The sequence below is a fragment of the Phascolarctos cinereus genome, unplaced genomic scaffold (genome assembly GCF_003287225.1).
Source record: "Phascolarctos cinereus isolate Bilbo 61053 unplaced genomic scaffold, phaCin_HiC Scaffold_8;HRSCAF=390, whole genome shotgun sequence".
Taxonomy (NCBI): Eukaryota; Metazoa; Chordata; class Mammalia; order Diprotodontia; family Phascolarctidae; genus Phascolarctos; species Phascolarctos cinereus.
The window spans coordinates 25114262-25186350 of NW_027556291.1; the positions used below are offsets into that span (position 1 = coordinate 25114262).

A 72089-nucleotide genomic window follows, 5' to 3' on the forward strand; every position below is an offset into this window, starting at 1 on the left:
TCCAGGAGGAAACTTCAGCAAATCCACTGAAGACACAGTTAGCTTACTGTGACATCAGAAAATAGAAGCACCCACAATGTAGAACTGCTGGAAGCACGGGCTCCCCCAAGTCATTGGATCACCCAAACTATTGGAAATGATAACAGCAAACAGACATTCCTCCAAGGCCTGAAGGTTTACCAGCCGCACTCCTCACATCACTTCTCTTCTCATGAAGTACGCAGAGTTTGTGTATTATTACGTGTCATCTTACAGAGGGCAAAATGGAGCTTCCTTGACTGTGAGATGACTTGTCTAAGTTTATACACCTGATAAGGGGCAGAGATCAAATTTGAAAGTAGGTCTTCTCTCACACCAGTTCTTCTGCACTTCCTATCACACCCCAGTGCTGCCCACCCAGGGCCTCATCTGTAAAATGAGCCTGAAGACATTAATTGTCTGGCTTACCTCCTTCAGGGTTGTTGTGAGAATCAAATGAGATGATATTTGTAAAAAGTACTTGGCACGGTGCTTGACACATAGTAGGGAGACAGTTCCTGTCAACAGCAGATGATTGAGGCCTTAAAGAAGGTTGTTGTTGAATGGATGAAACAGTATTAGCGCATAAGGTTGTTAGAACTTTTCATGAATGTCATCAGAACATACTGATATCTTACAAATATTAAAGGAAAAACAAGCAACCACCCTGTAAAAGTGGCAAATCTGAGGTTATGAGGGATACGGATTTGAGTCCTAGCTATGTGACTAATTTCTCTGAACCTCAGTTTTCTTTTTTGTAAAATGGGGACAATTATTCCCGTACTTCCTATCTCCTTCGGTCATTGTATAGAAAGTGTTTTGCAAACCTTAAGGCCCTAGAGAAATGGGAGCTATTACTATCTACTATTTCAAATATAAGCAAAAGATGGAAAGGGAGTTTGAACATGGAAATCAAAGGCCCAGCTGTAGCCATAAGGAAGCAGTTGGACGTAGATCCCTAACATATGGGGCTTTCGAAAACAGCTTTGTTAACTCTTGGGAAATGTCTGGCCCCTGACTCTGATCCTTCAGCTCCCCGAAGGAATGGGGTTTTGATTAGGCTCTAAGGAGGTTTGCATGAGCAGCTGCTAGGAAAGGGAGATTTCTCCCTGGTACAGTCATCCATCAACTAGTACTTATTCTAGGGCTTGCTGTGTGCCTTGCCTTGTGCTAAGCACTTATGATCACAGCTCTAGGGCTGAAAGGAACCTTGAGATCATCTAGCTCAACCCTTTCATTTTACAGAGAGGTAAACTGAGACAAAGAAAGAGGGAAGTGACTCACCTAGGGTTATAGAAGTAGGTCAGAATTGGCAGAGCTAGGATTTGAACCCAAATCCTCTGACCCCAAATGTACTCTTCCCACTGCACCACTCGTGGAGGCAAACTGTTTTTCACCATGAATTCAGAGCTAGAAGGGAGGCACCTGGTCTAACCATTGCAGATGAGCGCACTGAAGCCAGGGACATGAAGTGGTAGAGCTGGGTTTTGAACCCAGGCTCTCTGATTCCACATCCCTTCACGTTCCTCTAGTGTTCCCATTTTCCCCACAGCAATTCTGTGAGGTGGACAGTGCAAAGAGCACCGTTTCTTTTCTTTCTGTAGCCATTTTACAGGTAAGAACTCTCCAGCTTAGGGCACATTAGTTGGCCAGTGTCCCACCATTGTAAGGCCCAAACTCTGGCCCAGGTTTCCTGACTCCAGGCCCATTGCTTATTCTTTTATGCCACAACACTGTAAGAAAGGCAGGGAAGGATTTGTTATCCCCATTTTCTGGTTTATCAGATTTTTTTTAACACTGGAAAGGACTTTAGGAATCACCTAGTCCAATTATAGGGCAGTTAGGTGGCACAGTGGATAGAGTGCTGAGCTTGGAGTCAGGAAGACCCGAATTCAAATTTGGCTTCAGATACTTACTATCTGTGTGACCCTAGACACATCACTTCACCCTGTTTGCCTCAGTTTCCTCATCTATAAAAGCTAGAGAAGGAAATGGCAAACCATTCCAGTATCTTTGCCAAGAAAACCCCAAAATGGGGTCACAAAGAGTTGGACGCCAATAACAATGAGGAACTACAAAAATCCAATTATCTCATTTTATAGAGGAGGAAACTGAAGACCAGACAGGGGAAAGCACTTGCCCATCGTCAAACAGGTAGTAACTAATAGGGCTGGGATTCAAACTCAGGCCCTCTGGCCACAAAGTCACTTCTTTTCTGTCTCTCATTCACTCATTCAACAAACTTTTCTCAAGCACCTAATATATGCAGAGCAATATGTTAGATGCTGAGGGAGACAGAAAGTTTCTTCTGTAGGACACTTATGGAATTTGCAATCTAGTAGGGAGATAAGACACTAACACTGAAAACTGTACAAAGGTGATAAGTGAGTTATAAAAGAAAGTTTACAGAAGAAAATCCAGGAAGGATTTGTAGATGAAGTGGCACTGGAGATGCATTCTGAAGGATTTATATAAAATCAATAGCTAAAGAAGAAAGGAAAGGTATTTAACAAATACCTACTATGTGTAAGGTATGGGGGAGGGAAAGGGAAGAGAATTAGGGAATTTATGTAGGGCCTACTATGTGCCAGGCACTGTGCTAAGTTCTGAAGATACAAAGAAAAGCAAAAAAAAAAAACACACACACAGCCTGTGCCCTCAAGGAACTTACATTATAATGTGAACAATACAACATGTGAATAACTGTAATACAATATATTACAGTATGAGTGGGAGGTAATCCAAGAGGGAAGGTACTAGCAGTTGGGAGGGACTGGAAAAGGCCTATTGCAGAAAGCGGGGTTTTAGCTGAAACTTGAAAGAAACCAGGGAAGCCACAAGCTGGAGGTGAGGAGAAAGAGCATTCCAGGTATGGGGGACAGCCAGTGAAAGTGCATACAGTCAGGAGGATATGGAGTGTTTTGTTTGAGGCACACCGAGGAGGCCAGTGTGACTGGATTATAGAGTATATGGAAAGGTAGGAAGGAACAAACAGTGATTTTACATTTGATCCTGGAGGTAATAGGGAGTTTATTGAATAGGAGGTGATATGGTAACACTCATTCTTCAGGAAGATCATTTGGATAGGTGTTTGGAGGCTGGACTGGAGTGGGAAAGGACTTCAGGCAGAAAGCCTAACCCAAAGGCTATCGAAGTAGTCCAGACGTGAGGTGACGGGGGCCTGCGTCAGGGTGGCGGGAGTGCCAGAAGAGAGAAGAAGGTGTATATGAGAGATGCTGGGAATGTAGAATTGGCAGGACGTGGCAACAGATTGGGTATGGAGGGAGGAGACAGTGAGAGAGAGTGTGGAATTGAGAATGACACCTCCATGTTGACCCGGGGTGTTTGGTAGAATGGCTCAGACTTGGCAGAGCACAATTGGCCAAATGATAAGGGGGCTAGGGACTCAGGAGGACAGCGAAGAGTTGAATTGGTTCACCAAGGGGTCAAGATGTGGAGAAGAAGAGAGAATGGCTAGCGTGAAGGAGATGGCCTGGGATAGAAGTGAGGGGCCAAGGGACTGGAGGTCACAATGTGGACTAAGAGTAAAGTTTTGTAAGGGAAGGCAGATGAAGAAGTGAAAAGCCAACAAATTATGGTTGGATCAGGGGATTTCAGAATTCTTGATGCGTTTGTGCATGATGACAAGACCATATGACTATCTTTGCCTGTGGCTTAGGTTGGGTGGAGGATTAGCTCATAGGAGGTGACTGTGTTGAGGAACTTAGTGGTTAGGGTATTTGAGAGAGAATCAATATATGCATATTGAAGTCCCCTAGTATGAGAGCAAGAGGTAGAGAAGAGAGGAAAGTTGTGAGTCAAGTACCAAATTCATTGAGGAAGGGAAGTGACTTCTGGGGGTCTGTAGACACCAGCCACCAGGATTTTGATTGAGTGGTAGACATGAATAGCCTGGACCTCAAAGGAAGTGAGGTTGCTGAGTGATAGAAGAAGGGAGAGAACCTAGAAGTAGCAACAAGGAGCAAAGAGTGTTCCAACTCCCCTGCCTTAACCAGTGAGCCAAGGAAAATGAGTGAAGGTGCAGCCAGTACTGGAAAAGGTGGCCAGGGAGACTGTGTGGTCAGGAGAAGTCACGTTTTGGTAAGAGTTAGTAGGTGGAAAGAATGGGAGAGGAAAGGATTTAAGAGGAAGGGGCATTTGTTGCCTATGGAACAGGGGGCACAGTGAAGGGCTGGGTGGCATTAGACTGAAACTTTGGGGTAGGAGGGTTGAGGAGGGATCAGGTGGTAGGGGATATGGAATGGGGTTAGGATGATGACCTACAGAAATTCAAAGTCATTGAGATGTGAAGGTATAATAAGGTGTGAGAATGTTCATCATTGAGCAGAGGGTGCTACTGCTCTACCCTCGAAGGACAGATACAGCAGGAAATGGGAAGCCAGAAGTCAAAGGGAGGGTCACTCGTCTTTGCATCAAAGGTCCTCCACATCCCATTTGGGAGATCTGGTAGCAGGAGTCGAAAGTTGCCTTGTGCCGTCAGTGGTTGGAAGATGGCCTCCTGGCCCCAAGCAGCCTTTCCTCAGGGAACACACTGCCCCCAGCAGTAGAGAAGAAGCACAAGGAGCTTTGCACCTAGTGAGGCTGGCTATGAGGAACCAGCAGGACGGGGTAGACTGCTTGCACAGCAGGTGGAGATGAGAAGGGAACGTTTTCCAGGCATGGGGAACAGCCAGAGAAAATGCCCTGGCCAGAAGGATGGAGGGTCTCGTTCACAGAACAGCGAGGAGGCCAGTTTCACTAGATCAAAGAGTATGTTTTGGGGAGTAAGGTGTATGAGTACTGGAAAGGTAGGAGGGGCCTGGGTTAGGGAGGGCTTTGAATGATGCCAAACAAAGCATTTTGTATTTGTTCCTGAAGGCAATAGAGAGCCACTGGGGTTTACTGAGTAGGAGAACAACATGATAGGACTTGTACTTTGGAAAAAATCACTTTGGTGGCTGAATGGAGGATGGAGTGGAGTGGGGAGAGACCCACCTGCAGGGGATTGCAATAATCAAGGCATGAGGTGATGAGGGCCTGCACTAGAATACTGGCAGTATCAGAGGAGAGAAAGGGGTGTCACATTGGAGAGATGTTGCAAAGGTGAAATTGACAGGCAATAGGGGTGTATGAAGGGATGTATTTTCAAAAATAATTATCATTTCCTGACAACACTACCCAAATTAATTTATTCCTTCAGTACCATATGAATCAAACTACCAAAGGATTATTTTTGTGAAGCTATAAAAAAAAAATGAGATTCGTTTGGTGTAACAAAAAAGGCAAGAATCTCTAAAGAAATCATGAAAAAAAAGTGAGAAGGGAGTGGGCCTGACATTACCAGGTCTCAAACTGTAACATAAAACTGTAATTATCAGAACAATTTGATACTGGCTAAAAAATTAAGATTTGGTATATGACATAGAGAAGGAAAATAACTTATTAGCTTGGTGTTCAATAGCCTTCATATCCCCAGTTCTGAGGGAAAGACTTATTCTTCAACAAAAACTGCTTGAAAAACTTGAAAACAATCTGGCAGAAATTAGTTTTAGACCAATGCTTCACATCATATGCCATGATAAACTCCAAATGGGTACATGACTTTGGTACAAAAGGTCCCATCATAAGCAAATTAGAGAAGAAAGAAATTACCTTTTGAATTTATAGAGGGGAAGAATTCATGACCAAACAAGGGATGGAGGATCATGTAAAATAAAATGGACATAAAATTAACACATTTTTGTGTAAACAAAACCAATGCAGTCAAATCAGATGAGAAACAGTCGATTGGGGGGAAAATCTATGTAGCAAGTTTCTTTGATAAAGGTCTCATTTTCAGAAAATGTAAGGAATTAATTCAAATTTGTAAGAACAAAAGCCATTCTTCAATGGATAAATAGTCAAAAGTTATGAACAGGCAGTCTTCAAAGGAAGAAATTAGTTGGTCAATCAGGCAACAGACATTTATTGAGCACCTACTTGCACTGTGCTAAGCATCGGGGACACAAAAAAAAGGTAAAAGAGAGGCTATCGAAAGCCATGTGGAAAAAAATGTTTCAAATCACTAAGTCAGAGAAATGGAAGTTAAAGTAACTCAGAGGTCTCATCTCAGAGCCATCAGATTGGCAAAAAGAACAGAAAAGGAAAAAGACAAATGGAGGAGCTGCTAGAAAACAGCATGTGAATCCTTTGTTGGTGGACCTGTGAACTGGTCTAGCCATTTAGGAAAACAATTTGGCACTATTCCTCCCTACTTCCTGTAGTCACTAAACTGTGTGTACCCTTTGATCAGCAATAATTCTAGTAGGCTTCTATCTCAAAGAAGAAAAAGACCCATATGTACAAAAATGTGTGTGGTAATACTTTTTTGTAGTGGCAAAGACCTAGAAACTAAGGGTGCCCATGAATTAGGGAATGGTGAACAAATTATGGCACTTAAATGAAATGGAATATTATTGCACTATAAGAAATAATGAGAGGGATGGTTTCAGAGAAACCTGAGAAGACTTGTATGAACTGATACAAATCAAAGTGAAAAAAAAAAACTAGAATAATGTATACAATAACAACAACATCATAGAGGCCAACAACTTTGAAAGAACTTTGTACAAGGCAGTGACCAGCCACTAATTCCAGAGGACCAATGATGAATAATGCTACACATGTCCTAAAAGAATTAATAGACTCAGAGTACAGAATGAAACATACATTTTTGAACATGGCTAATGTAGGAATTCTTTTTAACTTGGCCATTTTTGTTTATTTAAAACTTTTTCTTTTTCAATTGAAGGAGAGAGAAAATAAATGCTTATTAGTTGAAAATAATTTTTTTAAAAAATAATGACTTTCATTTTCCAAATGGGCTAACTCTGTGAGCCACCCTAAACAAGCATGATCTTAAAGTTAAACAGGCCATAAACATGTGAAAGAAACCCATCCTATACTGGGGTGTATCGAACCACTTAGAGGAAACCAAATGGTGAAATCCCATGGCATTATCCAGTGGCAAGAACACCAGATTTGGAGTTAGGAGTCCTGGATTCAAATCCAGGCTCTGTCACTTCTGGGAAATTGATTGAGTCTTTTAACCCCTCTTGGCCTCAATTTCCTCCATTATAAAATGAAGGAGTTGGATGAAACAATCTCTTAGGCCCCTTCTAGATCCTGTAAATAAAGATAATTGAAATTCCATGTAATCAATTACAGGCTAATTGGTTTTTGGAATTCTGCACTTGTGTATGTACTGATGGAGTCTGCTCTGCTGGCTTTCAGGGAGAAAGTGAAAACCTCCAAGGATAAGAATCCAGCTAATGATGTTTCCTGCCTCCATAATTCTGCCAAGAATTAATCAGAGACTAAGAATCAGAGATGTTTGTGTCAGGGGGATGTACCAAGAGCTCAGCATTAGATAATGCAGCTGTAGTAAGAGACACAAGAAGGGGGGTAACATGGCAGAGGCAAGAGCCCCAGATAGGACAGCCAGAGACCAAGAGTTCTAGCTCTCTGGGCGACCTGGAGCGAATCTCTGGATCTCCGTTTTCTTTCTTATAAGATGACTGGATGATCTTTCAACGCTCTTTCAGCTCTGATATTGTGTGTTCAAAGGACTCTTTCAGTCTTAATTTTCCCTGTTCCAAGGTCCCTTCCACTTCTAACATTGCTTGTTCTAAGGTTTCTCCCAGTCTTGAAATTTGTGTTAAAGGTGCCTTCCAACTCTGGAGTTCTGTATTCTACATGACTTCCAGGGGTGTAGAGGAGCCAGCTCCCACAGAGCCAACTGTTAAATTTTCAATGTGAGCATCTACACCTTGAAAATTGGCAAATACCACAAGTCAGGGCTTGATTTACAGTTTTGTTTATTACTAGTCTTAAAGTGATAAGGACATGTTAGTAATGAAGATTAAGTTTAGAAGTGTGTCTTTAATGCAGAATTTATTTTCTTCAGAGAGCCAGTTGTTAAACATTTACCAGTGTGCCCCTGGGTACCTCCCACCTGACATTTTCTATTCTAAGTTCTCTTCCAGTTCTAACATTTTATCTTCTAGTATCCTTCTCAGTTCTAATAGTCTAGGTTCTGAGGTCCTCTTTGCTCTGTCATTCTGTTTTCTAAGGTCCCTTCCAGTGCTAACATTTTATGTTCTAAGGTCTTTCCCAACTCTAATAGCCTAGGTTCTACGACTCTCTATTCTGGTATTATTTTCTAAGGCCTTTTATAACTTTAACATTTAATGTTCTAAGGTCCCTCCCATCTGTGGCATTCTAAGTTCTAGGATCCCTTCCACCCCACTCCCTCCCCCAACGTTCTATAAGTACTCTGACAAAATGAGTTTCCTTAGCCTGGCCCACTATCTCCAAAGGAAGTCTAACACAAAACAAAATCCTTCCATTGCCACTAGGGGGCAGCCCAGCTCAACCCTTCCTTCTCTAAGCCTCTTCTGGAGTGTCTTTCCTATACCAAGATGAGGCTTCTGGCCCAGCACTTGAAATTGTTTTTCCAGGAATAGGGATGAGGCCACCATTCTCTCACACAGTCCGCACTGTGACCAAGAGCACACATTTTTGGGCTGTCTTGCCAGAGTCGAATAGGGTCAACTAGGCCATGTGGGGATTGAACCCATGACCTTGGCCCCACTAGCACCTTGTTTCAAGCAGCTGAGCTAACTAGCCTAATAGAGCCAATAACTAAACTGTCCCAAGCCATCTCAGAGCTCAGCAAGAAAAAGACAAGAAACAGGCCTAGAGAGCCCAACCATCAACGGCATCAGTTGAAACAAGAGATTTTTGTTCTCTGAAGGCTAGGCACTTGGAAAACAGCCCAGTATTATACTCACCTGGGACTCTTGATCCCTCAGTTTGGTTCAATTTCCATCTGGGGACAGGGTTTCATTCCTATTGGCTGCCCAGAACTTGGGTCATTGCAGCATTTGGGAGGGTAACGAACCCCTCGAGAGTTAGGAGAATTCCTAGGCTGTTTCAACAACTCCACAAGTATATTTCAGCGGTTTTGTTCCTACTCCCATTTTGCTAGCCCTTAAAGGTTTGCAAAATCCTTTCCTCACAACAACCCTCTGCGGCAGGCGGTGCAAAGATTTTTATGACCATTTTACGGATGAGAAAGTTGTATATGCCTTGCACAGAGTCACACAGGTAGGACGTGTCAGAGCCAGGATTCATTATTTATAAAGTTCCTGCTTTGCACAAGATGATATCTTTGAGAAATGAAAACATCAAGGAAAAAGAACTGGGTTTTTTGCTTACGTCTTTATAGGGAGAAGATGTCATGCTAGATAATAACAGCTAGGATTTATTGTTACTTGGTTGGTTTTCAGTTGTATCTGATTCTTCATGACTCCATTTGGGGTTTTCTTGGCAGAGATCCTGGAGTGGTTTGCCATTTCCTTCTCTAGCCCATTTTACAGATGAAGAAACTGAAGCAAATGGAGTGAAGTGACTTGCCCAGGGTCACACAGCTAGTAAGTGTCTGAGGCCCAATTTGAACTCAGGAAGATGGGTCTTCCGGATTTCAGGGCTATCCGCTGCAGCACCACGTAGCTGCCCTAGATGCTATTATTATCTCCATTTTACAGATTAGGAAGCTGAGGCTGAGTGTTCAAGTGACTTGCTCAATGTCACACAGCTTGTAAGTGTCTGACGAAGGATTTGAACTCAGGTCTTCCAGACCCTAAGTCCACTTCTCTATCCCTTGTACACCTGGCCACTGGCTGCTCTGATCTGTCCAGAGCCTGCCCTCTCGGATTGTTGGCCAGCCTGTCTAGTAGTCCTATCCCTCCTCTCTGCTTGCTAACTGGTAGTGGAGCAGGGGAGTCAGTGCCAAGTACTGAGAGAGGCGATTCCTGCGCTGCCATTCCTCTGTCTCATCCTTGAACAGCCCCTGCTTTTTAATGACACAATCCAGCTGCCTCAGTAACTTCCTGATCTTTGCACCAGACTTGATTTGTTTCATTCAACTTCTAGGAAGAGAGATAGGAACTGGACCTGTGACCTCACTGATCCAGAGAACTCCCAGCATGTCCATTGTACAGAATCAGAAAGAAGACTTGATAGGAGACATAAAAACAATCTTCAGCTATTTAAAAGGCTGCTAATCAAATCAATCCACAAGCACTAATCAAGTGCCTACTGTGCGCCGGGACCTGTGTTGCCTAATAACTATTTGTTCCCATTCGACATTCTATGTTCTAAGGGCCCTTCCAGGTCTGCCTTTCAGTCCAGCATTAAATCCTATGCTCCTATGATAGGTCAAATCTAACCACGTTCTATAAAGGGTTAAATGAAAGCGAGCCTGGTGTGATCTGACACCACAGCTCCAGGAATAACATGTTGAACAAAACAGAGGACAGGGTGGGACAACCCCAAGGGGCAGTTGGGCCTTTGGCCAGTGGCCTGTGGGGTAACCTACCCTGTTGATACTTTTCCAGGGCAGGAGGAAGGAGAAACAGTGGCTTCAGTTACCAGAGATTCTGCCCGGTGGCCTAGCAGGCCTAGCATGGTGGGAACGGGCCTAGCCCGTTTTGGGGAGGAAGACCTTGACAGAGACCCAAATATTTCATTTCATACATTGGCTGACAGAACAAAACCCCTCTCCGTCTTGGAATGCATGAAGTGGAATTTCGGCTCATTCAACCTTTCTCCCCAAGCTAACAATAAACACATGTAAGTTATTAACATAACGGAGCATGGCCATTTCTCCATGTTTGGATAATCTTTTCCTCAGTGTTTAAGTGAATCTATTTTGCCTTTTTTTGTTTTTTAAACAAAATTAATTTCCCCGGCTAATCAAAACCTCATTCGCTTACATCATTTTTCCCAACTATTACGAAGCCCTGACAAAAGGCAGCCTGGTGTCCTGGTAAATGTACTGATGCTCCTGAAGTTGGGAGACTTGAGTCCAAAGTCCTGGCCTTGTCACTTCCCGTCTTTGGGAGCCTGGGGAAGTTGCTTCCCCTGTCTGACAGGCACTGTCCTCAGCCTGCAGATAGGGATGATAATCTTTGTAGAGATATTTCTCACGAGGAATGTGTTTAGTGAGCTTTAACCAGAAACCAAACCAAAGCTGCTCGAGACACAGGAGATGGTGATATTGAGTCTGCAGAAGAATGTCAAGGGATCAGAGATCTAGAGCTAGAAAGGAGTCCCAAAGCCGTCATTTTACCAGTGAGGAAACTGAGGCCCAGGAATGGTGCACAGGTGATGGATGGCAGAAACAAGATTTGAACCAGGGCCCCTGGCTCCTCTTCAGTAAAGCTGCCTCGCTGCCTCCTTAGAAGGATGATTTGATGACCTCTTTATTTTGAGAGGGCTCCCTCAGGATATTGAAGCCACTTTGGTGGTGGGAAACAGTTGAAGATGTCTGTTGTGGGTGAGATTCCCCCCTAGAAAATGTGGTCATGTGGAAATGCTGATAAGGACTTAGGGTGGGGTAGGGGTGGGGAGGTGTCTTTCCTCTTGCACAAAACTTAGTCCTTGGGCTCAGTCTTTCAACACATATTTGCGAGATGCTTTCAGTGAGACGTGCAGCTGGTGCCACATCTCTTTTGACTACTGGCCCTCCATCTTCCTGCCCAAAAGAGTTGAGTCCTGAGTACAGTTAGCGCCTCACTTACGCAAAGGTCACTTGTTTAGTAACCTACACCTATCCAGAGCACAGCCAAGAAGCTCGAAACAACACAATAAAACAGAATAAAAGAAAGCAGACAAACAGTCAAAACAGATTCCAGAGACTCAGAGAATATTCAGAACTGGAAGAGACCTTCGACCTTAGGACATAGAATACGGAACGTTCCAGTTGGAAGAAAACTTGGGCATTCGCTACTCCAACTGTTTCATTTTATCTATAAGAGGAAGGGCTGTCCACTGAGGAAGCAGAAACCCCCGGACTTGGAACCACACATTCCAACTGTAAGGAGAATGCTTACATAGCCTATGGAGACATGGTCACTCATCACCTGTGGACAGTCTCTGAGGCCCTTATTCAGAGCCAGTTCATCAAGTTTAGCAGAAAATTTACAAAGGAGGCCACTAGAGGCAGGTGCATTGGAAGTAGTGAGAAGTGCCATGTGGCAACCTGACAACAAGGGAGAAAAGAGAAAAATATAAAAATCAGCCTCAAGACTTAAGAAGGTGGAGCAGTTACGCCATTTAGGGTAGGGGCAACTGAATTCTGAGTCTGTGACTTACATTAAAACTCTTATATTAAAGCATGATTACTTACCAGCCATCTGACCCGGGACAAGTTGTATTACCCTTATGGGCCTCAGTTTCCTCCTCTGTAAAATGGAGATGATTACCTGCACAATACCTGCACCACTTCCCTTACACAGTTGTCATGGCGATCAAATGGGATGATATGTAAAGCACTTGGGAAGGTTTTCTAGAATAATGATTCATCTCTGAGGTTTAGAAAATACTTTCTTCACTGCAACCCTCTTTGGTAAGCAGGCAGGACAAGGACTATTATCCCCATTTTACTGATGAGCAATCTGAGCTGCTGAGGAGTTTAAAGAATGTTACTGAGTTACACAGCTAATAAATGTTAGAGCCAGAACCCAAGTCCAGGTCTCTGGGCTCCAAGCTCTGTACTCTCTTCACTAAACCATCCAATGAAACACCAGCTACTATTCGCTAGCTACTAAACAATCCTCCATACTTCAGCAGGCCCTGGGGGCACAGTAATTGGAGGAGGGCACACCCGGGTCGGGGTTCTGGGCCTAGCAAGCAAATAAGGGGAGAGGGAGGGGAGAAGGGGAGAGGGAAAAGAGAGAGAGAGACAGACAGAGAGAGACAGAGACAGAGACAGAGAGATTCTACAAGGGTAGAGGGAATTCCTAGAGTAAGAGTTTTTAACCTGAGGCCCGTGGATAGATTTCAGACAATCCATGAACTTGGGTGGGGAAAAAGTATGCTTCATTTTCACTAGCCTTCTTAATCCTAAATATCTTGGTTCTTTGCATTTAAAAATAGGATTTTACAAAGAGGCCCATACGCTTCATGGCCACTCTGGGGCTCCAGGACACACAAAAAGATTGAGAAGTCCTGGCCTAGAGCATCTTCCCTCTTTCCCCTTTTTCACCTCTTTCATTCCTTTCTGCCTTTTAGGGAGCAACTTCAATGTCACCTTCCCCAGGAAGCCATCCCTGATTTCCCCATCAGGGGCATTTAGCCATCATACGACACTTTGTTTTGTACCTTTCGAATGAATGTTTTTATGATGCAATATTTGGCTTTTGGAACTATAAGTTCCATTATTTCAGGGACTTTGTAGCTCCTTAGCCCCAAGAACACAGTAGGTTCTTATGAAATTTTTGAGGAAGGAAGGAAGGAAGGAAGGAAGGAAGGAAGGAAGGAAGGAAGGAAGGAAGGATAGATGGATGGAGGTACCAAAAGGGTATTGGAGGGACTCAAAGATAGACTTTGCAATTTAGCCTCAGGCATGCCTTGCTCAGGATTCCCAGGGGAGAAGCTCTGGCTCCTGCCTATCTTTCCAATCTTGTTTCACAATATTCCAGTCCAACTGGCCTACTAACTCTTGCCGGAAGGAACGAAACAAGCATTTATTAAGCACCTACTATGTGCCAGGTACTGTTATCTCATTTGATCTTCATGACCCTGGGAGAAGTAGGTGCTATTATTATCCCCATTTTACAGATAAGGAAACTGAGGTTCAGTGACTTGCCTTAGAGTCACACAGATGGTAAATGTTTGAGGCTGAATTTGAACTCAAGTCTTCCTGACTCCAGGCCCAGCACCCTAACCACTGCACTGCCTCCCTGTCTCTAGAATAAGGCCATTCCATAAGTCTGAAATGAGATATTCCACCTCCTCTCTCCATGCCTGAAATGTCCAACCTATTCACTTCTATTTCTTAGAATCCTTAGCTTCCTTCAAAGTACCACTCAAGTGCCCCTCGTACAGGAGGCTTTTTCTGGTCCCCCGAGTCACTAACACCCTCTCCCTCTTGAAATTAGTCTGTATTCACTTACTTTTATACATGTTGCAATACTCCAAGATGATGTAAGCTCTTTGAAGGCAGGGATTGTTAAATTGAAAAGACCCCAGGGAAGGCTCCCCCCGCTGCCACTGAGTTAGGGGCAGCCTATTCTGGGGCCTGGCATTAAACAAATTACCCACTATGGTATGAGAAGGGATTCCATGAGACAGACGTTAAACCAAGGTTGAAACCACTGAGCCATTCCCCAGTGTTGGCAACATTTCCTAAAGGGAGGGCAGTGGTATGCTGTCCCTCCCTGTCCCCCAGCCCAATATTTGTCAAGGTGACCATGCCCCATGTGCAGGAGACTCTTTCAGACAGATGTACCAGCTTTCTTTCCTTGGGTTCTGGAACTGGGAGGGCCTATTCCAACCTCGGCCATCCTAGAAATAGCTGGGTTCCATGGAGAGAGGGAAAAAAGGGGCTATGCGAGAGAGGGGCATGTTTGTTTGAATTTGGTATGTGCAGAAAGAGGGAGTTTCCTTCCACGTTCAAATATTTCCCTCACCCGACAATGAATAAACAGCTATCAAAGCTTAAGAAGGGCCGTGCTTAATAACGATGTACGTTTATGAAGATTATTTTCTCAACTATTTTGAGGTGCTTTACCAAGAGTGTGCATGTGTCTGCTGTATACATATATACAGTCAGCCCTTGATTACCCAGGGTCACCTCTGTGGAATGATGGGAAGGTCACCACAAAAGCCTCCTCTTCCCCCAAATATCTGCTCTCCTGGCTCAGAGCCCCCACATTACTCATGCCAGGGAGGTAAGGTCTTGGCAGCAGCTGCTAAAATGCAAAAAGGCCTCCCTGACAGCTCACACAGTATGCTAGTTTCAGACTTGACACCTGATTGGAATTCGTCAATGGGCTTAGCTGAGATGATCCAAGTACAAGATTTGAGCCCTGAAAAGGACATTGGATGGTATCTAAGCCAACTCTTATTTTACAGAGGGGGAAACTGAGGCCCAAAGAGGTGAGATGCCTGAGATTCCAGAGCTTGTAACAGAGCCAGGATTCAAACCCAGGGCCCTTGATTTGAAACCAGCATTCTCTCCCCTGTCCCACAGACTATCTGGCTCTGCTTCCCGTCCACTGAAGCTCAGACTTGGGCAGGACTTCCACACACTGCCAGATTGGCAGTTTGACCGACCTGACCAATGGGTCCAATCCAACCACCTGATAAGAGTGGGTTAGCCAAGGCTGAATTGACAGATCCCAAGATCACAGTCATAGAATCAATGGATCTCCAAGCTGATGCAAACACGCCCCACACTCCAGCCAGCCAGTCTGTGCTTAAGCACTTACAGTGAGGAGTTCATCACCCACTCCATGTTTGTGCTGCTAGAATCGCTAGAAAGTTTTTCCTTATATCAATTCAATTCAAGAAATATTTATTATATATTAAATATTTATTGAGGTGGCTAGATGGTGCAGTGGATGGAACATTCAACTGAACCTGGACATCAGATCTGGCTTCAGACACTACTAGCTGTGTGATCCTGGGCAAGTCACTTAATCTCTGTCTGTCTTGATTTTCTCAGCTGTAAAATGGGATAATACATAGCACCTACCTTGTAGGGCTGTGAGAATCAAATGAGATAACATTTATAAAGTGTTTAGTACAGTACCTGGCACACTGTAGGCACTTTATAAATGCTTATCTCCTTCCTCTATTAAGCACCCAGTATATGCAAGACATGATGTTTGTTTGCAGCCAAAATCTATCTCCTTTCAACTTCCAGTCATTTCTCCAAGTTCTGTCCCCTAAGGCCAGGCAGAGTAAGGCTTAGCCTTCCTCCATATGACAGCCCTGCAGCTCTCATGGCCCTCCTAAAGGTCTTCTCTTCTCCAGATGAAGCACGTCCAGTTCCTTTAACCTTAACCCCTGTGTGATGTGGTCTTCAGTCCCCTCACCATCTTCGTCACCCTTCCAGAGGCCCTCCGTGGGAGTAATCAGTCAATGAGGAGTCTGATGAAAAAGAGGGCCTAGGATCATCCCATCCTCCCTGACAGCATTCATGTGACTCCAGCTCAAGATGCTTGGGGGCTAGCAACACCACTCTAAAAGACCAGAAGCCCTGTGACCCCAATTTTTGTTTGGACCTGTGATCTCATCAGTGAAAACACCTGCTAGTGTGGAAATTCCTTCCACCAATGTAGCTGCTGTCTGTGATTCTAGTCTTCATTGTCAGAGATCTGAGAGGGTCACACAACCAGTACATGTCACAGCCAGGGCTTCAACCCAGGTCTTTACTCTATCCAAGGTTCCATGATGCTTCCCTGCCCCCCAGAACAGAGTTCAATTTCCCATTACACTCACATGGCATCTATAACTGCACCCTGCCCCTTTCTCCATGACCAAGAGGGGAACGAATGATATGGTGGTCAGAGCATTGGGTTCTGGGTTTAAGTCACATCTCTGCTCCTTATTACCTGTGTGACTTTGGGCAAGTCACTTATCTTTTCTATACCTTCTTTTTCTTCCATGTAAAATGAAGGGAGTTAACTTGATTTCTTCTAAGGTCCCCTCTGGCTGAAAATCTATGACCTGATTTGAACTTGCAGCTAGCTCTGCTATTCAGCAGGGAGCATGGAACATTGCTCAAGTCACTTCCGCAGCTGAGCTTCCTCATCTGTAAAATGTCATCCTAGACTCTAGTAACTAGGTGGTCTCTCAGCTGCCTTCAAGTGCTGCATTCTGTGAGCCCACACCTGCGAAGCCTTCCTGCCCTGCCTTCTTCAGCTCCACTCCCAACAGAGACAAACAAGTTTTAATAGGGAGAAGGAATCAGGAAAGGGCCAGGCAATGGGACACAGGCCTGAATGGGAGGAGGGCCTTGGGCAGCCAAGTGTCAGCATCAGGGCACCAAACACCTCGGAGGTGGAAGGAGAAAGTGCCCAGAGGGAGAAAGGAGGTGTTGAGAGAAGGTAGAGGGGACTCCAAAAATAGACCTCACTTACTGAGCTGGTAAAAAAGCAAAAGCCTGCTAGAGTCAGTCCCACATGTCTCAATGCCCCAAGAAGAAAGTTGAGAAGAATCAGAGCCCTTAGATATTCACCCATCTGGCCTGGGGCCATACCCAAGGAAGTTATCATTGGAAGTGTGCCTGAGCTTCGATCCCACAATGGCCTTGGCCGCCTGGGCTGCGAACAATGGTTAGGTGTCCAAGAGCTAACGTGAGTGTTCTGGGCCTGTGCGAGAACCAAATGAGCCACAGGTTTGCAATGGAGAATCGACCTTCTTCCTGTTCCTTGTATGTGACACTCCATCTCCCACCTCTGAGCCTTTGCACTGGCTGTCCCCCCTCCCCCACCTAGAATGCCCTCCCTCCTCACCTCTGCCTCCTGACTTTCTGGCTTCCTTTAAAACTCAGCTCAAATCCCATCCTTTCCTAGTCCCCTTCTCCCCAACCCCTCGCCAACTTAATGTCTCACATATGAGATTACTTTCCGTTTACCTAATATAGATCTTATCTATACAGAGTCATTTGCATGCTGTCTCCCCCACTGGAATGTGAGCTCCTTGAGGGCAGGGACCCTGTTTTTGCCTTTCTTTGTACCCCCAGCTCTTAGCATGGTTCCTGGCACATAGTAAACACTTAATAAATGTTTATCGACTACAAAAATAAGTCCTTGCTGTCAAGGAACTTACAAACAAGCAAGGAGTAATAATCCAGATAATGATACCAGCCTACATTTTTCTAAAGCCTGAAGGTTTACAAAGCTCTTCCTTTATGACACCCATATGAGACTGATGGTACAAACATCATTATCTCGATTTTTCAGAAGAGAAAACGGAGACTGATGATAAAACAACTGGCACAAGATTCCATAGTTCATCAGGGGCAGAGGCAGACCTTGAACCCATGACCTTTGACTCTAAGACCAGTGCTCTGGCCACTATGCCACAGGTCATGTCTGGGGAAAGATGTGTGGAATAAGAAATGTCAATGCCAAGAACAGTCTTTCCATTGATGCCTTTCAGCCTCAGCTTTTCAATAAAGCTCCAAACAGAGAGTTTTCTTATACACATCTTACAGTGCTTGGCACAGTTGAAAAGAAAATAACTTCCATCATAGCTCAGTTTTCTGACTTTCAATTTGAACTTGGGCAGCTACAATTCCTTCCTTTCTTAAATTCTCTTCCAAGTGCCTAATTGGCAGAGGAATGGTTGGGTCTCATGGATGAAAGCATCATAGGACTTAGAGTGAGAAGGCACCTTAAAGATCACTTAATACAGGGGTGGGGAACCTGGGACCTCCAGGCCACATGTGACCCTCTAGGTCCTCGGGTGTGGCCTTTTGACTGAGTCTCAGTTTTACAGAACAAATCCTTTTATGAAGGGGATTTGTTCTGTGAAGTTTGGATTTGGTCAGAGGGCCACACTTGAGGACCTAGAGGGGCCCATGTGGCCTCGAGGCCACCCCTGACTTAGTCAGTCTGGTAACCTCACTTTAGAGAGGGTGAACCAGAGACCCAGAGGCTAAGTGACTTGCTAAAGGCCATATAACTTATAAGTAGGGGAACAGGAATTTGAACTCAGGTGCTAAGACCATCATAATAATAAATGACAGAGCAGGGATTCGAATCCAGGTCATTCGACTTCAAATCCAGTCTCCTCTGCTTTGTTTTCAACAAACTTTTCATATTTCATATTATGAAAGTATCACTGTTGTCACTATGGTTACTTCCATAGAAAGACTGCAATGTATTAGTGATTCTTCATAAAACTTTAAAAAATATTGTTTCTGTTTAATACAATAAACATTTATTAAGCACCAACTGTTCCCACAATCAGGAAGGCACAGCACATGATCTGTGCACCAGGAAGAGTGCAGTTATTGGTCATAACCCCGACAGGGGCCCCCGCTTCTCTCTGTTCTGGGCCCAGCGTACCAAAGAACAGCAGACTGAGCCTCATGCTGAAGACAGGAGAGGTAAACGAAGAGGCAGTGTAGATCATATTGTCAGAAGAATTCTGGTGTTTCTTACAGGTTAGGAAGCTGGGGGTGCAACAGGAGGAATGTTCCAGGAGTCAGAATAAGAGCAGCCAGAAATAAATCGAAGCTGATTTTATTTACAATCTATGGCTGAATTACTGCCCAGATGATGACATGTAGTTGGATTGGTAACTCACCAACTGAGTCCATCAACACATCTATCTAGGACAGACACTGCAGATGGACAACGATCTGGGTCCAGAATCGAACAGGAAAGCAGGCTGGAATGCATTTGTGAAATTGTGCAGCACTTTCAATGATCCCAAGCCGCTTCCCGACGCCAAATCCCATCTTTCTAACACAAATATTCTCCGGGTGATGCTATGTGACTACAAATCATGGAACATCATCGGTGCCAGAGAATCAGGATCGCAGGTGACTCAAAGGGCAGTGGAAAGTCATGTGGCGGGTGGAAGCAGACTGGATCAGTTTGACTTGGTCATGAGAAGTGTCTAAAAGATATCTTCAAAATCATATGTGATCAGAAAAGGAGCTGGGTTTAAGCATTATGAATCAGAGAGTGATAGGATCACAGATTTTAGAGCAGAAAGACATCTTAGAAATTATATAGTCTAACCCTTTCACTTTTCAGAGGAGGAAACTGAGACTTAAAAAGGTTAAGTGACTTGCCTAAGGTCATACAAGTAGGCATAAGAGAGGTGGCATCCAAGCTCACATCTTCTGAAATTGAATTTCATTCAATTCAATTCAATAAGAATTAGTTAAATGCCCGCTGTGCACTAGGCACTTTGCTAGGTGCTAATGATAGAAAGACAAAAAATAAAAATAAAAATAAAAAACGAAACAGCTCTTTCCTGCAGGGAATTGAGATTTTAATGGCAGATATATATTCATCAATAAGTAAATACAAGTTCATTCCTGGAGTCTTAAAGGAAGCAAGGTATTCTAAGAGGTGGAAGGAAAGAAGGAAAACATAACAGATAAATAGCTCAAGAGCACCATTTGTATCCCTGAAGTAAGAAAAGAACCAAAGCTTCAAGTACATTGAACTCATTCATTTTGGAGGATTTGTGCCAAGATATAGACAGGAATCACACAGCATGAGGTATGGAATGGAGTGGAACGGAACTGAATGAGTGGAGAGAGTACTCACATCAATGAGATCCAGGAGAGCTAGGGCTCCCAAAGGGCTGGGGCTTGATAAGAAGGGTTAGCCAATAGTTGCTAGAGAATGTCACTGTAATTCTGACTCAGAACAATCCCCCAAAAGCTATTAAACTGTGCATGCATAGCCTTTGACCCTTGGCTCTGGGCATTTTCTCTAGCTGTCTTCCATGCCTGTAATACTCTCCTCAACTCCACTTGTTGACTTCTCTGACTTCCTTTAAGTCCCAACTAAAATCCCACCTTTTACTGGAAACTTTCCCCACATGCCTCTTAATTCTACTGCTTTCCCTCTTAATAATTTCTTATTTATCCTGTATATAGCTTGCTTGCATATATTTGTTTGAATATTGTCTCCCCCATTAGATTATAAGCTCCTTGAGGGCAAGGACTGTCTTTTGTCTCTTTTTGTATCCCCAGAGCTTAACACAGTGCCTGACCCTTAATAAATGTTGATTGATTGATTGATCCAGCAATGCCACTACTAAGTTTATATGTCAAAGAGATCAAAGAAAGAAGGAGAGGACCCATATGTACACAAATATTTATAGCAGTTCTTTTTGTAGTGGTAAACAACTGGAAACTAAAGAGGTGTCCATCAATTAGGGAATGGCTGAACAAGTTATGGTATATGAATCTAGGAACAGGGACTAGAAACTGTTTTCACTGGTGTTAAGGAAGTTCCAGATAAGGATGCTCTCTCTGTCAAAAGAGGTCAGTATCTTCTAGTCTTGGACAGTTGTTTAGACTGAGCATGGAGAGTTAAGCTGGCAGGGATCAGAGATGGAACCTGAACTGAGGTCTTCCTAGTTCCAGGACTACCACTCTGTCTACTATATCACACTGCATCTCATAATTGGCTATTATTGAGCCATTAGAAATTAGGAAAGGGATGGATCCAGAGAAACCTGGGAAGACTGACATGAACTGATACAGACCAGAATCTGCAGAAAAAAATAATGCAAAACTACTTGTAAATAAAAACAATGTTGAAAGAGTTGATATAGGTCAAATACAATGACCAGCCACCACTTCAAGTACTGATGATGAGTCATATTAACAGGGGAGCACTAGAGCCAGATGAAACCAGTATGGGAGAGCCAGATGTTAAATTTTCAGTGGAAACACTTACCCCTTGGAAATCAGCAAATGTTACAAATCAGCTTGATTTATTATTATTATTTGATTATTTAGTCTTTAAAAAGTGATGGAGGGAATGTTAATAACGCAAATTAAACTTCAAAGTGTCTTCCTATGGACTTTTTTTTTTGAGAGCTTGTTGTTAAACATTTATCAGCACACCACTTCTTATTATCCACTGCCTGACAGAGAGGTGGGGGCCTTGAGGGGAAGGTTGAGATGAACATTTTAGGATATGTCCAGTGTGAGAATTTGTTCTGTTTGACTATTACTTACTGGTTACAAGGGAGAGTTTTGTTTTTCATTTTGAGGAGAGATATTTGGGAAAGGTAAGGAGTACTAACAATAAGGAATGTCAAAAAAATTTAAAGAGAAAGAAATGATACTCATTGTAGCATTTTTTAAAAAGCCACAGAAGAGCACAGAAAGAAGTTCAGAAAGAGATACAGACAAGCAGGATGGCATCGAAGCTAACATGTTGAATTTCTTACGTTCCTTGTTTTAAATATAGGCTGTAACAGAAATTTGTGTTTCCATATGTGATCCTTTGTGCTTTTGTGTGTGTGGAAATGCTGTTTGATGATGTTCATCAAATAAAAACAACAAAACCATTTATAACAATTTAAAAGCATGGCCTAGTGTGATGGGCAAGAACATAGGTAAGACCATGCATGGTCTCTATCTTTCCTTTCCTCATTTGTCAAATGGCCTCCTGACTGATTTACAAAGTATTTTGTGACTAGAACATGCTTCCTCACCCTTCTCCACCGTTTGGTAAGTCTGTGATCAAACTCTAGAGGAAAGATCAGCAGTCAGGCTTCCTTCAAAAGCAGTGTTGTACGTCCTCATCTGCTTTTAAAAAAAAAATAGGAACATTTGGACTACATGACCACTAAAGTCCCTTGTGGCTCTGAATTCCATAATACCCTACAAAATGCCTCCTAGTTTTGTGGTGGAGACTACTGGATTTGGAGGTGAGGAGCCACGTTCAAATCCTTGCCCTGCCCCTCACTACCTCTGTGCCATTGAGCAGCCTCTCTGAACCTCACTCTCCTCATCTGTAAAATGAGGGGTTGGGCTAGGACCCTTCCATCTCCAAATCTATGATCCTTTGTACCCTTTAAACTCACACCCAGATTTTAGAGTTTTTGGGGGGTTTTTTTCTACTATGAGTCCAGCCCTTTTCCACTACACAAGTAGAAAATATAATGCTTTAGGGTTCCAAAAGTGCTTTCCTTACAACAGTCCTGTGACATAAGTGGTATAGTTATTATCAAGATTTCATAGATGAGGAATTAAAGTGACTTCTCTAAAGGCCCACATATAGTTAGTAAGTATCTAACTCTAGGTACAATGCTCCACCTACTTACTCTGTGGTGGAATAAGAGAGGGCCAAGTGGTATTGGAGATCTAAGGAGGGGAAAATTAGGGGTGGAGGGGTCAGGAAAGACTTTATGGAGAAGACAGAATTTTATCTGGGCCTTGAAGGCTGGATAGGCTATCGTTAGTGTCTTAGAGGAGTCTGTCTCTCTGTTAATACCTACTTCACAAACCATTTAGGGGACCATTTGCCTTTCTCCCTGTTTTACCAGTTGATGGGTATGGGATGACCTTCATCTGACCTTGATGGCCAACATATGTCAAAGCCTGGAGCCAGAAGCCAGGAGCCCAATACTAATTGGTCATTTTCTTCCCATAAGAATGTGCTGCTAAAAGGCAGATGGAGGGGGAAAGCTTCAATGACAGGTCTTATTCTGGCATCCTCTACAAGTTGCCAACATCTGTGCAAGCCATTTGTCAGTAGAATAGCAGGCGAACCAGTAAGAGGTTTGAGAAATGAATTTGCGACTGTTCCATAGATCTGGCTGAACATAATTGAATTATCAGCCATCTTGAAATTTTATGGGAAGATTATGTAAGGCATCCGCTAATAGGGAACATTTGTTTGCAATAACTCAAGTTCTCATAAAGATGGTTTCATCAATTCTTAATTATAAAAGGCAGTGGCTCATATGGAGTCTGAAAATGGGCTGGAGCTCAGACCTGGCGCCACTAAGGAGGAGGCTAGATGGGAGTTATGCTGGAGAACTGTGCTGTCAGGACCAGCAACTACCAACTCTGTAGTCCTCTGTTTGGGCCAATAAAGTCTTCCCTGTCCAACCCACCCCTTTAACTCCCAGCCCACCAAGCCTCCTCTTAACTTCCTTTTATTCCCTCTTTACTGCTTCCCCCTTTCTTCTACATGTGCTTGGAGCACCCTCCTTCTCTGATGTCTTGCTCCTTCCCAGGTGGTGGAAAGGTATGGACATCACCACCATGAGTAGGCCAGATGAAACAAATTGGTGGTGACTTTTCTCCCCACCTTGGCTTTAGACTGTCCCTAGCCTAGTCACAAACAAAAACAAAAACATGGTACTAGGCTTTGTCAGTCAGGAATGAAGGACCTGTCTTCCATCAAGAACTACGACTGACCACGAACTGAAGGGAGGCAGCGGGGTAGAGTGGGGAAAGAGCCAGACTGAGAGGAAGAGAAGAGCAGTTCAAAACCCAGTTGCGCCACTTAGCTTGTGCTAGGACATCACTTCCCCTTCCTGGGCCTTAGTTTCCCTCCCTTGGACAATGAAGATGATGGATTCTAAGGCTCTTTCCAATTCTAAAATCCGGTTATTCCAACAAGTAAAAGTAACTGCATTAGTTTGGGCTGTGGTAGAATAATAAAACTCTCCTTTTTAGATGGAAAACAGTTAGCTAAAGCTATTAAATGCATAAAACAAATATCCATTGGTCGATGTATTTGCAAGGCTAGCACTGCATGGTGGAGGGAGGAAGCGCTTTGCTGGTAAATTGACGGATGGGTTGTTGATGAGATCCCAGATCCGTCCATCCTTTGGCTGTGCTGGGGGATTTTTGAAACCTGTGTGAGGAACTGCCCGTGGTAAAACTCCCTCCTGTACTGGCAACTCTTCAATAACTTGTAGTCTTAGAGAATTTCCTAGAGTGCTGAGACGAGTGGCTCACCCTGGGCACCCAGCTGGCATGTGTCAGAGGCAGTACTTGAACTCAGATCCTTTCCCAGGCATTAGGGAAAAGTTGGAGGTTTTAGGTTTAAAAGGTCACTAGCCCACAGGAAGCTTGAAAACTATCTAAAGCTCCAGTACTAACATTTGGCACAGAGGAGGAAAACAAACAGGATGTGCAATTGAATTGTGTTGTGGTCACTGTTCCCAAGTGGCCCCCCACAGGAAAAAAAAAAGGAGTCTTCTTTCATGGAGCAACACGCCCATCTTGTGAGTTTTTAGGATATTGCCTTTAAGGACTTCAAAACTCATGTCGTGATTTTTAAACTGTTCATTTCAGCAATGGCTCCCAGAAGACACTTTTTAAAATTCCTGAACTTAACACCAGATAAAATGATCATTTCCATACACATTATAGAATAGAAAAAGAGGATTGTACATGAAACTGTGGCTCCCAATTATCTACATCTTTCTTTTCTTTTAAAATATATATGGTATGTTTATATATGATGTGATTTATTACATATAATAGGTATTATATAAAAATAGGTTATATCTCTTACATAACTGTATATGTATTTTACACAAATATCTTCTGTTATATAAACATATATAAATATTCTATAATATATTGTTATAGAAATACATTCTATAGCATGTATTATTATACATTATATCATGCAATAAATTCAACATGCGACTTTTAAAGCAGTCCTTTTCGTGATTCTTTCTGGCCTTACTCCTATTCTCTTCTGTGAATTTCTAAAAATTGCTTCATTGACTCTCTTTTCTCTTTTTTCTTCTTTCTACTACCTTATCCCTACTCCTCCTCTACGTTCCACCATTTTAAAAAAAGAGAAAGAAAACCACTGTAACAAACATTCCTAGCCCAGCAGAACAAATTCCCAAATTAGCTGTGTCCAAAAAATGTATGTCTTAATTCTGTTTTGAGTTCATCACCTCACTGTCAAGCAGTGGCTAGCAGATTTCCTCATCATTCCTTCTAACAGACACTTAAAATCATACTTAATCCGGTGGAGTTTTTTGCCATCTTAATGGCTAAATTAGGCCAATTGCCTGGCACCTACCTAAAAGAACTACCATTGAAGAATGGAAGAATTAGAAAGTATCCAAAATGTCTTGATAGGGTAAATGTGGGGACTGTCAGTGCTCAGATGTTCTGTGCTGTGTAGCCATCGATTTCTAGGACCCTGGGGAACATTACACCATTGTAATGGCTGTGTAACTGCAGAGATGGTGTGGCTCAGTGGATAGAGGGCAGGCTTCAGAGTCAGGATGGCTTGGGTTCAGGTCTCACCTCTGACACATATTGACTGTGTCATCCCGGACAAATCACACAGCTTCTCAATGCCCTCAGTTTCTACTCTGCCTTGGCAAAAGTGGTTTCTATATGTGAAGTTCCTAAGTTTTAGACCTCTGCTACCCCTCAAAAAACCACACAGTTCTGCCACTCTCTGTGTGAATCTGGACAAATTCCTTCCCCTTCCCGGGCCACAGTTTCTTTCTCTGTAATATGAGAGTGTTAGGTCATATCACTTCTAAGGTCCCTTACAGCTCTGACCCTATGTTGTATGTTAAAATACCCCCTTTCAGCTCCAAAATGTTATGTCTTATTTTTTAAGTTCTCTTTGAGCCTTGGAATTCTATATTCTGTGATTCCTTCTCAGAAATGCCTCTTCTCAGCCCCATGCTCTTTAAAGATATCTAAATAACAATAACCTCTGAAGAAAAAAGTAAAGCTCTCATGTTCCAGCTGAAGTACTAAATTGTGTTCCTATTTTCCAATCAGATTCCATTTTCCTTTACATTTTTCAATTTAATGGTTGAAAATTTGATTTCAGAGTTGGATTCACAAGTGACATTGGTGTGCACCAGAGTGTAGCTTTTTAATGGACTTGGGCGCCTGATCATTGCTATTTCATTAACCCCATGTAAGGAAACAGTGGGTGGGGCTCCAAATTCAGGACTTAGAACTGTGAACTTGGGAGCCAGAAACTGGTCTCAGTTCCAATAGGTCAGTCAGAAATTTTAAGGAAAAAGAAAAGAAGGAACTCAGTATTTCTGCCTCAGGCCTTTCCCGGTCCCCCCCAGCTTCTACCAGCTTCCCCGTCCCACCCCCCACCCCACCCCCCTGCCAAGGTTATCTTGTATCTGATTTGTCTGTGTTTTATATGCTCCCATATATGTTCATAGAAGCTCTGTGAGGGCAGGAATTATTCACTTGGGATTGTAACCTCAGTGTCATCCTCAAATCCTCACACTTACCAGCTGCAGCATACTCAGTCAGTTGCCAGATCTTACCATTTCTAGCTTTCCAACTTCTCTTACATACTCTTCCTGCCACTCACAGCCACTACCCTAGTTCAGGGCTTCATTACTCCTAAATGATCTTCTCGCCTCTTCTCCTCTCGATCTGGCCCTATTCTACCTTTCCTGCCATCTTACACATTACACATGAGGGATGTGTGGGGTGTCTGGGGAGGACTAGCAGCTCTGGTGCGAGGGCTTACTGTTCATCCACCTTTGGTGTCCACCTGCCACCCAGCTCTCACCTGTGGCTCCAAGAAGCTGTGCCATGTGCAGCAGTCACGCCCCTGCAAAACCGTATCAGCAGACGGGCTAAACCAGATTGAGGGTAACTGAAAAGCCTCAAACCTGTCGGTGAGTTAGGGGGGATGTCTACCCCAAGCATGTGAAGACTTCCCCTGGTGGAATGGGCTGATGAGAACAATTCATTCCAATGGCCATGAAGGTAGCTGTAGCAGGCACTATGGAGAGCTTAGAGCTTGGTGAGACATTGAAGATGCCAAAATCATCCACTGCATGCCGGGCCATTGCCGGTCATCCTGACTTTTATCCTGCCACTGGACTTCGATGACTCTGGAAGAGAGAGTGAGGCTGACGACTTGGTGCAACTCTGCCTCACTGAAATGCAATTCACGGGCAAATCAAGACCTCGTCCTGTGATGTCATTGGTCCAACAACAATACCTTACTTTCCTTCATGAACACTACATTCCTACAAAACCAGCCTTTTTACTGTTCTTCATACTTGTCACTCCATGTCTGATCTCCTTGCTTTTATATTGACTTCCCTTCATGACTGAAATGGACTCATGGGACCATAAACGTAAAGCCAGAAGGCACCTCAACAGCCACTGAGTCCGACTCCCTCATTTTACAGGTGAGGAAACAGAGGCACAGAGAGGTGAAATGAATTCCCTCACATCAGAACAGCTGACACGGGGCACTGACCCCAGGTCTTCCCGATTCCAAGTCCAGTACACCATGCACTATGCCTTGCTATGTTTCCCACTTTGTAACACTGATGGGTACCACCATACAAGGTACTTGGTTCCATCCTCCCTTCCAGTTAGGAGCAAAGCTTAACCCTTTCCTATCTCTTCCCTAGGGAGTGATTTAACATGTGATCATTTCTCCAGTTACTGCCCTCTCCTCTCTACCCCCTTTCTCTCTGAAGAAGTAATCAGCCACAATGATTAGCTTGCTTTTTTGCCTAGGGGGCGATATATAGGGGCTCAGGTCTTCAGGGTCCCTTTCTAAATCAGATTTGTTGTGTCATCATCATTGTCATTGTTGTTGTTCAGACATGTCCAACTCTTCATGACCCAGTGGACCATGTTGTCCATGGGGTTTTCTTGGTAAAGATACTGGAGTGTTTTGCCATTTCCTTCTCCAGTGGATTAAGGCAAACAGAAGTTAAATGACTTTGCCCAGGGTCACAGAGCTAGTGTGTGTCTAGGGCCAGATTTGAATTCAGGTCTTCCTGACTCCAGCCCAGTGCGCTGTCCACTGAGCCACCTAGCTGCCTCGAATTTAAAAAAAAAAAACTATTAATACAATTAAAATAGTTCAGAGCCCTCAGGAAAATTTCTAACACTCAAGCAAAAGTTTGGTTCTCTGCCCTGGTTTAAATTTTTGTCCATTTCTATAACCACTAATCTCTTTACATTTGAGACAAAAAAAAAAACAGGATACATAGAACATTTTGGTAACAAAGCAATCAGTATCTGTGACTGGATAGACATGGGGAGGAAAAGTTAGGGAAAAAGCAAACTTTTGGGGGGTGGGGGCTTCTTTCAGGGCTTGAAGAGATAAATCGAATGCATGGCTTGAGCTCAAGTCTTCTATTTCCAGATTCCTGTAGGAGTCAAGTGCCCCTAGTTAATCTCACTCTTCTCTCTCCATAGCTCAGCCGTTCTTTCACCTGTTGCCTCTCAGCCACTAGTCCTTTCTGGCTCAGCTCATTAAATCCCAAGTGGAGCTGGAGAGACTATCTTTCCATCACTGCTTCCCAGACTTTGTAGTCTACACTCCTTCATCTTATCCGTGTCTCAGAGACTATGTGTGTCCTAGGCACGACTCAAATGTACCTTCTGGCTCCAAGATCACAAAAGGTTAAAATCACTCTCAGGGCTGAGAGGGAATTCTAGTCTTCTGGAAGTACAAATCCCAGGATTCCAGTCAGTTACTTTTCTACCTGGGGTTTGAAATTTTGCAATCTCTTGCACAATTGGCTATGGTACATTCGATATATGGATCATACAATATAGCAACAAACGACATTAGCATTTAACAGAAAAAAATAAAGTTAAAACAGCATTCTAGGTTCCAGACACCTTAGGGTGCCATTTACAGCAAATATACATTAACAACACACACATACACACACACACACACACACACACGTATAAGAATACAAGGCAGGGACTCATTTGATAGGCTGCTTTGGTGATTGCAGGAATAAATTTTGTGCAGGATATAATATATGCATGTTTTTCACAAGTTCATGCATATGCATATAACAAACAGATATTCATAATAGCAAACAAAATCAAAGTAATAACACCATTGATAGGGTAAGCAAAATAGCCAAATTATGTGTGCATAGCTAACTAGCATAATTAACAGACTGCATAATACATATGCATTTACATTCAAGACACATGTTGCATGGGTAAGCATTAGCATTAACATCTGGCTACTTGTTTAATTGTTTCACCTGGGTGAGTCTGCTCCCTGGTTGCATAGTCCTCACCTCTCTGTGACCTGCTGACCTATCCATCCCTATACTTGGATCTAAACCTGAATTTACAGAGGGCCCGGGCTACCTCACATTCAGTCATCTCCATTGTGTGAACTAGTTATTGAGGTACGATATACAAAATCTTCTTCATTTGAAATGTCTGTTTTCAAGCTAGTGTCTGGGTAAGGCAGACTTTGTATGACTGGCCAGTAATCCCTGTCACTTAGAGTCCACTGAGGTGAGAACATATCATTGCTCATCTGGGTATCTAACTCACCTATTGGCAGTAAATGATTGCATTAGATTGCCTTTGTATGGCCTTCACAAGCCTCTATGTTGTAAACAGACAAGTTCGCCAGGTTCTCTACAACTAAGCACGAAGTAGTATTCCATCAAACTGATAGCTTCTGGGTTCCATGAGCACCATAATCTCTCAGCAGAAGCCTGTCACCCTGTGGAAGGTCTTGACGATGAACTCATGCATCTTACCATCATTTCTTTCTTTTAGCATTCATCTGGGCTGAAGCTGTAACCAGGTAGTAAGTTACTTTCTCAGCTGCCATATACTGGCTGTGAGTGTTCTCTACCTTCGGAGACTCCCAAACACCAATCAATACACAGATGTGGCTCCCATTCAAATATCGGCAAATAGCATGGAAAAAAATCCGTATCATCATTCCTGGTACTGTCGTACACGTTGTACTAGGAAAGCCACATACTGGCTCCACTGGGATTTTTGTTCTGATCTCAGTATATATATGCCTTTGGGACGCTGGTCTTTTCTACCTGGCAACAATATATGTTCTCAAAAGATATGTGCATATAATTTTTTTTTCTAAATCGAATCCTAAATTGCCTCCTTCCTCACCCCTGCCTCTTGTTTTCTTTAAGGCCCAGCTCAAACTCTACCTTTGACATGAAACCCTTCCTGATTCCCCCCAATCCAAATTATCTTTCATCTACTTTGAAGTAATTTTATTGACACCTCTTTTTTAACATCACCATAACTTCCCCAAGCATCCCTCTTTTTTCACCTTCCAGAGAGTGATTTCATACAACAAGACAAAGAAGAGGAAAAAATCAGTATAATTGATCAATATTTTGTAAAAGTCTGAAAAGACGTGCAATGTACCACGCTCATGGACTTCTCATCTCTGCAAAGGAGCAGGGTAGGAGTGTCTTCCCACATCTCTTCTTTTGATCCATGCTTGTCTTTATAAATTTACAACATTCACTTCTGATTTTTTGTAGTTATTTCCATTTAAATTGTTGTAATCATTGTGTGTGTGTGTGTTATTTTTTTGGCTCTTCTTCATTTTGAATCAGTTCTTATACCTCTTTCCATTCTTCTCTGTATTCATCAAATTTATCATTTCTTATAGCACATTATAGTAATATTCTATTACATGTACATACCACAATTTAGTCATTCTTTACTCAGTGGGCATCCATTTTGTTTCCAATTCTTTGCTACTATAAATATTTTGGTGTATTTGAGAGCTTCCTTATCAGTGCCTCCTTGGAGCATGGGCCTAGTAATAGAATCTCTTTGTCAAAGGGTATGGATGTTTTGGTCACTTTATTTGCATAATTCCAAATTTCTTTCCAAAACGTTTGTACTGATTCATAGCTCTACCAACGATGCACTGGTGCACCTATTTTTTCATAACCCCTCCAACATTGACTGTTCTCATTTTTGATCATCTTTGCCAATTTTCAGGGTGCAGGTGAAACTTCACAGTTGTTTTAATGTGTATTTCTCCAGAGCATTATTTCATATGGTTTTTAAAAGTTTGTAATTCTTCTTTTGACAGCTGCTTATTCCTATCTTTTTACCACTTATCTATTGAGGAATACATTTTGGTCATCATACACACACATATACACATATACACACATATATATGTGTACATTTGATCTTAAATATCAAATCTTTATCGAAGGAATTTGAAACAAAGATTTTTCCCATTTGCCCATTTCCCTTAATTATCTTAGGTCCATTAATTTGGTGTGTGCAGAAGGTTTTCAGTCTCATGTAATCAAAGTTATTTATTTTGTCTTTTGTAATTACCTCTATCCCTTGTTTAGTTAAGAATATATCTCCCACCTATGGCTGTGAAAGGTATATGATCTGCTTCTCTTCTCATTTTTAATAGTATGAACTCTAATATTAAAGTTATGTATAATGTATTATAGAATATGATTTAAGGTGTTGATCTATGCCTAATTTCTGCCAAATTGTTTTCCAGTTTTCCCTACCATTTTTATGAAATAAGGGGTTCTTTCCTAAGTAATTTATGTTTTGTAGTTTACCAAACTAACAGTGAGTTATTGAGCTGCATTCATTTGCATTGTTTCTTATTCTCCCTTGTCTTATCTATTTCATTGATCTACCCCTCTATTTTTCAAACCAATAGCAGATGGTTTTGACAGCTTTATAACATAACTTGAACTCTGGAAATGCTATTCCCCCTTCAGCCCCACATCCTTTCCATTATTTCCTTTAATATACCAGGTATTTTATTTTTCCAAATGAATTTTGTTATTATTTTGTCAAGTTCTATAAAGTATCTCTTTGATAATTTGATTGGTATAGTATTAAAACCATAAATTAACTTTGGTATTATTGTCATTTTTATTACATTGGCATGGCCCAGCCATGAGCACTGAATACTCCTCCAGCGATTTAAGTTGTTCTTTACTTCTTTAAGGTGTACTTTGTAATTGAATTTGCATAAATATTTTGTGTTGGTATGTAGATTGTTCCCCAGATATTTCATCCACTATGAAGTTATTTGAAATGGAATTTCTCTATCATTGCCTCTAGAATTTTGCTATTATTAGAAAATTATTATTATTAATATTATTATTAGAAAAACTTTTATTTCTGAAGGTTTATTTTGTCACCTACAGCTTTGCTGAAGCTCCAGTCTCAGTATCTCTGCTGATTTCTTAGAATTTTTTAAGTAAACCATCAGCAAATAGGGATAGTTTCATCTCCTCCTTACCTATCTTATACCTTTCATAGCTTTCTCTTGTCTTATTTCTATTGCTAGCATTTTGAGAACTATATTAAATAATTGTGGGGACTGAGCATCTTTGCTCTACTTTTGTATTTATTTGGAAAGCTTCTAGTATATCCCCACTGCATATGATGCTTACTTTTGATTTTCTTTTTGGAGGCAATTGGAGTTAAGTGACTTGCCCAGGGTCACACAGTATTATATGTCTGTACCAGATTAGAACTCAGGTCCTCCTGACTCCAGGGTCGGTACTCTATCCACTATGCCACTTGGCTGCCTGTTGCTTTCAATTTTTGATAAATAATTTTTTATGATATTAAAAAGGTTCCTCTATGTCTATACTTTGTAGAGTTTTTTTAAAGCATAAATGAATGTTATACTGTGTCAAAGGCTTTTTCATCCTCATCTGTGATAGTCATTATTTTGGATGTTCTTGTTTTTAATATTATTACATTGATCATTGAAAATTTCTTATTAATATAAATCCAATTTGGTCATGATGTATGAACTCTTGGTTGAATAGCTGTAGTATAACAGGGTTTTATTTTAATATGTTTAATTGATATTCATTAATAATATTAGTCTATAGCTACCCTGTGTTTTATCCTTCCCTGATTTAGGTCTTATGAGTATATTTGTATTTTTTATAAAGGAATATGGTCGGGTGCTTTCTTTCTCAATTTTTGAGAATGATTTGTATAGTATTGGCACTAATTCTCATACAATAAAAATTTGACAGAATTCTCCTGAGAATCCAGCGGGACTAGGAGGGTTTGTTTTGTTTTGTTGTTTTTTTCATTTGGTAGCTCCTTCACAGCTAATTCTATTTCCTTTTCTGAGGTTGGGTCATTTAAGATCTCTATTTGGTCCTCTGTTAGTTTGGGTATTTCATGGGGTTTTTTGAGGAATTCCTCTATTTCTTTTGTGTTCTTAGTCTGTGTATAGTAGGTTCTAATAATTCTTTTTATTTCTTCTGGTTTTGTTATGAGTTTACCTTATTTATTATTTTGTTGATTTGATTTTCTGCCCTCTTTAATTATCCATTTTATTAGTGTTTTCAAAGAACAGTGCAAGAATACCAAAGAAACATACAAACACAAAATATTAATGTAAATATAATCACAAAGTACTCTTTAAAGAAGCAAAAACAAAACAATTTAAATAGCTGGAGTTTTACTTTTATCGTTTCTTAGTTTTACTTATCATTTCTACAGTTTCTTTGGGGGAAGAGTTTAATTTTATCTATTTCCCCTATGATCTTTAATATCTGTTCTTTTGTGCTTACTTTAAGTTTTTTTTATTTGTTGGATTTCTAATTTTTTAAATATACATTCAGTTCGTTAGTCCTCTTTTTTCTATTTTTTCCTGTGTGTTTATAGAGATATAATTTCCCCCCAAGAAGACTGCTTTGTCTGAATGCCAAAAACTTTGGTATGTTGTTTCATTATTATGATTTTCTTTCACATATTCTTCACTGTTTTTAATATTTATTCTTTGGCTCATTTATTATTTAAGATTTCGTGGTTAAGTCTTTATTTTGTTTTTGCTTTGTTTAATAAGATGATTGCAACACCTGCTTTTTAAAAAATTTTCCTGATATGTAGTACATTTTTTCTGCCCTTCATTTTCATTCATCTTTGTTTTTTAATGTATCTTGTGTCTTGTATTGTCCCATGGTAGGAATTTCCCTATATCTCTGATTGTGCAGTTCATTATTAACCATTGTCATCCCTATGGTCATTTTTCCCCATTTGCCATAAAATCACCTCCCTGGGTCCATGCCTTCCCTCTCTCTGGGTGTCAGTTAACCCTCAGGAGCTGATTCCTCTACTCCTGAGGTAGGATGAAGGGTCTCTCTAAGCATCAAATCCCAGTAGATCGTACCCATTGTAAGGTTCCTATCTCCCTTTATAGAATACCACTCTTCCTCTATGGGAACATCCATCCGTGGTAACCCCCTCACACCACCGAAACAAGATTTCCCCATTTTGATCCCTCCCTTTGCCTCCTCACGCATTCTCCTGCAGGATCTCTTCTTCCAGAGAGATTACAGAAGTTATTTTCTCTTCATTGTTAGCCTTTGATTTGATTAGGGCACATCACATATTCCTCTCTATCTTCTTCCCCTTTCCCCTTTTGCACACCCTTCCATTCTGTAACTTAGTTCCACAAAAGACATTGATGCTGGTAGGCAGGGTGTTGTGAGGTTTAATGCACAGTGTTTCAGGCCTGTTTCTCCACCATCATTTCCATTAGACTTCTCCTTTCACTTTTTTTTTTTTAGGCAATTGGGGTTAAGTGACTTGCCCAGGGTCACACAGCTAGTAAGTGTCAAGTGTTTGGTCTGAGGCTGGATTTGAACTCAGGTCCTCCTGACTTCAGGGCCGGTGCTCTATCCACTGTGCCACCTACCTGCCCCTCTCCTTTCACTCTTGCCTCTTTGTGTACAATTAGAAAGAAATCTCTTAATGATTTCTCCCTGTCATCCTTGGTAGCTGTATTTGTTTGCCTTCTAGTGTTGCTGTTGTCTGGGTTGTTGGAGAAGCAAATCATTTTTTCTGGTCTAGTTTTCCTGGAAACATTCTAAAAATGTTTCCAATGCCTCTTTTTTTATTGAACCTCCATCTTTTTTCCACAGTTAGGCTCAGATTTGCAGGATATGTTACCTTGAGCTGCATCTTGAACTCCTTTGCTCCTCAGAAGATATTATTCTATTCCCTTGTGAAGTTTCTAATGGGTATAGAATAACCTTGTGTTATTAAGTTCCTTTCTTTTATATTTGAAGGTTTTTCTTCTGGTTGTTTGCAGCATTTGTTGCTTTCCAATGGAATTGTTAAATTTCACCACTATGTGTCTTGGAGTTTATAGGATACCTTTCTTCCCCACCCCCACCCCACCCCGAGGGTGAGGTATGGATTCTTTCCACTGGTCATTTGTTTCCTGGGGTCAGAAGTTCTAAAGGTAAAGTATAGTTGTGTTGCAAGACCATGGGACAGCTTGTGCAGCCACGCTGCCCCATCTTGGTTGGCAGTTGGGGACCAGTGCTTACTGAACACATTAGATGTTGGAAGCCTAACTAACAGCCTTCTCTGATGTTAGTTCATTGAATTGTTTCTTTGGTAAGGTTCTTGGTATCCTAGACCATGGAGAGAGATGAAATTACTTTACCTCTTGCACATAATTCATATTTTGGAGAGATTTGAAAGGCCATGAGGACTGGAGAAGATGTCCAGTCTTCCATTTGTTGGCCAAGTGACCCAGGAGTCTTTTGCATCCAGAGGTGTGCTAGGAAATATTTAATTATCAGCTCTCTAGCAAGAAAGATGTGCATCTGACATACTTTTCAGCTGGATCTGCATTATTAGCATTTTCTCCATCGTCTTCTTAAATCCAGACACTCAGCAAAACAATCAAGGCCTACTTTGCAGAGTTTGCCAATTTCCAAGGTATAAACGCTCACACTGAAAACTTGACGACTGAGGCTCCGACACATCCTTGCTTATATCTATTTTGTATATATATTTACATGGTCTGTCTGGGGTAATAATGGGAGCTGGCCTCAGAGCAAGGAAGATATATATGGGTTCAAGTCTCACTTGTGACACATGTTGGCTATGCGACTTGGGGCAAATCACTTCCCCTCTCAGGGCTCTACCAGAGCTTCTTAAACTGTTGGTCAGGACCCCATAGGGAGATCTCAAGTTTAAGAAGCCCTGGTCTAGACAACAATCTGAGACCATAAGTTGCAAAGAAGGTGATGACCTTCATTGGTCGAGGAGATTTCCTCATGTGAATTCCCTATTCTTCTGAAATCAGAGATCCAGTCACTGTTTCTTTCATCTGCATAGGTACATGTTGTCTCTCTTAGATAGATTGTAAACTCTTTGAGGGCAGATACTATTACACTTTTGTGTTTATATCCCTGTTGCCTAGCCAGAGTACCTGACATAATAGGCGCTCAATAAATTCATGTTGATTGATCAATTCAAGTCCTTCCTCTGACCCATACTAGCTATGTGATAATGGGGAAGTCTCTTAACCTCTTCGTGCCTCAAGCTATTCCCTAAGACCATAAATTACAGATAAATTGCTAAGATGCATCAGTAGAAGGTGTTTCCATTCCAGGGCATTCCTGGAATGATGAAACCACAGGTCCAGACCCCTCCCTGCCCCCAAGAAAAAGACCAAGGAATTGGTCAAAGATTGGCTGAAGGAACTGGGGGTGCTGCCTTCAAGTATTTGAAGGGCGATCATTTGGAAGAGGGATTTGGTTTGTTCTATTTGATCCTAGAGGGTAGAACTAAAAGCCACAGGTGGTAGTTGTAAAGAGGTAAACATAGTCTTGGTAATGGAAAAAACTCTTTAATGATTAGAGCTATCCAAAAGTAAAATGTCCTGCTTCAAGAAGCAGCAAGTTTCCCCTCTCCTCCTTGAATGTCTTCAAGCAGAAGCTGGACAACCACTTGGCAAGTATGTTTTAGAAGAGATTCCTTTTGTGTATGGGTGGGACTAGATGGATGCTGAGGTCCCTTCTAACTCTAGGTTATCATTACCATTATCATAGTAAATATGAAATATTACAGTATTATGTGAAGGGAGACAGAGAGCACATATACATATTCTCTCCTTGGCACTGTTCTAGGTCCCTTCAAGGAGGCTATAGTCAAGACATAAAGAAAATGCAAAGTGTCAGCACCATGGCCAGTGGTAGCGCAGTGGTACACTGCCCACATGAGCATCCAGGAATGGTGGAGAGATTTATGGAGGAGGAAGACTGGAGCCTATTGCTGGTAAGTAACAGACTGGCTGCTGCTGTGGAGCCTTGTGTCAGATTTAAGTACATGTGGAGAGAGTGGCTGTACTGTCAGGCTACCCATGAGATTTCCCTGATGTGGGCATGCCTCTATATGGCTTGCCACGTTGCTGACCTACAGGAAGAAATCCAAGGAAGCTTATGTTGGATCTTTGTTTCTCCCTCTGGGCATCTTCTGTGCTATGGGTTCTCTCCTGTTGGCTAGGGGTTGGGTGGGGGGAGATGAGGAGAGAGGACAGGAATAGCTGGAGTAGAAGGGCTAAGTCTGTAATGATAAGACTTCCTGAGATAACAGAAGTTACATGTTTGATACATAACTGTCTCAGAGTATGCTTGAGAGCCCCATCCAAAACATAGATCAGGCCATCAGATTAAAGTATGTTATATGAATGCTACCTACAGAGAAAAGGTGACTTTCCCAGGACCAAACAGCTAGTAAATACCCAAACACGTCTAGTTTTCAATCCATTGCTCTTTCCAACACACCAAACCGTTCCTCAGGGAACAGAGCTAAGTACTTAGAAGTAGGAAAGGGAACACGGATGCATCATGAGTCAGTACCAGGATGAAGTAATAAGGGTCCACGAAAGGAGTCAGGATCAGAAACTGAAATCAGGATACATACGCAAAGGGGAAAAAAACAAGCAGTAGACACAATTTGAGGACAGTTAGGGATGGAATTTGTCAAGCCAGAATCAGAATCCAAAGCCAAGGTCACAAGGCAGAGCAAGAACCAAGCGAGGGCCAAAACATGGTCCATCCTCCAGTCTATATGGCCCCAAGGAGGCCTGGCTCGCTGATTGAATGTCTGCTGCTTCTTAGAGAGGGGAGGCCAATAACCTGGGAGCCTGGGTCCCTGAGCAGCACCAGCCTGGAGACAAATATAGGTCAGCCAATAATAATAATTACAGCAACAACAACTAACATTTATATAGCCCTTGCTATGTGCAAGGAGCCACATCTGACAGGTCCTCATTCTGCAGAAATGAGTCCCAGGGAGGGGAAGGGACTTGCCCAAAGTCACCCACACAGGGAGTAATTAAGTATGCCAGAGTTTGTATCCCAACCCAGGTCTCCTGACACCACAATCCAGAGCTCTTCCCAGCATACAAACTACTTCAATAATCTAAAGATAGGCCTAATTTCTGTATTGTCCCATCTTTTTCAGTCTGGTCTACATTTGCTTGGCATTATGTCTCTTCGGGATATTAATGCAGCTATTTAGCCCAGTGGAGGCCCAGCGAGTCTAACCAAAGCTTACATGTCTAGAGCACTGGCCAGCCCCAAAGTGCTTTCCCAACTCATTCGATCATTTCTCGTTTGAGCCTTACAATAATGCAATGAGGGAGATACTAGAGGTTTATCATCCCCATTTTACAGATGAGGAAAATGAGAGTCTTGGAGGTAAAGTGATTTTATCCAGTCACACAGTCAGTAAATTGCTTGTTGTCCTGTTGGCTCATGGGATTTAGAGCTGAAAGGGACCTTAGAGATACACGCCATATATTGTCTAGTAGGATATAAGCTTCTTGAGGTCAGTGACACCCTCTATTTTACAGTGGCATCCCTAGCAGCGTGCACAGCACCTGGCACATAGTGGGAGCTTCATAAATTCTTGTGGAGTGATTGATTAATCAATCTAGGCCCACTCTTTTTATTTTACTGCCTCAGTCAAACTGAGACCTGAGACCACTGCATCCAGGGCCATCTCTAGTCATCCTGATCTATATCTCACCACTGGACCCACATGGCTCCATAGGAGAAAGTGAGGCTGGCGACTTTGCACAGTCCTCCCTCACTTAAATCCAATTCACTTGCAAGTCATGGCATCACCTCCCTGATGCCATGGTCCTCTTCAAGAATGAAGGACAAATAACAACAACAGAGAAGAAAGCTGGGGTCCAGAGAAAGGCAATGGCTTGCCCAAGGTCCAATGGTATATCAGCTACTACCATCTCCCAGCCTGCTCACTGCTAAATTTTCAGTACAGGCATATATGCCTCCAAAATTCACTAGAAATCGGGGCTTCATTTATTGTTTTATTGATTGTCTAGACTTAAGAAAGCGATGGTGAAAATGTTAATAATTATGACTAAAGTTAAAAGTCTGTTGAGCATACTATTTTTCCCCAGAGAGCTGCTTGTTAAACATTTGCCAGCATAGCCCGACCAAGGCCCTACAGCTGGTAAGTGATAGCATGTGAATTAAAACCCAGGTCCTCTGACTGACCGTCTAATACTCTCCATTATACCACACTGCCTCTCATATGTTAGAAACAGTTGTCTCTTAAGTGGTTATCAAAGAAGGTGTTTTCAGTCATTCCGTAGCTACCCTTCTCCAAGCTTAAAAAAAGGGCTCGTATGGTCTATTTTTCTCATAAAGTCCAAATGATCCTGTGCTGACTCAGCACATTCAATTTGTGGCTAATTTTGTTTCCTCTCCACTAAATTTACTTGGGAACAAAGTAAAACAATCCTCACATTCAAGGCACCAGGAACAATATAGCTGTGTGTGAATGCAGGGGCTCTCAAAGTATATGAGGAGCCACACCCTGGAGGTCACGTTTCTGCCTGTTTAAACAATTACCCTATTTACTCACATGATCACATGTGTTCAACTGGATGTTAGTCTAAAAATTGGGAATGGTTGGGGTGAGCATTTTGTAAGAGCTGAGTCCATCGTGGACTGAGTTTGCAACCAGAGGATTTGGGAGCCTGCACACCAGCTTTGCCACTTATTAACAAAGGATTTGGGTAGGTCCTTTATTTCTCTGAGACTCCATTTTCCTTATCTTTAAAAATTAAACAATTTTAATAGGTAGCCTCCAAAATCCCTTGAAGCTACAAATCCTGTGCAATAATAATCTATAAAATGCAAAGGGTAACAAAAGGGAGAAATCCCAAGGGATTCAAGTCTTCCTCTGTGATTTGCTATTCATTCAGAGATTATTTTCATGCTGCAAAATACTGACAATGAGCGAAGCTGGTCTAAGACTAGCAAAGACCCAGGAAATCCAATGGGGCCACCAGCTGGAGTAGGACTGAGCAGAAGACATGGGAAATTCTAGCTTAAAAGAAAGCAGAAGCCTGTGGCAGCTGTCAGAGCACCCATTTCCACAAATGTGTTTGAAAGCCTATGACTCACCATGGACTGTCATGTTAACTCTTTGACCATAATCCCTGGCACGCCCACAAAGAATCTCTTGATGTAGCCTTGAACCCTTGGCCTAAGGACTAGGCTTTTTGGCCTTTGCCCTGCTAATTGGCTTCACAGTTTCTGACTCAGCCTTCCTGACCATGATATTAGGATAACAACAATAATAAAAACAACTTCATCAAAGCCCAACACATCATCCATTATGGGGGAGAGGGGGAAGAGTTAGTAATAGCAAAGTAATGCAATGCAAACTAAGGTAATATACAGCAGGGATTTGGTGTGTCTGGAGACTAGTAGTTGAAAAAGGCCTGTGAGGAACCCAGAAACACTGGTAAATTGGGCTCTGGCAATGTCAGTGTGATGAAACTACTCCTAAGAGTCAAAGCAATAGAGGTCTGAGGTAGAGGGTGGCAGAGGTAGAAGGTAGCAGACTGGCACTACTCAGAACCCTTGTGATGGTCAGCTTGACGTGGAGGGCTATGAAGTAGATGGCACCCCCTTGTTTTGGGACCACAAGAAGGCAAGATAAGCATGTCCAATATCTCAGCAAGGGGTCATAAGCAGAAAGGTGGAGATCTCAAAGAATGCTGAAGGTAGCCTGGGTTGGTGTCAGGGAATGAGTGCTAGATTTGACATGAGCAGACTTCAGTTGGAATGCTGACTCTATCACTCACTACCTATGTGACTTTAGGCAAGTCACTAAAACTCTTTGGGCCTCAGTCTCTTCCTTTGTAAAATGAGGAGGTTCTTTCTTCTCTCTCTCTCTCTCTCTCTCTCTCTCTCTCTCTCTCTCTCTCTCTCTCTCTCTCTCTCTCTCTCTCTCTCTCTCTCTCTCTCTCTCTCTTCCCTAGAGGCTTCTGTTCTGCTTGTCCCTCAGCCTCTGAAAATTTACCCTGAGTCAAGTTCACTTCTACCTTTTCCCTCGTGAAGAGCAGTTCTTAGCCTCTGAGTCAACCTGAGGTTCATTATACAACGTGGTGCTGAAGCAACCAGAGGTTTGGCCAAATGAGAGCCTCGGCATCTTAGTGGCATCAGGTCCCCTTCACCTCACTGATCTCCAGATGTGCCTTCTAAACCAGCATCATCACATGGGACATTGGCAAAGCAGCCAAGTTCTTTGGCCCTGGGGGGTTAGCCGGCTCCAGGGTTTGGGTCAGGACTGTTTGTGGAAATCTTATCTTTGGTTATACCAGGAACCCCTCTCTGAAGCAGCAAGTCTTCTACTAGATCCTGGCTTTGCCTTGTCGGTGGCTATAGGGCTCTTTTTCAGGACGGCAGCCTTCCTCATTCTCTTCACCATGTGAAGGAGCCGTTCCTACTCCCCACTGTTTCTCTTCCTTCTCCTGGTCCTCCTGTGTCTCACTCACCCCACATATACCTCACATTCCACTCCCCACCCCAAGGCAGCCTGGGAAAAAGCAATCAACTCAGGGTTTGACAAAAGGACAAAAAATTAAAACTGTGTGAATAAGCCATTTAAAAAATAAAATGAGGGGCAGCTAGGTGGCACAGTGGGTAGAGCACAGGCCCTGGAGTCAGGAGGACCTGAGTTCAAATCCGGCCTCAGAACCTTGACACTTACTAGCTGTGTGACCCTGGGCAAGTCACTTAACCCCATTGCCTAGCCAAAAAAATACAAAACAAAAACAAAAAACAAACATAAAAAATAAAATGAAAGAGGTGGACAGTAACCATGGAGGACCCTTCTAGCTCAAAATCTATAGTCCTCTAATCCCATATTTCTTAAGAGAAGTGACTCAAGGGAGCTATTAAAGGATTGGAGAAAGGCATTGGAATATTCCATCAGTAGAAAAGTAGAAAATGTGTATGCTGTATCACCTAGATAAAGATAACAAAAAGAGAAACATGCATATCTCAAAAATAAATCAGAAATTTTAGATTCTCTTGATCAGCAATTGAAATCTAAATTGAAATTGATCGAAAACTAATTGAAAACTAAAGTCTGGTGAAGGTCTGACAAGAAGTCAAAGTGGCACAAAGAACAAGCTAAAAATTTCAACATCAGCTAAAAAAAGCTACTATAGCAGCTTAAGAAGCAAAGAAATCAGAGGAGAGAGAACCTTGAAGAAAAAGGATATGGAAAATTTCTAGTCATCTCTATGATGGCCAGAAGCTCAACATGATGGAAACACAAGTTGAATCAAAATGTTGTTTTTATATGAAAGGTGTAAAACTCTTAATATCTGCCAAAGGAAGACAGAGACTAAAGACTTCACGACGGATTCCAGAGGTCACATTAAACCAGTGGATGAAGACAATGCTTATAAATACCTCAGGCTCCTCCAGGCAGGATACTTCAAGCATAAAGGTATCAAGGAGAAGGCTTGATTTTGTTAAAAGACTTACCGGCATCCTGAAATCAAAGATAAATGAGGAAAATGAGTTCAAAGCAATTAACACCTACGCAGTGCCTGAAATATAAAATTTCAGTACTAAAAAAAAGGATCATAATAGATATAGAACATATCCTCACAAAAACTGGCATAATATTAACAAAACAAAGGGCCCCTCACCCTAAAAACTTTACAAATATCATCTCACTCAAGACAACCCTACAAGGTAGATGCTATTATTCTCTGCATTTTACAGATAGGGAAACTGAGGCACAGATTCAGTGACTTGCCCAGGGTCACACAGCTAGAAAGTGTCTGAGGCAGGATTTAAGCTCAGGTCTTCCTAATTGGAGGCCTAATGCTGTATCCACTGTGCTGCCTAAACTGCCTCTAGGCAAGACCTCCTATAGGATGTTGCCTCAGGTGAGCTGTGTTTTAATAGAAGCTAGGGATTCTAAGAGGAGTTGTGAAAGGAGTGCATTCCAGACATGGGAGACCATCTGCGTAAAGAGAAATGGAATCTCATGGACAGGTTGCAGGTTAAGTAACTTTGCAGGTTAATTTGATTAGGACAGAATATAAGAAAGGAAGAAAGAGGAAATAGCCTGGAAAGGTAGGTGGGAACCAAATTGTGGATAGCCGTCAATGTCAGGCTGAGGATTTTGCATCTTTTACTAAAAGCTCTGGGGAACCTATAAGATTGTTGAATGAGAAAGTGCTGTGGCTAGAGCTATGTTTTAGGAAGAAGAATATCAATTTGGTGGATGTTTGGAGATGGACTGAAGAAGGGAGAAACTAGAGGCAGGGAGATCAGTTAGGAGGGTGTTGCTATGGTCCAGGTGAAGGTGAGGAAGGCCTGAACTACAGTAGAGGCTGTGGGAGAAGGGAACGAAAGAATGAGAGCAGTATTATGGAGGTAGAATCCCAAAGGCCAGGCAAGTATGGATATAGGGAGGGAGGGAAAGGGACGAGGCAGAGCTGCCTCCAACACTGGAGACCTGCATGACAGGAAAGATGGTGGTGGCCCTGACAGCAGTAGGAAAGTCTGGAGGATGCGTCCCTGCACGGGGCCCTGGAGATCCATGGACTAGAGACGTGCTACAGATAGAATGTAAGAGCTGGGAGAAACTTTGGAACACACAATGTCTGGGCTAAGAGCTACTTTAGAATACCAATTGTTAGAACCAAAAAAGGCCTTAGAAGGTAGAATGTTAGAGCTGGAAGCAGGGGTCGCCGAAGCCAGCTCAAACCTAGCCGGTTGTTAAATGTTCAGTGTGAGCATTTCCAGCTCAGAAATGGGCAAATGCTACAGATCAGGGCTTGGTTTATTGTTTTGGTGATTGCCTAGACTAGAAAGTGATGGAGAAAACGTCAATAATGCAAATGAAAGTTAAAATGTGTCATGAGTAAATTTTTTTTTTTGGAGAGTTTAACATTTACCAGCATACTCCTGGTTGGAAAAGACCTTCAAAAAGAGAATGTCAGCATTGGGAGGGAGCAGAGAACAGACTTTTAGAGCTGGGAGGGACCTTAGGAAATAGAGTGTCAGAACTAAAATGAACATCAAATATCAGGGTTGAGAGGGACCTTAGAACATCAACTATCAGAGTCGATAAGGACCTTGGAACATGGAACGTCAGAGTTGAGAGGGACTTTAGCACCTAGACTAGATATAGCAACTTTAGAACACAGAATATTAGAGCTAGGAGGTACTTTAGAAACGATAATGTCAGGTCTGGAAGGGACCACAAAGAATAGAATGCCAAGGATGACAGGCACTAGACTGTCAGAGCCAGGGAGGGACTTTAGGTGCCATCATCTGATATAACTCTCCCCCCCCCCATTTTATAGAGGAAGTTACTGAAGCCCCGAGGGCAGCAGCGACTTGCTCAGAGTTATATGTCCAGTTTGTGACAGAGCAAGAACAAGAACCCAGGTGTTCTGGTTGCCCGCCCAGTGTTCATCCCACTGCACCTCACTACTGATATTTGGGAACGTTAGGGATGCGGCCTTTCCATACTTGGTGGTTTTTTCATTTGGCCTGTCTTGCTAAGAGCTTAGAGGTGGCCTTCTGGGCAGAAAGAGGATGGAGTTCGGAGGCTGGGGAGCTTCTACCCTGAGTGACTAGCTTTGGGATTTGGAGCAAGCCTTTCCAACATTAAGTCCCATGAATCCACAAAACTCCTGGACTAAAGAACCCTAAGATCCAGTTCAGCTCTGACAGTTTGTGGTTGCTGGCAATTTCATCACTTAGTCCAAAATGAGTGAATTGGACCAGGTAACTGAGCTCTGTATTGCGCTCCAGTTCTTAAGAGTCTGTGATTCTAGATCCTCTGAACCTAAGCCTTGTCCTTCAGTTCCCCCATGAGTCTCTACGTGAAGGAGAACACTGCCACCCCCACATGAGGGCAGATAGAATTTCTGCCTCTTGCAGTTGGGGTCAAGTATCTTCTGAAGCATCCCCAGGGCAAGGCCACTCTAGGCTGCTTCTCAAAGCAGAGAGGCTAGTGAGACTGCCCCCTCCCCCAAGCAGCCTGCATTGTTTGTCCTGAGACACTGAGGGGGTTATCAGAGCCCCCCAAACCAGTGCTGGTCTGATATCTGGATATGGGCCCAGTAATGCTGCTCAGAGGCGAAAGAAAGGAGCAATACTAGAAACAGCTGAGAGTGTGTGTTGAGTATTTTGTCCCTACCCTTACTACAATAGACTGATAATTACTTGCTGAATTGAACTGAAATGAATAGCCATTGTGACCAACTCAATGGAGTCAGCTGCAGTAAGGCCCCCACCCTTCTCAGGCTGCATCCCTTCCCCACCCCCAGAATATTCCTAGGCTTGGTTTGGGACCAAAGCCAGACTCTGCAACCTGAAAAATTTCCCACAGCCCCCCACTGCCAGGCAGTAAGTCTCAAAGTCAGTACTCTTTCTTCACTGTGTAAACACTGACAGGAGAAATGGGCTAGTCTTCTTCAAGGCATTGGGGAAAAATAGATTGAAAAAGTAGATTTTCCTTGAATCTGGGGCAGGGAGGGATTAGGTGAATTTGGGAAGTAAGGAAAGGGTTTTTTGGCAACCCTTGTCCCCATATTCCAGTTCCTTCCCTCCCCCAGCCTTCCCCCCATCCAACCCCTGAGTTTTGCACCCTGGATCCAAGGTGCTGTCTCACACCTCTAGAGCCAAGCTAACACTTGATAGGCTATCTCTTCTGTCTGTCTTACCATAACATCCTCCCCACCTAAACGATCTCCTCCAGGCTCTCTTCTGCCACTGATCTGTCCAGCATGTCCCAACTAATTCCTCTTCTGGTAGGATCAGTTATTGTTCTGCCCTCAAGCCTTCCGTGGCTCCCTGCTGCCTGTGTGGCCAATGAAGGCCAGATTCTCTAGCCTAGGACTCAAAGCCCTCAGACTGGGCTCCACCTCCCCTTCACAAACTCTATGCTCAAGCTCAATGGACAGTTTACTGCTCCCCATTTGGTCAGCAGGCTTTCCTGCCTCTCTACCTTTGGCGTTTAGTCACCACACTCTATCTTCCTCCTACAATTTTTTCTCACAGAATTTCTGCCAGGTGACTGCTGTCTCCTCCAAGAAGCCTTTCCTAAGCTGAGCTCTCCTCCTAAAGGGAAGTGATCTTCTCCTTTCTCCTCTCAACTTCCAAGGCACTACATCTGTATCTGTCTTCATATACTGACTGCAGTAGACTTTGCGTGATCATTGCCATGTTCCTCAGATGCCTAATCACGGTGGATTCTCAAAGGCCGCATCAGTGGAATGCAAGGTTCGGCAAGCAGGGTCTGGACCATATTTTATTTATCTCTGAGTCTCCCACTGCCTTAACACAGAGCTCTGCATATAGTAGGCACTTAATAAAGACTTCTTCATACATTCATTCAACACAGGATTATAGGTTGTAGGTTTAGAGAAGGGAAGGAAGCTTAGAGATTGTCTAATGTAAATCCCTCATTTAATGGATGAGGAAAGGTATCCCCAAAAGGTGAAGTGATTTGCCCAAGGTCCCCCAGGATTGAGTGGAGAATTCCTAGGAGACCCTGAGTTAGGAAGGAAAAGATGAGCCCTGCTGTATATCTTAGAATCCCTCGATTCCTATAGAAATGAGCCCACATAAAGTCTTCCCTTATCTCCCCATGCTGCTACTGCCTGCTCCCCTCCCAAAATATTGATCTTGAACGTATTTGCTCTCTATTTCATATCTTCTTATATACGTATTCTTACATATGTATGCTTTCCCCACTCCCACTGCCCCTGGAATGTAAGCTTCTTGAAGGCAGAGACTGGTTCACTTCTGTGCCCCGGGCACAGTGCCTAGCCCAGAGCAGGCATTGAGGCTTATTGACTGCTAACGTGATCCTCATATGCCTCAGAGCGTGCCCCTGGCTTTATGAATCTGACAGAGAACAGCAGGTTGGTCATAGAAGGGCACCCAGTGAATTTACCCAGCCCTGCTCCTGGTCGCCCACCCCCACCCCAGTAATTCCTCTGACTCTTCTCCTCTTGCCCAAATGATTCAAGCAGAGCTTAAGGAATCTTCAAGCTACCTGTAGAAGCGCTAAGCAATTCAGGGAGCTGCGGATGAGGAGAGAGGCCTAGGCTGTGTCCTGGGAAGCCGTGGGATATTGGAATGAACTCTCGATTTAGATCAGAAGAACTGGGTTCAAATGCACTAGCTATGAGAACTTGAGCAAGAACCCTGGGACTTAGAGAAGACAACCTCTGCTATCTCTTCCAGCTTTAAATTATCAGATGTCTTTATTTTATAAATGAGGAAACTAAAACCCAGAAAGGAGCCCAGGAGTTGGAGTAAGAAGGCTTGGCTTCAAATCCTGACCCTGCCACTTACTTTCTGTGTGACCTTGGACAAGTCATACCCTCCCTTCTGGACCTCAGTTTCCTTCTCTATAAAATAAAAAAAAGTTGCATCAAATTATGTCTAAGGTCCTTGACAGCTCTAAATCTATGAACCTGTGAATTTAAAACTTGCTGACTTGACTTATTCTTTGTCCCTCCTGATTTTCTTGCTAATTGACACTGCAATGCTGCCATCTGGTGAAGGCCAGGGGAAGCTCACAGTCTGGTCACCCGGCTGGCCTTGTGTCCTGTTTGGGACAGGCTCCGCACATGTGCTTTTTTCTCGGAGCCCCACGCTGCTGTTCTGGCGGGTAGGAGCTAGGCCCTGGCATATTGCTCAGCTAGCAAACCCAGAAACCCAGTTCTCACACAGCTCACTGTGAGAGGGTGGGCAAGTGCAAAGCCTTGGAAGGAAGCCCTCTTGGAGTTCAGGAGGGGAAAATGTGCTCCTTTGCCCTGTGGGAAGGGTGAACTAAGGTTTTCTCTTGTTTTCCCCTTTGGAGGCAGGAGATCTGGATCTGAAGCCCAGCTCCGATGCTCACCCAGCTGGGTGACCTTGGACAATTCACTCAACTCTGTGAACCTCAGTTTCCTCATCTATAAAATGAGGGGTGAGACTGGATTTCTAAGGTCCCTTACTAGCCTCTAGTCATCTCTGCAGCTCCAGATGGCAGATTGTTGGGCCAAAGAATGAGCACGGTCTTAGCAGATGTCACTGCCGTTTCCTTTCGTTTTTTACATCTAGTGTACTTGGATTTTTATCAAGTTGCATTGATGCCATTTGCCTTCTTATTCCACAATCATTTCCAGCTACTCCTCCCCCCTGCCCCCCAAGACAGATACTTGAGAGAGGCAAACCTGAGAGAGGGCACACACATGGAGTGTGACAACATAATAGATTTAATTTTACGGGATGAAAAGTATTTGCTAAAGGAGGCAAAATGAGGACATGCCTGGCAACAGAGGGTAGAAAATGTACATTCTTGCAAGGGCCTCAGTAACTGAAGGCTCCCTTACTTATGGTAGCAGTGGTGGCTGAGGGGGCACTGGGTGAGGAAACGTGGGATTCCGTCCTGTCTCAGCCACCAGTTCCCTGGGATGACCTTAGCCAAGTCACTGTCCGGACCTCAGGCTCCTCTTATAGCGAACAGGAATAGTGCTTCCTGCCTTGCCGCCCCTCACTCACGTCTGTGAGAACACTTTGAAAGCAAGAAAGCCCACGTGGCCAGGAGACAGCATTGTTGGAACTCATGTATTTCCCCATGATGACGATCATGGATGTCCCCAGGAAAATCATTTCTAGGCCTTAGTTCTTAGATTGAAATTTAGCTCAGGTTCCAAAAAGACATGCTCAGAAGACAGAAGCAAGGGCAGGTGATGGAGAATGAAATAAGAACGTGGCAGAGTCCTGGAAGAGCAGCGTCACCAGTACCTGGGCTAAGGCTCAGAATGAGGCTCCAAAGAAATGCCACAGACCCCAAAAGTGTTTTTGGTTTGCTCTAGTTTTAGCTCTCTTGGGGGAAAGAGGAAGAAAACAGCACTAATAATAATAGCTAATATTGCTATGGCACATTAGGGACAGCTCAGGGGCGCTGAAGTGGATAGCGTGCTCGGCCTGGAGTCAGGAAGACTCATCTCCCTGAGTTTAAATCTGGCCACAGACACTTAAAAGCTGTGTGACCCTAGGCACACCTGTTTGCCTTTACAGATTCCTCATCTGTAAAATGAGCTGGAGAAGGAAATAGCAATCTATTCCAGTATCTTTGCCAAGAAAACCCCAAATGGGGTCACGGAGAGTCAGACACCACTGAAACAACTTAACAACAACAATTACAACACTTTAAGATTTGCAAAACACTTTACATGCGTTATCTCATTTGCTCCTTGCTACAACCCTGGGAGCGAGGTGTTAATATTATCCCAATTTTAGAGATGGGTAAACTGAGACTGAGAAAGATGAAGTAACTAGGGTCCCCTAGCTATTAAGTACCTTGATGGGAGGGGGGGAGATTTGAACCCAGATCTTCCCGATTCCAAGTCCAATGTGCTATCTACTATGCTACCCACCTAACTTGAAGAAGTGACCAGACCACTTGCCCAGTACAGATGGCATAACAATATTAGATAACACAGAGGAAGAATTGCTGCTTAACCCTTGGTTTGCTTCTGCTTTCTCTGTCAAGGAAAATGATCTTTAAATTGGAAAGGACAGAACCAAAGTGGCTAAGAGGGGGATGATATTCAATCTCAATAAGGAGAGAACATTTAGCAAGCAAATGACATTCCAGGACACTGAAATAACTGATCCTTGTGATTTCCAAACCACTGTCTTTGATCTTTGAAAGGTCATGAAGAATAGGATTGGAGAAAGGCCAGTGTTGTGACAATTTTCAAAAGAGGGAAGAGATCAAGTCTGTAAACCACAGCCTGGTGAACTTGGCTTCAATTCCTGGCAGAAGTCTAGAGTTTAATATTCAAGGGATGTTTAGGGAACACCTAGAAGAGGAAGCACTGAGAGGGGAGATGGGGAGATAGCACGGTGTAGAAGAAAGAATGGTGAATTTCAAGTCAGAGGACCTGGGCTCAAAACCTGGCTCGACCACTTACTAACTATATAACTTTAGGTTAGCCACCTCAACTCTGGACCCCAGTTTCCTCACCTATAAAATGAGGGTGTTGTTATGATTATAAATAATCAGTATGGTCTTACCCATAGGGTCTTATTGAGAGGTAGCTAGGTGGCACAATGGATAGGGTGCTGCCCTGGAGTCATGAAGACCCGAGTTCAAATCCAATCTCAGAGGCTTCCTAGCTGTGTAACCCTGGGAGAGTCACTTAACTTTTGTCTGCTTCACTTTCCTCAGCTGTAAAGGGGAGATAGTAACCTCCCAGGGTTGTTACGAGGATCAAGTGAAATAATGTTTGTAAAGCATCTAGTGCTGTGCGTGACAGATAGCTGCTGTTCACCCTTCATTTTAGAAGAGGACCAGTGAGGTCATGAGTGATGTCTTGACTTGTGGGAATCGGATTTCAGGGAGGCAGAGCTGCACCACGTTGTCAGCCTCACCCTCTCTTGCAGAGTCCTCAAAGTCCAGTGGCAGGACAAAAATCAGGATGACCGGCAATGGCCCAGGATACAGCGGGTGACCTTGGCGTCTCTGATGTCTGACCAAGCTTAGCCCATCTTCCATGAGAGTTTTACCGGGGTGCGGCCACTGCACATGCTACAGCTTCTTGGAACCAGAGGTAAGAGTTGGGGGCCAGATGGACATCAAAAGTGGATGAGCAGTCCTGAAAAGGGCTAGCAGGCCCTCCCACCAGAGGGGCTAGTCCTCCTTGAATGCCCCATACACCCTAAGGCACACATCGCTAATCTGGCATTTAATAGATGCTTAATAAACACATTTCCTTCTTATCCAGGACAGAGCATGCCAGACTAGTCACATTTTCTTTTGGTAAAGGTAGCTAGGACTACCTCAGAGTAACATTATAGACATGTAGTTTTACCTAGATTTCAGAAAAGCATTTCATTGGTCTCTCATGATATCTTTGTAGGCAAGGTGGAGTGATGTGGGCTAGGCAATATAGTTCAGTTAAGTGGATTCAGAACTGGCTGAATGACCAGACCCAAAGAATCATCATAAGGTTGATGTCACATCAAAAAGAGGTCCCTTGTGGAGAGCCCCTAGAATCTGTCCTTAGGCCTATGCTGTTTAACATGTTCATCAACAACTTAGATGAAGGCATTGATGGTATGCTTTTCAAATGTGCAGGTGACACATGGCTAGGTAGAATAGCTGACACATTGAATGACAGAGGTAGGATTCTCAAAAACCTTGAGCTGAATCTAGCAAGATGACCTCACCAGAATTTGTTGAGTAAATTGAGGTAACATGCTCAAACCTGCACTTTCGCAGAAAGATCGCTTTGGCATCTAAGTGGAGGACAGACTGGAGTGGACTGAGATTTGTGGGAGGGAGAGCAAAAGACTCTTTTGGTGGGATGGAGGCGGATCATTATCTTCGAGTATTTAAAGGACAGTCATATGAAAGCAGGGTTAGAATTGTCCTGCATGGCCACAGAGGAAAAACTGGGGAGTGATGGGTAGAAGAAGGTAGAAAGAGTTCAATTTCAGCTTGATGTCTGGAAAAACTTCCTAATGAAGGGAGCTGTTCATTAATGAATGAACTGCCTGGGGAAATAGCGGGTTTACTATCTCTAGAATACACCCAAATGACCTCGTGCTGGGGATACTGTAGAAAAGATTCCTGTTCAGATAGGGAATGGACTTAGATGCCTTTTGAAGTTCCTTTCACCTTGGAGCTTCTGTTATCCTGAGAGGCATTCGCTAACCTGAAAAGCATTTCCACTCAGTACCCAGACTCTCCTGGGGGCCTGAAGCAAAGTCTCTCTCCCAGGCTCCTGCTTCACGGGCTCTTAGGATTTAGAATTGAAAGGGACCTTAGAGATCATCTAATCTAACCAACTGATTTTACTAAGGCCCAAAGAAATTAAGGGATTTGCCCAAGGTCGAATATCAAGGAAGCGACAGAGTTGCCCTATGGATCCACATCTTCTGAAATCAAAGCCATTGTGTTCCCTGCTTCACCATGCTTGGCATGGAACTTAGCCTCAATTTGCACATCTAAAGACCAAAAAGAGTCACATTCCTCTCACTTCAACAAAGTCCCAGGAGCAACCTCACTCTTACTGGGCCCAGGAATAGGGACTCAAGGACTGAGAGTTAGGCACTGACTCTACTGCTTATGGGAACTGGAGCAAATTACACTATCCAGAGATTCTCCACCAAATTCATAAGGCTGTTGTAATTGATCTCCCTGCCAAGTGTTGCCATCTAGGTCTCCACCCCCCCCCAGCATCCCCACTTTTCCTTCAGTGACAATAGCTCTGCATCCTCCCTACCCCCAAAACACTACACCTCCAACCCTACACCCAAGCAACAAAGTGAGGGATTAAAGGCAGCTCCTTGAGGAAATACCTCATCTCTACCCTATCATGTAACCAACCATTGAGAAAACAGAGCATAATAACACAGGCCAGAGCCCCAGAGGTTCCTAATAGTTTCCTTCACTGAGCACAGAGTACATGCTCCATAAATATTTGGTGACTTGATTTGAACTGGATCTACTGAATGGTAAATCCCTAGGATGTGATAGCCTACTTTGAGCCTGCTTTTGCCCAAGCTAAATATGGCAGCATTGCAGCCCTGACGGCTAGATGGGATAGAGGAAACAACACTGGACCTGAAGTCAGAAGACCTAGGCTGGGATCCTTGGTCCATCACACAGGATCTGTATGATTGGGCAATCATGCAACCTCCCTAGCCCTCAGTATACTCATCTATACAGGGTGTCCCAAAAGTCTTGGTGCAGTTGCAAACTTTAATAGCTTAAAACCGTACCAAGACTTTGGGGACACTCTAGATAGTAAAGAGATTGGACTAGATAACCACTGTGAGAGGTGAAAAAAGTTTATATTTCCATGTAAGGAAATTGAGAGGAAAGGTAGCTTTAGGTCAGAGGTTCTAGAACCGGCTAAAAGTGGATGAAATTGGTTGTTTGGTTGAGGAGGCTGGAAGTAGGACAAAGGTTAAGCTTTACTTAGAGTTGGCATGTGTAGTAGGCTCATTAATACTAACTTCTCCACCCAGAGGGGAGCAATAGCACAGAACTAGGCACATTTCATATGTTATCAGGAGGGATAAACATGACAAGGAGTAACATGGGATGGGTGGTTGAGGAAGAGTTGTAACCCAAATGAGCTGGTCCAATCCCAGCTCAAATGGGAGGAGTATGGATTTTACTAACCATTTAAAAGTTGGCTCCGCTTCCATATTGGTGCACACGTGCCATACTAGGGTGTAGTGTGCCCACTTCTCGCAAGAAACATAATGATGTCTTTCCTTCACACACTCCTGAGGTAGATTCTTGTTTCAGATTTTCTAACAACCACAAAGGTCCATTGCAGTTCTAAGTCCTAAATGGGACTATTCCTTGTTCCCCAAATATCTTTCCAGGCTTTATACCTTTATTCAAACCATTTATTCCTTCCCTCCTCCCACCATTTCTGCTTATCAAAATTCTACCCATCCTTCAAAAATTTCCTCTCAAATGTCATATCTTCCATGAAGCCTTCTTTGATTTTCAAATAGAAATGAGCTCTCCTTCCTCTGCACCCTGGTGGTGCTTGAGTTATATTTCTGCTAAGGTATATCACATTCAGCTTGATTTCCCTGTCTTATCTCTTCTACTAGACTATGAGTTACTGGGAGATGATGTCATATGTGCCTTGGAATCCTCCCTATGCCCTAGCACAATGCAGGGCACAAAGTAGGTGGTCAGTAAATCTTTGGTGAGCAGAAGGTAATGCAGGGAATTTACTGGGAAAAGCCATTTCCATCACTGATCAGTCTTATCACTTTGCTCCTCAAATCAATTCCCACATATAACCTTGAGCAAGCGACTTCCTCTGTGGAGACCTTAGCTTCCTCATCCACAAAGAAAGAGGAAGAACTAAATGATCTCTTAAGAATCTTTGATTACAGGGGCAGCTAGGTGGCACAATGGATACAGCACCGGCCCTAGAGTCAGGACTGCAGAGGGAGCCCCTCTCTGGGCTCCAGTTTTCCTATCTATAAAATGAAAGGGTCAGATTAGATTATCTCCAAGGTCCCTTCCAGCTCTGATACTCAAGCACATGATGTACAGGGATACATGGGGTGAGAGGGGATGTATGGGTATAATAATACAATAATGCTTCCTATCTCATAGGCTAGTGGGAGAAAAATGCTCTGTCGACCTTAAAGGGCTAAAGATATAGAAGCTATGATGATGGTAATGATGATGATGGATGCTGATGGTGGTGGTGATAATGATGATCTATGGACCCAAAATGTCTAATGCACAGCTTGTTTTCAACAACAACAACAAAAAAAAAAAAAGTAATGGGCCCCAGGGGAGGGTTTTCTGTCCAGAATGAGAGCACTAGCTGTTACAGCACTAGAAGCGAGTTGGTACATGTGTTACCCCGAGGAAACCACAAGCGATAAGCACACTGCTGCTTCATCATTTTGCTGAGACCTCACTAATGCACGGGTATGGCTTATCCTTGATGAAAACGTAAGAGAATGGGCAGGCTTTCACTAACAGTTTTCCATTTCATGCCCTGTCTTCACCGTCCCACAAGAGAATACAAGGTCCCGTTGTATGACAAGCCAGGAGAGTAAGAGGCAGCCTTAATAAGTTACCCTCCAATAAGGCATTCCCCATGTATATGCTTCAATCACATAAGATTCTTCGACAGATGTAACCAGCGAGGTCATTAAACAGCCACATGCTCACCCAAGGTGTATACCATTGTCCTGTTTACAAGTGACATTAGGTTAATAGCATCATACCGTAGAATACTATAGGGCCTACTCAATGAGATCTTTAAGCAGTCAAAAGAAATGCACATAACAATTCTCATAAGAACAACCAAATTAGGGCAGCTAGGTGGCGCAGTGGATAGAGCACGTGCACTGGAGTCAGGAGGACCCGAGCTCAAATCCAACCTCAGACCAAACACTTGACACTTACTAGCTGTGTGACCCTGGGCAAGTCATTTAACCCCAATTGCCTTTAAAAAAAAAAGAAAGAAAGAAAGAAAGAAAAGAAAAGAAAGAAAAGAAAAGAAAAGAAAGAAAAACCAAATTGATGAAGAATGCCTACTGGCTAACATGCAGCCACTTTAGTCCATCATCACATATATCTGAGACAGGCACTGTGTTTACACAATGAATTGGATTCAGGATTAAGTAGAAGGAGGAGAGCTTCATGGACCGCATGTTGAAAACCACATAGCATTTTCAATGACCCCAAACTGCTCCCTGACACAAAATTCAACTTTTTACCACATTATTCATCAAGTGATGCTACATGGACGTCAAATCTCTGAAGAATCATCAATGTGGGTAACCTGAAAGACAATGGAGACCCCCACATGCTGAGGGTAAATTGGCAACAGCAAAGCATACTATCAACACTGACTTGTTAGGGGGGAAGAAATAAGTATTTATGTAGTGCCTACTGCGTGCCAAGTACTATGCTGAGCAGTTTACAAATATTACTTCATTTGATCCTTTTACAGTTGAGAAAACTGAGGCAGACAGAGGTTAAGTGACTTGGCCAGGGTCCCGCAGCTGACATATTATGACTAAGCAGGAAGTTTTGTTTTGTTTTGTTTTTCTATATCACCGTCATATCAAATTCAAAAGTCTTTTTACTGCTTCTTTATGCTGAGAAAGATTATTTTGTTACCACTCACTTTTTAAGAGCAACAACAGATTGTTTTGTAATCCTCGCCTTTTTCAGAACCGAGGAGCTCCTGTCGGGTAACTCCAGCAGATCTCAGTCTATTTGGGGACAGCTCCAATTTTTAGAAAATGTTTCCTGTCATCAAGCCTAGATGTTCTACCTTTCAACTTCTAGCCATTGGTCCATGGTTCAGCCATCTGGGGCCAGTCAAATAGTCGGTCAACAAACATTATCTACTTTGAATATTATGTGCCTGGGCCAACAAGAACAAATAAAATTCCTCTCTTATTTAACGGCCTTCTAAATACTTAAAAACAGCTATCACATCTGCTCTCCCCCAGCCCTTTTTCTAGGCTAAACAACCCCAATTTCTTCAACCTATCCTCAAGGACCTTCACCATTCTGATTGCCGTCTTCCTTTTGTACTGCAGCTTAATTAACCAAAAAGCTTATTTAAGAAGCATTCTTTCCATTTCCTCAGCCATAAATGGGGATAATATTAGTACCTACCCCCCAGAATTGTTGTGAGAATACAAGATAAAAAGCTATAAAATGCTAGTTGCCGTTACACTTATCATCATTATCATCATCAATGTCCTTCCAACAATGTGTGGCCTAGAACCATATGATATTCTACATGTAATCCAAGTGGTTATCACCTGCCTGGTCCCGGACACTGTGTGTCCTTTAAAGCAGTCTGAGATCATATTAATGTTTTTGAGCTTTCAATTCAGATATTTTTCAAGTGAATTGTTATGCAACCTGAAATTACATTAGCCTTCCATTCTGGAAAGCAATTTACAATTACGTAAATAAAGTGATGGAAATGGCCATACCCTTTGATCCAGAGAGTCCCTTGCTGTGCATATATGCCAACGAGGTCACTGATAAGGAATAAGGCTCCACAGGAACCAAAATATTTACAGAAGCATTTTTTGTGATAGCAAAGAACCAGGAACAGAAGTAGGTGCCCATCGACTGCGGAAAGTGAGAAACAAATTTTGTCCCTGAATGTGAGAGTATACAACAGAGCTATAAGGAATTATGTGTGTAATGGATATGGAGAAGTAGGGAAAGATCTATGTGAACTGATGCAGAGTGAAGTGAATGGAGCCAAGAGAGTGATTAGAACAGTGCAAAAAGAAAGAACAACCAGAAACTAATTGAAACTGAGTGTTGCAAAATTATAAAGAATAAACTTGATCCAGGGGGCAGCTAGGTAGCACTGCGGTGGATAGAGCACCAGCCCTGAAGTCAGGAGGACCCGAGTTCAAATCTGGCCTCAGACACTTGACACTTACTAGATTTGTGGTAACTCACTTAAGCCCAACTGCCTAGCAAAAAGACAAAAAAAAAAAACCAAGAATGAACTTGATCCCAGAGAAAAGATCTGTGAAGACACTTCCCCCTTGCTCCTTCGGAGAGGTCCAAGAACATTGCATATAGTGTCAGATTTTTTTCCTATGTGTTGATCATCTTTGCTGTTTTTTTCTCTTCTTTTTCTTTAAAAAAAAGGCTTTGTTATAAAGGATGGCTGTCTGAAAGGGAAGGAAGAGATTGGGGGTGGCGTGGCACAGGGAATCTAGGCTACATAAAGACAAAACAAAAAAAAACAAAAAAAAATATATATATATACACATATACACACACATATATACATATATACATATATACACACATATATACATGTATATACATATATACACATATATACATAGATACATATATATACATATATACATGCGTGTGTATATATATGTGTATGTGTATGTATATATATACATATACACACACATACATATATATGTACATATATACACACACATACATATATATACATATATATATATATATACATATATATACATACATATATATATATATATATATATATATATATATATATATATATATATATATATGTAACAGTGACTACCCTGGCCCCCAGGGTCAGAAGGCCAGGTGTATTACATTGCGCTCCTTTCCTAGGGTTCTCCAGCACTCTGGAGCAGGGGAGGGCTGAGGATATCTAGTCTCTCTGCCATTGGCTTTAGACCCCACCAGTTTTACTCCTTCCATTTCAGGAGTTACCTGCACCCTAGTTCCATTTAACCATTTAATATATTGGCTTTTACAGGGGAATATTTGTTTCAAAGGTATAAGAATAAATCCAACACACAGGGCTATAATTCTCCCCACCTCAGTCTCTGGGAGGGGAAGGGGGTTAGGTTTCTACTTTAGCTTAGTTCCACCAAGTTCCAAGGTCAAAGGCCCTCTTGGGCTCAACCCTGGCTCTTCAGGGCTTCCCTGCTGGACTAGCCACATCATCTGGCCTGGAATCCTGCCTCTGAAGTTGTCATGGCTCAAATGAGGGTCTGATGCATAGGAACTGAAAAGGGCAAATGAAATAGACCAAAATCCCAAGCCTGATTCACAGGGCCTAAAGGGGGCAGGGGAGGAGAGAGGCCTTCCCTAACACCTACATCAGTTCATGGTGGCCCACGCTGTGGGGGTGAACAGGACCTTCCCCACTCCCAACACTACCAGAAAAAAAAAGACTGTCTCAGTCTGCTAGGTTTTAAGTCAGCCTTTACCAACTATACAGCCTATGGAAAAGGGTACTCCCACCCACATGGTAGGGGAACAAAGAATGTGTTCTTCCAGAAGCAGGTTCCTGGTGTCTCCCATACCAGTGCTCCATATTAAGTGACTTATAAATTGAAATCTTTGTTTTTGTTCATGTTGAGTACACAATAAAAAAAAATTTAAGAGTTAATACAAAGTAACTTGGAAGAGGTTAGAGATCTGGAAAGGTCTCCTGTAGAAGGTGGCACCTGATCTGGGCTTTGAAGGAAGCTAGGAATTCCAAGAGGCAGAGGTGAGAAAAGAGATGGAATGCTGGGTAGGCCAGTTTGGCTCAAACAGAGAGCAGATAGGAAGAAATCATGTGAAATCTTTTTGGAATAAGAAGTTAGAGTCAGATTGTAAGGGTCACACATACCCAATGTAATTTGTATTTGATCTTAGTAGCAATAGAAAATCACTGAAGCAGGGGCAGCTAGGTGGCGCAGTGAATAGAGATCTGACATTAGAGTCAGGAGGACCTGAGTTCAAATCCAGCCTCAGACGCTTGACACTTAACTAGCTGTGTGACCCTGGGCGAGTCACTTAACCCTGACCGTCTCCGCAAAAAGCAAAAAAAAATAAAATAAAATCACTGAAGCTCCTTGAGCAAGGGATTGGCGTGGTGAAGCCTGTGCTTAAGAAATGCGAGTTTTGCAGCTCTGTGGAGGATGGATTGGAAAGGAGGAGAGATTATAGGCCAGGAGCCCGGGGAGGAAGCCATTGGAATAGTTCAGGAAAGAAGTGATGAGGGCCTGAACCAGGGGGGGTAGCTGTGTGAGTAGAAAGAAGAGAAGGGATACAAGAGATACCATAGAGAAAGAATCAGCTCAACTTAGCAACTGACCAGATGGAAGGGCTGAAGTTGCCATTGAGGTTATAAACCTGAGTGACCTGGAAGAATAGTATTGCTTTGTGTCCAATAATAATAATTAGCATTTATATAGCCTTTCATATTTGCAAATTGCTTGACATGCATTAGCTCCCTTACATGCTTTACATGTGCTATATTACATGCATTACATGACAGTAATTCTTCTTTACATGAATCACATTAACTCATGCTTTTACATGTATTAATTAAATCCTCACAACAACCCTGTGAAGTAGGAACTATTATTATCCTCATATTAAGGATGAGGAAACCGAGTCTGAGGAAGGTGAAGGGACTTGCCCAGGGTCACACAGCTAGGAAGTATGTGGGTCCAGATTGGAACTCTATCCACTGTGTTAGCATCTGTGCTTCTATTCAAGACACTGTTAAAACTCTTAAGCAGCACAGCAGCTGGCACAGATTCCTGGGTCACTCCAAGTTGATAATAAAACATTAAGGACTGCTCTTCAGGTCTGGCCATTCAGCCAGTTCCAGGCCACCTAACTGGTCTGTATCTTATCCTCTAGATAAGGGGTGGGAAACCTGTGGCCTCCAGGCAACATGTGGCCCTCTGATGGAATCCAAACTTTATGGAACAAATCCCCTTAATAAAAGGATTTGGTCTTTAAAACTTGGACTCTGTCATACCAGGAAGATATCAGAGTCCTCTGCTCTTAATAATTACCTGCTAATAAGTCAGATCAACAAATAGCTCTTCTAACATCCCTCAGCAAGGAAGCATCAGCCACTACCACCACTCATCTTTCTTCCTCTGACCCTCATTGGATGGTTTCTCTCTTGATGACACCTGCAGATGAACACCATCATCCCTTAGACCATGTCTTATCTAAACTTTATATCTCCCTTAGCACCTGGAACAGACTCTTCCTGTAATAAGTACTTCAATCAAACAGTAAACATTAGCGAGAGCCACCTATGTGCCAAGCACTGTGCTAAGCATTGAAGATACAAAAAGCAAAAGACAGTCCCTGCCCTCAAGGAGCTTACAATTTAATGGAAGAGACAACATGCAGATAAATCGATACCAATGAACTGGAGATAATCTTAGAAGTAAGGCACTAGAAAGCTTTATATAGGATAAATAGGGAATAATTAAAAGAGGGAAGGCACTGGAATTAAGAGGGGTTGGGGAAGGCTTTCCTGCAGAAGGTGGGATCTTAGTTGGGATTTAAAGGAAGCCAGGGAGGCCAGTAGTAGGAGCAGAGGATGGAAAGCATTTCAGGCATGGGGGGGGTAGAATGGGAAGAGCTAAGAGATGGAGTGTTTTGTCAAAGGAACAGCCAGGAGTGTTGTTGAATGAATCAATAGATGGATGAATAGATGAATAAATGACCGAAAGATATTTAGGTTGGCTCTTCCAAACACCAGTAGTTCTTAGGAAGATTGAGTCTTTCCAATTGCAATGAAAGAGATATTTTCTGGAGGAAACTCTTCAAGAATCAATTGAGGCTACACAGCCATTTCTCTTTCATCCACCCTAGATGAACTTGACTCCGTCAGAAAAGAAAAAACAGGCAGTTCCAGTAAGTAAGGCCACAAGAAGTTCCCTGGGGAAAGTGAGATACTATTTTTTGTTTTCTCTGGGAATTTGTCCATCAAATACCATATATAGAGCTCACATAAGGTAATTTTAGTATAAGTGAAAGAAAACATTGTGTTGTTTCCTGATACTGTTACCCAGCTCTACATATCTGTGAGATAAGGACAAATAAACATTAATGCTGCTGAGTATGAGGTCCTGTCAGGTCCAATACGGCAATATTGAAAGATGTTCAATTTAGGTTCAAGAAGTTCTTAGCTCTTTGAGGAGGAGTGTGGTATCATAGATAGAGTGCTGAGCGTGAGATCAAGACCTGGAGGGGAATCTCACCTCTAACACTCCCTAGCTAGCACCTTGGGCAAATCTAGGAAGTCATGGAAGGAGTTCTGTTTGCTGACAAACTGGGACTTCCCTACTTAGATCCTGCTACTGTTTGGCAAATTCTTTGTAAGTTAGGGAATCATGTCTGCCATGTGTATTGCCTCTCTAGAAGCCAGAGTATCTGATGAACAGAAGCTGCCCCCCCCCCTTCTCTGGCCATGCTAGAAAGAAGACTTCATCATACCATTTTATGTGGAGTGATGAGATTGGCAAATTAACCAAAATCCAAACCCCCAACATGTGATATAGCCAGGGAGAAAAATCAGGCAATAGCATGGGATAGTGGGAAGAGCACTGGACTGGGATTCCAGAGATACAAACAAAATCAAGTCATACACTCCCTCTGAGCCTCACTTTCCACATCTGTAAAATGGGAATAATGATACTTGCACTATCTACCCCACAGAGTTGTTTAAGGAAAGTGCTTTGGAAAACTTTGAGCCTCGTAGAACTATCAGCTATCACTATTATTTCCTGTGAGCTAAACTGGTGGTTTAGGCAGATTATTATCCCAGATACTTACCACTTAGCACTTACCAATTAGGAACTTTGACTGGCTTGAACAATAATCATAACTCACATTTGCACAGCAGCTAGGTGGTATAGTGGCTACAGCACTGGACTAGGAGGGGGGAAGACCTGAGTTCAAATTCTGCCTCAGACATTTACCTAGTTATGAGCAAGTCACAAGCTCTCTGTGTAGATTTCCTCATCTGTAAAATGAGGAAAATGATAGTAGCCTACCTCCCAGGGTTCTTGTGAGGATCAAATGAAATGATATATGTGAAGAGCTTGCAAACCGGAAAATGCTTATAAAGTGTCTTCCTCATAATAGCCCATACAGTAGGCAGTACAAGTATTATTATCCCCATTCTTCATATGGGGAAACCCAAGCTCAGAACAGTTTAGTGATACGTCCAGGGGCTCACAGCTAGTTAGTGTCTAAGGCCAGATTCAGACTCGAATCTTTTTTATTCCAAATCCAGCCTGCTCTGCCAGGCTACCTCTTCCCCTGAGGTCACGGACTATCATTTTTTAATCTTTCCATCCCCAGCACTTAGCATCATAGTGGTTAATAAATGTTTGTTGAATGAAAGCTGATATGGGCAACAGTGCCCAATACCCCAGTTTCCTCATCTTTAAAACAAAGGGATTAGACTAGATCCGAGGTGTCAGACATGCAGTCCACCAGCTTCATTCGAACCACAATACTCAAGTGCATCCTGAACCAGATTAAAATGTAATTTGGAGCTATTTAACAAAATAAACAAAAATAAAATAAAACAGAGACAATGTTAATGTGTGGTTTTCCAAGTCCACATGTAGCCTCTGAGGCTTAATCTGTAGATTTCGTAGTTTTTTTAATTTGACACCACTGGACAAGATGCTTTGTTCTCATCGTACTCATTAGGTCTGGAAAGGTCTCTATGTTCTAGGATCTAAGGGCCCTTCTAGTCCTGATTTTTTGTCACAGTAGCTGGAGGAGGAGGTGAGATCAAGTCGTGGTTCACCTTTGTTGCTTGTTCTCAACATAAAGGTGAGCTGTGTGTGTTTGAAAGTTGAGAGGAATGAGCCATTCAAGAAGGAGACATAAAGGATGTTGGTGAGGGAAGAGAGAAGGGAGAAGCCTGGCAAGGTCTCACTGGAAGACTGCCATCTTGGAGGGAGGTTAACCTCAGGCTAGATGGAAGGCTAAGATGAAGATACATTGAGGCTGATGGTGAGATTGGTGGAGAAAGAGATTGATTCTGAGAGCACTGACTTTAGTTAAGTAGGAGGCTGAGAACGAGAGTGAAGTGAGATTGGGGAGTACACTTTGTAATAGCTGTCTCAGGGTGACGTAGTGAATAGAGTACTGGGCCTGGAGTCAGCAAGGCCTGAGTTCAAATCCAGCCTCAGAAACTTACTAGCTGTATGAGCCTGGACAAGTCATTTAAGATCTGTTTGCCTCAGTTTCCTCAAATGTAAAATGAGGAAAATAATAGGTCCTACCTCACAGGTTGTTGTGAAGATCAAATAAGATAATAATTGTAAAGCTCTTAGCACAGTGCCTGGCACATAGTAAATGTCATATAAACGTTATCCAGGGTAACCACAGGAAATCAGAAAAGGCTGAATTGGGGCACTGCTCAGTGACACAGTGAGATATGTAAGCTTTTTGATGGAACATGTACAATAATCCACTAAGGGTAGGAAACCCCACATTTCTTCCACCTAGTAGTCACAAGATTGTTTTGGGAAAAATAGAAAAACTGAGCTTCCCCTAAAAAGAAAACACATAATGTTTCTAATTCAGTTAGGCAGAAGTCATTCCCAGTGGAAAATATGCTGTTTTCATTTCTGTGGAAGAAGTAATCAGTCAAAAAGTTGAAGGGTGCCAAAAAGTAGTTGGAAGGCCATAGTGGCCAGAGGTTTGCCCTTGGAGTCAGGAAGACCTAACTCCAGGCCTGCTTCTAACTCATCCTAGCTACGTGACCACAGACAAATATCTTACATTCTCAATGCCCCAGGTTGTGGGCTGCCTTGAAAGGTTCTGGGTTTCCTCTCAGCAGAGGTTTTCACCCAGAAGCTTGGTGACTACTTGTTGGAAATGTTCTAGTGGAGATTCCTTTCAGACATCAGTTGAACTAGACGGCCTCCAAGGCCCCTTCCAACTCTGTGTCTATGTGACTCTATCGTCATAGAAGATGAGTGCCTCCTCAGGGTCACTTCAATCCATGGAGATATCCAGTAGCTTTAACTAACGTAGACAGAAGTAACCACCATATGGGGGCAGCTAGGTGGCACAGTGGATAGAGCACCGGCCCTGAAGTCAGGAGTACCTGAGTTCAAATCCGGCCTCAGACCAAACACTTGACACTTATTAGCTGTGTGACCCTGGGCAAGTCACTTAACTCCAATTGCCTAAAAAAACAAAACTAAAAAAAACAACCCACCATTTAGATCAGTGAGAAGATAGGAAATTCCAATAAGACGAGAATGGAAGGACTAGGCCGAGGAAAGCAAATGGGATGAAAGAAAATGGAGGTCAGTCCAAAGTGTTAGTGACGTATGATGATGACACACAGGGAAGGATAGAAAAGAGCCAAGGAAAGGGCTCAGAATTTCCAACTCATAAAAAGGTCATTTTGCATGATGGACAATCAAGTCCACCCTAAAAATAAGTTCTGATCATGGGAACAAATGTGTCCCATGTGGACCCTGGCAAAGAACTTGGAATTGTGCTTTGGCCTACCTGGAGGCAATATTTCCCATAAGTGGTCGCCTTCCCTGGCCCCAAACTACCCCTTGAATAGCAGTGAACATCTCACAAATACCATGAAGTAGACTATTTTCACACCACCATCAACCTGAGTTCATGCTAGGCCACGAATAAATTTAACAGAGTGACTAATACATTCTGAGAATAAGCCAGCCTCTCAAGTGTAAAAAGCATTCTGTGTGGACCTAGAAATCCAGCCAAGTAGACTTGGGTAACCCTTTTGTCTGGCTGAAAACTGCCACATTATCTTTAAGATCAGTGACTTCTTCTAAGACGTGATTGCAGAGCATGGGTTATTCTGGCTTCATTAGAATGAAATACTGTGAATAAGAAGAATAAGAAGCCTGCTTCTCTGCTGCTTGGAACTAAGGAGATAAGGCAGTAAAGTCTGAAAAGAAAGTCCTCTGTGGGTTTACTTGGAGATTGGGAAGTAAAAATTTTCAAGTCAAGTGTATGTTGAGTACGTAAGATGGGCCCAGCACTATGGTAGGCATGGCTCCCCTACTAGGGGTGTTCCCTGAAGAGATTTCCCCCACACTGACTGGGAAGCTTATACTGAGATTGGAGAACTGGGCTGAGTAATAAAAAATAATGCACCTCTTTCCTCAACTCATCTCCACAGCTGGATGGCTCCACTCACTAGTCCCTAATTTAAAGGATTACCCCAATTCTTGCCACCCAACCCCAATTTAGCCTTCTCCCACAAGGCTACAAACACTAGAGATTGGGTGATGTGACTGGGCATCAGACTGGCTCAAAAAAGTAAGTTAGATATTTCTAGCCACCAGAAGACAGATCAGCAGGTTTGCTTGGGTCACAGTAATCCATGAAACCATCCACTCAGATGTGGAGAGGCTGCGATCTCTCATGGTCCCAGGAGTAATCACAGTGATGAAGTCATTCAACAAAAAGTTGCTAAGGTTTGTTCATTCTCACTCCACAACACATTTCCCATCTGGCTCCCTCTCTTAACTCACCCTGCCACTACCCTAGTTCAGGCCCTCATCACCTCTTGCCTAGAGTATTCAATGACCTCCTAACTGCTCTCTTTAATTCAAGTCTCTCCAATCCATGCTCCATACAGCTGCCAAATAATCTTTCTCAAGCAAAAGTCTGACCATGTCACTGCCTTGCCCAGCCCAGAAATCTTCAGTGGCTCCCTTCTGCTTCCATGATAAAATCATTTCAGGCCTTTAACAATCTGGCCCCAGATCAGCTTTCCAGACTTATTTCATATTACTTTCCTTTACACATTCAATATTCCACCCAAAGTGGCCTTCTTGCTGTTCTCCATTCCACCATCTCTTCCCATTTCTGTGCCTTGTCAGAAACCCTATTCCATGCTTTTGTAGGCTGACCCCCTTGCCTGGAATTTACTCTCTCCTCACTTCTTTTTCCCAGAATCCTTAGATTCCTTCAAGGCCCAGTTGAAGTACCACTTCCAATTTGAAGCCTTCCCTGATCCCCCTAGTTTTCTGTGCATTCTCCCTCCCCAACTCAGCTTGTATTTACTTATCTACACATGTTGTATCTCCCCAGTAGAACGCAAAATCATTGAGGTTAGAGACTGTTTCCTTTTTCCCTTTGTTTCCCATCAGAGTGCCTAGCATACAGTAGACACTTAATTCTTAATTAATTAAGACACTTAATTCTTAATTCTATTATATTGAGAGGTGATGAGGAAATGGAGACAGAAAGTACAAATAAACATTTCTAGGAGTTAGGCAGTAAAAGTGAGGAGAGATATGATAACAGTTGCTGGAAAGGATAGCAGGGTCAAGTCAAGGGCATAACAGACTCCAGACAATTTGCAAGCAATGAAGAAGAATTCAGTAGAAATGAGCAGATGAGAAATTGCAGATGAGAGAGGTTACCTTTTCCTTTGGGACTGAAGTGAGGAAAGAGACAACAGAGGACAACATAGAGGGATTTTGAGTTGTAGTGTAGGACCAGTGCTGAGAGTGTTCACAAAGAATTTCCTTAATTAGTTTTCTTAGGAAAGTAGGACTCAAAGGAACTTGCTGAGAAAAAGAGGCAAGATGAAATCAGAGGCTTAAAGAACATAGGATCAGAGAGTTCAAGCTGGAAAGTTCCTTAGAGGTTACCTAGACCAAACCCTTCATTGCACAGAGAGTAACACAGAGGCCCAAAGAGGGGGCATGACTTGTCCAAGGCACACAAGTGGCAACATTGAGATTTGAATCCAGGTCTTCTGACTCCAAATCTAGTATTTTTTCTAGTCACAGAATGTTAGAGCTGGAAGAAGCTTTAGGGATTATCAAGGGCAATCAACTCATTTTACAATTGAGAAAATGGAGGCCCAGATTGGGGAATGATTTACCCATGGTCTACAGCAAGTTAATGGTAGTGCTAAGCTTAGAACTCTCAGGCCAGAGTCCTTTCCACCATACCCCACTGCCATCTTATATGTTAATGCCCTTTCAGCTAGGCCAAGTATTTTGCAGTCCATAAAAGGGTTAAGAATATAAGAAAAAATGACTTGCTTCACACGTTACACCGCCACAAGCTTTGACTATATCACATTTCGCTGTTGTTTATGTTTCTAGTCATATACACTTCTCTTGATAAGTTAACCTGATTAACAGGACTTGCTAAGTAGTTGAAAAGTGAAAGTTACTCCTACCATACTGACTACTTGCTTTTTGTATGAAAAATATTATAAAATACACACACACACACACACACACACACCACAAAATGCATCGCTGATTCCCTAAGCCTGGATTGAATTAGCTTGCCCATCTTAGCTTATGTATTTGTGCATTTTGACTTCCCCAACCAATATACCAATATACTGGGTAAGAACCCACATCTTCTGATTATAGCCTGGGTCAGAGAAAACAGAACTCAATGATTAGTTCACCAAGTGGCCCTGGTAATATGATCAGCTGTCCTGTCTCCAAGCAGAATTACTCCCTGGCTTTTGAATATACCTTGAGTTCTTCCACCTCTTCCTTCAAATAGGGTATTGCTTATGCCTGAAATATCCTTCCCATTCTTTATCTGTTGAATTCCTACACATCTTTTAAAGAGCAATTCAAATTCTGCCTCCCCCAGGAATCTTTCCCCGGTCTAATTCTCTTCTTCCTCCTCCCCTCTCATTCCTACCTTTAAGATACTTTTGTCTGATCACTCTTCATGAAATTAGCCCTTAACTTCTCATTCTTTTTCCTTCAGTGATCCTCAGACAAAATGGAATGTGTTTTCCTGGGATACCTTTCATTATATCATTTTAAAGATTTTAGTTCTGGAATTTGTCAACCATATTTCTAAGTGAATTAAACTTGGAGTTCCTCTCTGCATGTAGCCTATAGATTCTATACACCTGAACTTTGCCCTTTTTTCCCAATAATTCTATGCAATTTTCTTGTATGATTGCCTTAAATGTGTTACTTAGGGGTTTTGTTTCATTGTGATTTGGAGGGAGGCCAATGATTATTGTATCGTCTGGCCAAGCTCTGTGTTCAAGATCAGTTGGTTTGGGTTTTAGAGACTTCAAGTTCAAATTTTACTTTCTTTTGATTAGGCTATAATATTGGTTGATTCAAGAGACAGCATGAATAATGGTGAAAGAGACAACTTCAGAATCAAGAATACCTACATGCAAATTCTATCTCTGACACATGCCATCTTTCTGCCCCTAAGGAAGTCATTGAACCTCTGAGCGCCCTCAACCAACTCTCTAGGACTATAAATTGCAAAGTAGGTGCCAGTCTACATTGGTAGAGGGAATTTCCTCCACCAATAAAATCACATGTTTTATTTTAAAAAAAACATTGATTCATCTCTGAATTTTTCAGTTCTCTCTTTTTCAGCATCCACTGCTTTATTAAGATGTCCTACAATCCGTTCTAAATTATCAATTCTTGTTTGTCTTTTCAAATTTTTCTTTAGAAGCCGAATTTCCTGCTTTATCTCCTTTTAAATTTTTTTTTTTTAGTTTCTCAACCACAATGGAGCTTCTTGTGGCAGTTCTGATGTCATTGTGGGCAGGAAGGGGAGGCAAGTTGTATTGAAGCCTCCCAATAGGCTCCCTCCACACTACCCTTGAGACTTTGCTCTACTCTTCTTTAGTGTACTTTCTAACCATCTATGTTGATGTCTTATCTCTTTATTAGACCATGAAATAGTACTGGCTTCCAATTCCAACTGTGCTACTTAATCTCTCTGAGCCTTAGCTCCTTATATGTAAAATGAAAGGTTTGGACTAGATCCTGGAAAGTCCCTCCAGAGCAGGGACTATGTCTTAGCTAAACTGTATAGGGAATACAGTGATTTGGGTTGCTGGTGAATAGGGTAAAAGCCACCAACTCCATCTGGAACTTTTTCTATCTTGGTCCAAAGTTGATTTACATGGCAGTCAAGAGCATCATGGGGACCAGAAAATAATCTCCTCACTCCAGATCTACCCAGCTCCTTTGCAGTTTTACTAAGTGGTACCCCTGAGATGATGTGAAGAGGACTTCATCTTATAACCCAGAGATATTACAGGAATTAAACAAATTTCAGATGATAACTCAGAAAAGAGTTTAGATGGAGGGACATTAAGTGGTATCCAGAAAAAAAAGAGTTCATCTAGTCCAACTATCTCATTTTTTCAGATGAGGAAACTGAGGCCTAGAGAAGGAAAGTAACTTTCCTCAAGCCATGCCTTGTTAGTGGCAGGGCCAGAGCCCAATGCTTCTGACATTGACCATTGCTGAGCACAGGGTTCTAGATATAATGGGTGCTTAATAAATGATTATTGAATGAATTTTATCACAACGGACCTTGTGCTAATATCTCTGCCATTAGAGTAATGCTATAGCAAGTTTTAAGTGACTGATGAAGACTGACTATAAGTATACCTCAGACTTGGAGAAGGGACCCTTGACCAGTTGTCACTACCATGATTTTGATTTACTTTGATTAGTATGGCAATACTAACCAAAAAAGTATTAGCAATATTTTGATTAGTATGCAAAATGCTAGAGCAGCTGATAAGCAACACAAATCAAAGCCCTCAATATTATGAGTGTGGTTTCTTTTTAAAAGTATAGTGACCAATAGGCAGAGATGAGAAGGGTGTGGGGGTGAAGCAGAAGGGGCAGCCTAGGCAAAAGCATAGAGGTGAAAGAGAGAAGAATGAGATCAGGGAACAATTAGCAGTCCAGTAGTAGTTTAATTTTGCATATAAAATGAAGGTTACTGCCCTGAAACATTTTTTTAATCAGTGTGGCATCCATCCTTGCTCTTTGTACCACCCCCACCTCCTCCTTGCCATGACTAATGGGGCTGGAATGCACCTGGGGCTGGCAAACAAAAGAGGAAGAGAAGAGAAGACCGAATGAGCAAAGCTTCTGAGGAAGCAGGAATGTTCTGTCCCCCACACACACACCTGCAGCTGTTAAGTGATGATACAAGAAGAGCTGAAGAGCCTGGAGCAGAAGTGGCCTGACTGATAGCCATGGCAGGGGATGTTCAAGGATGAGACAGAGGAATGGCAGCACAGGAAGTGCCTCTCTCAGTACTTGGCACTGACTCCAATTAGTAAGCAGAGAGGAGGGATAGGACAATTAGACAGGCTGGCCAATAATCCAGCTAGGCCAGGAAGCAGTCAGAGAGTACAGTCTAGACAGATCAGAGTAGCTGGTGGCCGGGTGGTACAAGGGATAGAGAAGTGGAAGACCTGAGTTCAAATCCTGCCTCAGATACTTACAATCTGTGTGACACTGAGCAAGTCATTTAACCACTCAGCCTCAGTTTCTTCATCTGAAAAATAGAGATAATAATAGTACCAACTTCCCAGGGCTATTGTAAGGATTCAATGAAATAGTATCTGTAAAGTCCTTTGTAAATCTTATGCTATATTTTGTTGTCTTTCAATCACGTCTGACTCTTCATGACCCCATGAACCATAGCGCACCAGGCTCTTATAGCCTCCACCATCTCCCAAAGTCTGTCCAAGCTCATATTTGTCACTTCCATGACATTATCTATCCATCTCATCCTCTGCCATCCTCTTTTTCTTTTGCCTTCAATATTTCCCAACATCAGGGTCTTTTCCAATGAATCCTGACTTCTCATTATGTGGCCAAAATATTTAAGCTTCAGATTCTGTATTTAACCTTCCAGTGAATAATCTGAGTCAATTTCTTTAAGTATTGACCGAATTGATCTCCTTGCTGTCCAAGGGCCTCTCAAAAGTCTTCTGCAGCACCACAGTTCAAAAGCACCGATTCTACAGAGCTCAGTTTTCTTGACAGTCCAACTCTCACAGTCATACACTGCTACTGGAAAAACCATGGCTTTGACTATACAGACTTTTGTTGGCAAAGTGATGTTTGCTTTTTAGTGTGCTGTCCAGATTTGCCATAACTTTCTTTCCAAGGAGCTCTGTGTCCTTTAATTTCATGGTTACAGTCACCGTCTGCAGCAATCTTTGAGCCGAAGAATATAAAATCTGACACTGCTTCCATTTCTTCTCTTCCTATTTGCTGGTAAATGATGGGACCGGTTGCCAAGATCTTAGGTTTGGTTTGTTTGTTTGTTTGTTTGTTTGTTTTTAATGTTAAGCTTCAAGCCATGTTGGTTATTATTATTATTGTTGTTGTTGTTGTTGTTTAAGCACTTGAATTATGTTCCTGAAACTCCTGGGTTTGAGGCAGACCTATAGAGTGGTATGGGGCTCCCAGGGTCATAGAGAAGCCATGAGCACCTAGCCCACATGGTGGTTCAATGCAGTTGTTTTAATAGATTTGGTCTTATTTCCTTTTGCTTGAGTGGTTAAAAGTAAAGGACTGCATAAAGTTCAGCAATGTTTATGTGCTTAACTCCATTGTGTCATAATAGTATAACTGCATTAATTGCAACATCAAAAAGAAAAGAGGTTGTGAAGCCTTCTTGATAAGTAGGGCCTGAGCCAAGAGCCTAATTGGATATATTCACAAGAATCACACCCCAAACTGATGAGATGAATGTTGCTACCCACAAAAGGAGCCGAACTAGGGGACTGAGGTAGCCAGCTCTCTGAAAACTGCGGAGGGCTTGGTATTTCCCATAAGTGCCCTCTGGTGCTGGGTGAAAAGCATAACTACCCTAGGTGAACATGGGATCGCCAATGCCTGGTCCTTATTATTGAACAGGATCAGGCAATAGACCTTCTGAGCTCCTGGGAATTAAATCAGATCCTCAGCTTCAAGAACCTAGAGAGTCACTTCTGTGCCCATGATACCAGAGTAGGCCTTGTTGGGAATCTTTGAATTAGTATTGCTTGTTGAAAAAGATGATTGGAAAGACTTACCTGAACTGATGCAAAGAAAAGCAAGCAGAACCAGAACATTATACACCATAACAACAATATTGTACAATGATCAACTGTGAATGATTTAGCTTTTCTCAACAATACAATGATCCAAGGCAATTCCAAAGGATTCGTGATGAAAAATGCTATCCACTTCCAAAGAAAGAACTGTTGGAGTCT

General features: G+C 42.6%; 1 pseudogene; it reads left to right on the forward strand.

Annotated features, from left to right (window-relative positions):
• Positions 1–37099: 37099 nt before the first annotated feature.
• LOC110193045 (ATP synthase F(0) complex subunit C2, mitochondrial pseudogene) lies at positions 37100–41675 on the forward strand (annotated as a pseudogene).
• The last annotated feature ends 30414 nt before the right edge of the window (positions 41676–72089 follow it).